The sequence below is a fragment of the Hordeum vulgare genome, chromosome 4H (assembly GCF_904849725.1).
Source record: "Hordeum vulgare subsp. vulgare chromosome 4H, MorexV3_pseudomolecules_assembly, whole genome shotgun sequence".
Taxonomy (NCBI): domain Eukaryota; kingdom Viridiplantae; phylum Streptophyta; class Magnoliopsida; order Poales; family Poaceae; genus Hordeum; species Hordeum vulgare.
The window spans coordinates 607,978,561-608,050,649 of record NC_058521.1 but is presented as its reverse complement, the minus strand read 5'-3'; the positions used below and the strand labels follow the sequence as shown (position 1 = coordinate 608,050,649).

The following is a 72,089-nucleotide window of genomic DNA, read 5'->3' as shown; positions in this document are numbered from 1 at the left end:
AACATTTGGAAAATACAATTTTCCTATATACTCTCTCCGTTCCTAAATATAAGTCTTTCTAGAGATTCCACTAGTAGACTATATACGGATGTATATAGACATATTTTAATGTGTAGATTCATTTATTTTGCTTCGTATGTAGACTCCTAGTGAAATCTCTTAAAAGACTTATATTTAGGAACGGAGGGAGTATATCCCTGGTGGACTGGAAGAAGTGCGCATTTTTTGACAAACAAAAATAGATGAGAGGGCTTGAGAAGGGAAGCTGTACTACGTATATAGAGATCTAACAACACGTACCAGGTTAATCGCCGGTCAACTGCAAAAAATAAAAATTCAAAAGGTTAATCGCCGATCAGAGTACAAGAAATGCCGAACCTCTTCCGTTGCAATGGGATAGACCCCTGATCCATTGCCATGTGTGCAACGTTCATGAGGAATGCAATGGTGAGAATTTGCGGAAAGGGCGGTGCATGTTGTTGCCGTCGTCGTCCATGGCGTTGTCGGTGTCTTCATCGTCCGGTACAGTGAGCAGCGGCAACGTGGGGCCGTCCTGGGGCACTTGCACGCGAGGGTTCGATGGACGCAATGGGGCATGCAACGTGGTGGAAGATGAGGCGTGCGACGAGTGAGAGGATGATCGACGATGACGCCATGGAGCGGTTGCAGCATAGACGGGGAGGCCAGCGAAATGTTATTTTTGACTAGGAGGTGGCAAAACAATTGTAATATCATTGAACTCTAATTTTAAAGCGTGATGGTCATACGATCTCTAGCGGACGACATTCAGAATGTTTGGATCTGTTGTAGAAATCTAAACATTTGGAAAATACAATTTTCCTATATACTCTCTCCGTTCCTAAATATAAGTCTTTCTAGAGATTCCACTAGTAGACTATATACGGATGTATATAGACATATTTTAATGTGTAGATTCATTTATTTTGCTTCGTATGTAGACTCCTAGTGAAATCTCTTAAAAGACTTATATTTAGGAACGGAGGGAGTATATCCCTGGTGGACTGGAAGAAGTGCGCATTTTTTGACAAACAAAAATAGATGAGAGGGCTTGAGAAGGGAAGCTGTACTACGTATATAGAGATCTAACAACACGTACCAGGTTAATCGCCGGTCAACTGCAAAAAATAAAAATTCAAAAGGTTAATCGCCGATCAGAGTACAAGAAATGCCGAACCTCTTCCGTTGCAATGGGATAGACCCCTGATCCATTGCCATGTGTGCAACGTTCATGAGGAATGCAATGGTGAGAATTTGCGGAAAGGGCGGTGCATGTTGTTGCCGTCGTCGTCCATGGCGTTGTCGGTGTCTTCATCGTCCGGTACAGTGAGCAGCGGCAACGTGGGGCCGTCCTGGGGCACTTGCACGCGAGGGTTCGATGGACGCAATGGGGCATGCAACGTGGTGGAAGATGAGGCGTGCGACGAGTGAGAGGATGATCGACGATGACGCCATGGAGCGGTTGCAGCATAGACGGGGAGGCCAGCGAAATGTTATTTTTGACTAGGAGGTGGCAAAACAATTGTAATATCATTGAACTCTAATTTTAAAGCGTGATGGTCATACGATCTCTAGCGGACGACATTCAGAATGTTTGGATCTGTTGTAGAAATCTAAACATTTGGAAAATACAATTTTCCTATATACTCTCTCCGTTCCTAAATATAAGTCTTTCTAGAGATTCCACTAGTAGACTATATACGGATGTATATAGACATATTTTAATGTGTAGATTCATTTATTTTGCTTCGTATGTAGACTCCTAGTGAAATCTCTTAAAAGACTTATATTTAGGAACGGAGGGAGTATATCCCTGGTGGACTGGAAGAAGTGCGCATTTTTTGACAAACAAAAATAGATGAGAGGGCTTGAGAAGGGAAGCTGTACTACGTATATAGAGATCTAACAACACGTACCAGGTTAATCGCCGGTCAACTGCAAAAAATAAAAATTCAAAAGGTTAATCGCCGATCAGAGTACAAGAAATGCCGAACCTCTTCCGTTGCAATGGGATAGACCCCTGATCCATTGCCATGTGTGCAACGTTCATGAGGAATGCAATGGTGAGAATTTGCGGAAAGGGCGGTGCATGTTGTTGCCGTCGTCGTCCATGGCGTTGTCGGTGTCTTCATCGTCCGGTACAGTGAGCAGCGGCAACGTGGGGCCGTCCTGGGGCACTTGCACGCGAGGGTTCGATGGACGCAATGGGGCATGCAACGTGGTGGAAGATGAGGCGTGCGACGAGTGAGAGGATGATCGACGATGACGCCATGGAGCGGTTGCAGCATAGACGGGGAGGCCAGCGAAATGTTATTTTTGACTAGGAGGTGGCAAAACAATTGTAATATCATTGAACTCTAATTTTAAAGCGTGATGGTCATACGATCTCTAGCGGACGACATTCAGAATGTTTGGATCTGTTGTAGAAATCTAAACATTTGGAAAATACAATTTTCCTATATACTCTCTCCGTTCCTAAATATAAGTCTTTCTAGAGATTCCACTAGTAGACTATATACGGATGTATATAGACATATTTTAATGTGTAGATTCATTTATTTTGCTTCGTATGTAGACTCCTAGTGAAATCTCTTAAAAGACTTATATTTAGGAACGGAGGGAGTATATCCCTGGTGGACTGGAAGAAGTGCGCATTTTTTGACAAACAAAAATAGATGAGAGGGCTTGAGAAGGGAAGCTGTACTACGTATATAGAGATCTAACAACACGTACCAGGTTAATCGCCGGTCAACTGCAAAAAATAAAAATTCAAAAGGTTAATCGCCGATCAGAGTACAAGAAATGCCGAACCTCTTCCGTTGCAATGGGATAGACCCCTGATCCATTGCCATGTGTGCAACGTTCATGAGGAATGCAATGGTGAGAATTTGCGGAAAGGGCGGTGCATGTTGTTGCCGTCGTCGTCCATGGCGTTGTCGGTGTCTTCATCGTCCGGTACAGTGAGCAGCGGCAACGTGGGGCCGTCCTGGGGCACTTGCACGCGAGGGTTCGATGGACGCAATGGGGCATGCAACGTGGTGGAAGATGAGGCGTGCGACGAGTGAGAGGATGATCGACGATGACGCCATGGAGCGGTTGCAGCATAGACGGGGAGGCCAGCGAAATGTTATTTTTGACTAGGAGGTGGCAAAACAATTGTAATATCATTGAACTCTAATTTTAAAGCGTGATGGTCATACGATCTCTAGCGGACGACATTCAGAATGTTTGGATCTGTTGTAGAAATCTAAACATTTGGAAAATACAATTTTCCTATATACTCTCTCCGTTCCTAAATATAAGTCTTTCTAGAGATTCCACTAGTAGACTATATACGGATGTATATAGACATATTTTAATGTGTAGATTCATTTATTTTGCTTCGTATGTAGACTCCTAGTGAAATCTCTTAAAAGACTTATATTTAGGAACGGAGGGAGTATATCCCTGGTGGACTGGAAGAAGTGCGCATTTTTTGACAAACAAAAATAGATGAGAGGGCTTGAGAAGGGAAGCTGTACTACGTATATAGAGATCTAACAACACGTACCAGGTTAATCGCCGGTCAACTGCAAAAAATAAAAATTCAAAAGGTTAATCGCCGATCAGAGTACAAGAAATGCCGAACCTCTTCCGTTGCAATGGGATAGACCCCTGATCCATTGCCATGTGTGCAACGTTCATGAGGAATGCAATGGTGAGAATTTGCGGAAAGGGCGGTGCATGTTGTTGCCGTCGTCGTCCATGGCGTTGTCGGTGTCTTCATCGTCCGGTACAGTGAGCAGCGGCAACGTGGGGCCGTCCTGGGGCACTTGCACGCGAGGGTTCGATGGACGCAATGGGGCATGCAACGTGGTGGAAGATGAGGCGTGCGACGAGTGAGAGGATGATCGACGATGACGCCATGGAGCGGTTGCAGCATAGACGGGGAGGCCAGCGAAATGTTATTTTTGACTAGGAGGTGGCAAAACAATTGTAATATCATTGAACTCTAATTTTAAAGCGTGATGGTCATACGATCTCTAGCGGACGACATTCAGAATGTTTGGATCTGTTGTAGAAATCTAAACATTTGGAAAATACAATTTTCCTATATACTCTCTCCGTTCCTAAATATAAGTCTTTCTAGAGATTCCACTAGTAGACTATATACGGATGTATATAGACATATTTTAATGTGTAGATTCATTTATTTTGCTTCGTATGTAGACTCCTAGTGAAATCTCTTAAAAGACTTATATTTAGGAACGGAGGGAGTATATCCCTGGTGGACTGGAAGAAGTGCGCATTTTTTGACAAACAAAAATAGATGAGAGGGCTTGAGAAGGGAAGCTGTACTACGTATATAGAGATCTAACAACACGTACCAGGTTAATCGCCGGTCAACTGCAAAAAATAAAAATTCAAAAGGTTAATCGCCGATCAGAGTACAAGAAATGCCGAACCTCTTCCGTTGCAATGGGATAGACCCCTGATCCATTGCCATGTGTGCAACGTTCATGAGGAATGCAATGGTGAGAATTTGCGGAAAGGGCGGTGCATGTTGTTGCCGTCGTCGTCCATGGCGTTGTCGGTGTCTTCATCGTCCGGTACAGTGAGCAGCGGCAACGTGGGGCCGTCCTGGGGCACTTGCACGCGAGGGTTCGATGGACGCAATGGGGCATGCAACGTGGTGGAAGATGAGGCGTGCGACGAGTGAGAGGATGATCGACGATGACGCCATGGAGCGGTTGCAGCATAGACGGGGAGGCCAGCGAAATGTTATTTTTGACTAGGAGGTGGCAAAACAATTGTAATATCATTGAACTCTAATTTTAAAGCGTGATGGTCATACGATCTCTAGCGGACGACATTCAGAATGTTTGGATCTGTTGTAGAAATCTAAACATTTGGAAAATACAATTTTCCTATATACTCTCTCCGTTCCTAAATATAAGTCTTTCTAGAGATTCCACTAGTAGACTATATACGGATGTATATAGACATATTTTAATGTGTAGATTCATTTATTTTGCTTCGTATGTAGACTCCTAGTGAAATCTCTTAAAAGACTTATATTTAGGAACGGAGGGAGTATATCCCTGGTGGACTGGAAGAAGTGCGCATTTTTTGACAAACAAAAATAGATGAGAGGGCTTGAGAAGGGAAGCTGTACTACGTATATAGAGATCTAACAACACGTACCAGGTTAATCGCCGGTCAACTGCAAAAAATAAAAATTCAAAAGGTTAATCGCCGATCAGAGTACAAGAAATGCCGAACCTCTTCCGTTGCAATGGGATAGACCCCTGATCCATTGCCATGTGTGCAACGTTCATGAGGAATGCAATGGTGAGAATTTGCGGAAAGGGCGGTGCATGTTGTTGCCGTCGTCGTCCATGGCGTTGTCGGTGTCTTCATCGTCCGGTACAGTGAGCAGCGGCAACGTGGGGCCGTCCTGGGGCACTTGCACGCGAGGGTTCGATGGACGCAATGGGGCATGCAACGTGGTGGAAGATGAGGCGTGCGACGAGTGAGAGGATGATCGACGATGACGCCATGGAGCGGTTGCAGCATAGACGGGGAGGCCAGCGAAATGTTATTTTTGACTAGGAGGTGGCAAAACAATTGTAATATCATTGAACTCTAATTTTAAAGCGTGATGGTCATACGATCTCTAGCGGACGACATTCAGAATGTTTGGATCTGTTGTAGAAATCTAAACATTTGGAAAATACAATTTTCCTATATACTCTCTCCGTTCCTAAATATAAGTCTTTCTAGAGATTCCACTAGTAGACTATATACGGATGTATATAGACATATTTTAATGTGTAGATTCATTTATTTTGCTTCGTATGTAGACTCCTAGTGAAATCTCTTAAAAGACTTATATTTAGGAACGGAGGGAGTATATCCCTGGTGGACTGGAAGAAGTGCGCATTTTTTGACAAACAAAAATAGATGAGAGGGCTTGAGAAGGGAAGCTGTACTACGTATATAGAGATCTAACAACACGTACCAGGTTAATCGCCGGTCAACTGCAAAAAATAAAAATTCAAAAGGTTAATCGCCGATCAGAGTACAAGAAATGCCGAACCTCTTCCGTTGCAATGGGATAGACCCCTGATCCATTGCCATGTGTGCAACGTTCATGAGGAATGCAATGGTGAGAATTTGCGGAAAGGGCGGTGCATGTTGTTGCCGTCGTCGTCCATGGCGTTGTCGGTGTCTTCATCGTCCGGTACAGTGAGCAGCGGCAACGTGGGGCCGTCCTGGGGCACTTGCACGCGAGGGTTCGATGGACGCAATGGGGCATGCAACGTGGTGGAAGATGAGGCGTGCGACGAGTGAGAGGATGATCGACGATGACGCCATGGAGCGGTTGCAGCATAGACGGGGAGGCCAGCGAAATGTTATTTTTGACTAGGAGGTGGCAAAACAATTGTAATATCATTGAACTCTAATTTTAAAGCGTGATGGTCATACGATCTCTAGCGGACGACATTCAGAATGTTTGGATCTGTTGTAGAAATCTAAACATTTGGAAAATACAATTTTCCTATATACTCTCTCCGTTCCTAAATATAAGTCTTTCTAGAGATTCCACTAGTAGACTATATACGGATGTATATAGACATATTTTAATGTGTAGATTCATTTATTTTGCTTCGTATGTAGACTCCTAGTGAAATCTCTTAAAAGACTTATATTTAGGAACGGAGGGAGTATATCCCTGGTGGACTGGAAGAAGTGCGCATTTTTTGACAAACAAAAATAGATGAGAGGGCTTGAGAAGGGAAGCTGTACTACGTATATAGAGATCTAACAACACGTACCAGGTTAATCGCCGGTCAACTGCAAAAAATAAAAATTCAAAAGGTTAATCGCCGATCAGAGTACAAGAAATGCCGAACCTCTTCCGTTGCAATGGGATAGACCCCTGATCCATTGCCATGTGTGCAACGTTCATGAGGAATGCAATGGTGAGAATTTGCGGAAAGGGCGGTGCATGTTGTTGCCGTCGTCGTCCATGGCGTTGTCGGTGTCTTCATCGTCCGGTACAGTGAGCAGCGGCAACGTGGGGCCGTCCTGGGGCACTTGCACGCGAGGGTTCGATGGACGCAATGGGGCATGCAACGTGGTGGAAGATGAGGCGTGCGACGAGTGAGAGGATGATCGACGATGACGCCATGGAGCGGTTGCAGCATAGACGGGGAGGCCAGCGAAATGTTATTTTTGACTAGGAGGTGGCAAAACAATTGTAATATCATTGAACTCTAATTTTAAAGCGTGATGGTCATACGATCTCTAGCGGACGACATTCAGAATGTTTGGATCTGTTGTAGAAATCTAAACATTTGGAAAATACAATTTTCCTATATACTCTCTCCGTTCCTAAATATAAGTCTTTCTAGAGATTCCACTAGTAGACTATATACGGATGTATATAGACATATTTTAATGTGTAGATTCATTTATTTTGCTTCGTATGTAGACTCCTAGTGAAATCTCTTAAAAGACTTATATTTAGGAACGGAGGGAGTATATCCCTGGTGGACTGGAAGAAGTGCGCATTTTTTGACAAACAAAAATAGATGAGAGGGCTTGAGAAGGGAAGCTGTACTACGTATATAGAGATCTAACAACACGTACCAGGTTAATCGCCGGTCAACTGCAAAAAATAAAAATTCAAAAGGTTAATCGCCGATCAGAGTACAAGAAATGCCGAACCTCTTCCGTTGCAATGGGATAGACCCCTGATCCATTGCCATGTGTGCAACGTTCATGAGGAATGCAATGGTGAGAATTTGCGGAAAGGGCGGTGCATGTTGTTGCCGTCGTCGTCCATGGCGTTGTCGGTGTCTTCATCGTCCGGTACAGTGAGCAGCGGCAACGTGGGGCCGTCCTGGGGCACTTGCACGCGAGGGTTCGATGGACGCAATGGGGCATGCAACGTGGTGGAAGATGAGGCGTGCGACGAGTGAGAGGATGATCGACGATGACGCCATGGAGCGGTTGCAGCATAGACGGGGAGGCCAGCGAAATGTTATTTTTGACTAGGAGGTGGCAAAACAATTGTAATATCATTGAACTCTAATTTTAAAGCGTGATGGTCATACGATCTCTAGCGGACGACATTCAGAATGTTTGGATCTGTTGTAGAAATCTAAACATTTGGAAAATACAATTTTCCTATATACTCTCTCCGTTCCTAAATATAAGTCTTTCTAGAGATTCCACTAGTAGACTATATACGGATGTATATAGACATATTTTAATGTGTAGATTCATTTATTTTGCTTCGTATGTAGACTCCTAGTGAAATCTCTTAAAAGACTTATATTTAGGAACGGAGGGAGTATATCCCTGGTGGACTGGAAGAAGTGCGCATTTTTTGACAAACAAAAATAGATGAGAGGGCTTGAGAAGGGAAGCTGTACTACGTATATAGAGATCTAACAACACGTACCAGGTTAATCGCCGGTCAACTGCAAAAAATAAAAATTCAAAAGGTTAATCGCCGATCAGAGTACAAGAAATGCCGAACCTCTTCCGTTGCAATGGGATAGACCCCTGATCCATTGCCATGTGTGCAACGTTCATGAGGAATGCAATGGTGAGAATTTGCGGAAAGGGCGGTGCATGTTGTTGCCGTCGTCGTCCATGGCGTTGTCGGTGTCTTCATCGTCCGGTACAGTGAGCAGCGGCAACGTGGGGCCGTCCTGGGGCACTTGCACGCGAGGGTTCGATGGACGCAATGGGGCATGCAACGTGGTGGAAGATGAGGCGTGCGACGAGTGAGAGGATGATCGACGATGACGCCATGGAGCGGTTGCAGCATAGACGGGGAGGCCAGCGAAATGTTATTTTTGACTAGGAGGTGGCAAAACAATTGTAATATCATTGAACTCTAATTTTAAAGCGTGATGGTCATACGATCTCTAGCGGACGACATTCAGAATGTTTGGATCTGTTGTAGAAATCTAAACATTTGGAAAATACAATTTTCCTATATACTCTCTCCGTTCCTAAATATAAGTCTTTCTAGAGATTCCACTAGTAGACTATATACGGATGTATATAGACATATTTTAATGTGTAGATTCATTTATTTTGCTTCGTATGTAGACTCCTAGTGAAATCTCTTAAAAGACTTATATTTAGGAACGGAGGGAGTATATCCCTGGTGGACTGGAAGAAGTGCGCATTTTTTGACAAACAAAAATAGATGAGAGGGCTTGAGAAGGGAAGCTGTACTACGTATATAGAGATCTAACAACACGTACCAGGTTAATCGCCGGTCAACTGCAAAAAATAAAAATTCAAAAGGTTAATCGCCGATCAGAGTACAAGAAATGCCGAACCTCTTCCGTTGCAATGGGATAGACCCCTGATCCATTGCCATGTGTGCAACGTTCATGAGGAATGGAATGGTGAGAATTTGCGGAAAAAAAGTCGAAAATTTAAAATACGCTAGAAGGAGGGCTCGAACCTCCGACCTTGTGGTTAACAGCCACACGCTCTGGCCAACTGAGCTATTCCAGCTTGATTGTTTGAATTTATATACTGCATTATATAATTGGACACTATTTCCTCTGGCCTAATGTATGTACGCTTTGGTCTCACCCGAAAAGGAAACAACCAACGACATTTGAATGTAAACTTCTTTGCTAAACAATACGGATGAGCATGCATCTTCCCTAAATATCTACTAGATGGGATATCACACTCTAGTTTACATACACTAGCCAGAATCATTCAGTTATTTTTTGTAAAGCTTACAAATGTGATTTTTGGACTTCGGTTTATTGGCTCATGGTCTCCTCCGTCGACTATTGTCTCGTCATTAGCATCAAACGCAAGTGTCACCCCATACATAGCATGTTGTTCACGTCTTCTATGCTTTGGTAGTTCATTTTGTTCACAACAAGGTTGCAGACAACACACTCGCAAAAAAAAAGGTTGCGGACGACACATGGCCTTTCTTTAAGTAGATGACCCAAGGATATCAAACCGTGGAAGCTTCGAGCAACTCCCTCCTCAAACTCACTTTTACATCTTACCATACATGCATATATTTGTGCATGTGAAAACATATATATACATTTAGTATAGCCGATAGCCATGAATGAGACTATAACAAACTGTCCTAATTGTGGAATGGAAGAATGGTTAATTCTTCATATGGTTTATAATCTCTTAAATCCTATGTCAAAAACTATGCTTGACATAGTTGCAGGAGGGACAATTATGGAATAGCCCATTGAGGAAGCTAAAAATTTGCTAGATGATATGCAAGAAAACCAGGCGTTATTTATGATAGTGTTTGCTAGATGATAGCTTATTGAGGAAGCTAAAAATTTGCTAGATGATATGCAAGAAAACCAGGCGTTATTTGCTAGATGATATGCAAGAAAAAATTGCTAGATGATATGCAAGAAAATTTTCCAGTCGTTTACAATCTAGGTGCTAGTGTTTCCACTATCCCTAAGTTATTTATGATAGTCTTGATCTTATTCTTTTTGCTCCTACTGAAATTGAATTGAATATGTCCAATTCTATCTTTAGGCAAGCAGTAGGGATTAAGCATGGACTTATAATTCAAATTAATGATTGCCACCTTATGTTGGATCTTATTATAGTTGACATGCCTGCAGATCCCATTACTCCTACAATTCTTGATATGTCGTTTCTTAGAATCATAAAGGCTACTATCAATGTTTCAGAGGGAAATGTAGGACTTGACCTTCCTGCAAAGGATCCTTTCGTGAGACATAATTCCAGGAAAAAGAAAATGAAGACATACACCGGATACAACATCGTCAGCAATGCTCAAAGTTGCGGGCTTGATGTACTTATACCGAAGTTATCATCACTACGGTCAAACTATTAGATGAAAACAAACGCTTCGTGAGAAACAACCCACACAAATAAGATAGAAGAGTAAGTTTTGTTTTAAGTGGTTTTCATTTCAATAAAGAGAATGTTGAAGTTCATATAGTGCAGGATAAGTTGCAAAAAAGTTATGCTAATGAACATGTGCAGGGGCAAACCCAAAATCAAAATTTAGAGTGGGCAAATATGTGTTAAATGGGAAAAAAATCTTTGCAAAGTGTGGAAAAATCACCATCTAGATTGGCATATTACACAAACATTGAAAATTGGGTGGGGGCGACTTGTACACTCGGTCCGCGCCAGGTCATGTGCAAATCGGTATGTGTCATATTAACGTTTGAAAGCCTGGATATGTGTTTATATGTTGTGTTGGAACTAACCATGTATGAATTATAAAAATAAATAAAGTTTCAGCGAAAACAGAACAAATGATGGCTTTTCATACGAATGTAGGGGGTCGTATTTCGATCCTACTCCCTTCGTTCCTAAATATAAGTCTTTCTAGAGGTTTTACTACTGGACTACATACGGATGTATATAGACATATTTTATGGTGTAGATTCAATCATTTTGCTCTGTATGTAGACCGCTAGTAAAATCACTTAAAAGACTTATATTTAGGAACGGATGTAATATATAGCATGGGCAGAGTCAACGAAAAACAGACAAAGATAACAGAACAAAAGACGACGTATTATACGAGCGCACCCCCTCGTATACACGGTCATATGACGCCCTGATGAAACCCGTGAAAAAGTCAAGAGCCAACAACAGTGTTCCATGCGAGCGCTGATGCTCGTATGACATTTACAGCAAGACGAAAAAGAGACCAGAACAAAAGACGATGTTCGATACAAACACCGCGATTCCTCGGAAAAAAAAGATACAAACACGGCGATGGTAGTCTAGTTCCATAATTAAAAAAGGGGCTGCTACACATCCACCGTCCGATGTTTAGTAAACATCCGTCACCTCAATGACCGTTGAATGATTTGGTGTAGCCGTTCGATCTACGTCCCGTATCTAATAGTTCGTGAATCACAGGTCGAGTTGCAGAAACAATAGCCGTGTTGCGAAAACAATGATCATGCTTAAAAAAATCCTGAAACAACGATCGAGTTGCAAAAAATAATTTACGTAACTCCTGCAACAATGGCTGAGTTGCAGAAACCACGACCCTGTTGCAGAAATGTTGCAGGCCAGTTGCGGAGCTGCTCGACGGCGGAGGGCCGTGGGGCAGGCCGACGGGGCTGGGCCGTGGCGCGGGACGGCAGAGGGCGACGCGCAGGCTGGCGCGCGGAGGGGCGTGTTGGGTAACGTAGCATAAATTCAAAATTTTCCTACGCCATATTCAGATCTTCCTATGAAGAGACCAGCAACGAGAGAGGGGTGAGTGCATCTTCATACCTTTGAAGATCGCTAAGCGGAAGCGTTACTAGAACGCGGTTGATGGAGTCGTACTCGCGGCGATTCAGATCACAGTGTGATTCCGATCTAGTGTCGAACTACGGCACCTCCGCGTTCAACACACGTGCAATCCGATGACGTCTCCCGCACCTTGATCCAGCAAGGAGGAGGGAGAGGTTGGGGAAGATCTCCAGCAGCACGACGGCATGGTGTCGATGGAGAGACGAGGTCTCCCGGCAGGGCTTCGCCAAGCACCGACAGAGAGGAGGCGAAAGAAGAGCAGGGCTGCATCGAGGGAGAGAGAAAAACTGTGTCTCCAAAAGCCCAAAAGTGCCCACTATATATAGGGGGAGGGAGGGGCTGCGCCCCCTTGAGGGTTTCCCTCTCCTTGGAGGGGCGGCAGCCCTAGATGGGGGGAGGTGCGGCGGCCAAGGGGGGAGAAGGGGTGGCGCACCCTTTTGGTGGGCCTTAGGCCCACCTGCGCTAGGGTTCCCCCCTCTCCCTTCTTCTTGCTTCATGGGCTGAATGAGGGGGGGCGCACCAGCCCACCTAGGGGTTGGTTCCCTCCCGCACTTGGCCCATCTAGCCTACCTGGGTCGTTGCCCCTTTCGGTGGACCCCCGGGGCCACCTCCGGTGGTCCCGGTGGTCCCGGTACGTTAGGAGTGACGCCCGAAACACTTCTGGTGTCCGAAACCATTCGTCCTATATATCAATCTTTACCTCCAGACCATTCCGGAGCTCCTCGCGACGTCCAGGATCTCATTCGGGACTCCGAACAACTTTTGATAACCTCGTATAACAATTCTCTATAACCCTAGCGTCATCGAACCTTAAGTGTGTAGACCCTATGGGTTCGGGAGACAGGCAGACATGACCGAGACACCTCTCCGGCCAATAACCATCAGCGGGGTCTGGATACCCATGGTGGCTCCCACTTGCTCCACGATGATCTCATCGGATGAACCACGATGTCAAGGATTCAATCAATCCCGTATACAATTCCCTTTGTCTATCGGTATAGAACTTGACCGAGATTTGATCGTCGGTATACCTATACCTTGTTCAATCTCGTTACCGGTAAGTCTCTTTACTCGTTCTGTAGCACGTCATCGTGTGACTAACTCCTTAGTCACATTGAGCTCATGATGATGTTCTATCGAGTGGACCCAGAGTTACCTCTCCGTCACGCGGAGGGACAAATCCCGATCTCGATTCGTACCAACCCAACAGAGACTTTCAGAGGTACCCGTAGTGCACCTTTATAGTCACTCAGTTACGTTGTGACGTTTGATACACCCAAAGCACTCCTACGGTATCCGGGATTTGCACAATCTCACGGTCGAAGGAAAAGACACTTGACATTAGAAAAGCTTTAGCATACGAACAATACGATCTAGTGCTACGCTTAGGATTGGGTCTTGTCCATCACATCATTCTCCCAATGATGGGATCCCGTTATCAATGACATCTAATGCCCATGACCAGGAAACCATGATCATCTATTGACTAACGAGCTAGCCAACTAGAGGCTTGCTAGGGACACATTGTGATCTATTTATTCACACATGTATTACTGTTTCTTGTTAATACAATCATAGCATGAACAATAGACGATTATCATGAACAGGGAAATATGATAATAACCATTTTATTATTGCCTCTAGGGCATATTTCCAATAGTCTCCCACTTGCACTAGAGTCAATAATCTAGTTACATTGTGATGTATCGAACACCCATAGCATTATGGTGTTGATCATGTTTTGCTCGTGGAAGAGGTTTAGTCAACGGGTCTGCAACATTGAGATCCGTGTGTACTTTACAAATCTCTATTACTCCACTATGGACATGGTCCTGGATGGAGTTGTAGCGGCATTTGATGTGCTTTGTCTTCCGGTGAAACCTGGGCTCCTTGGCTATGGCAATGGCCCCAGTGTTATCACACAAGAGTGTCATTGGACCCGACGAGCTTGGAACCACTCCAAGGTCGGTGATGAGCTCCTTCATCCAAATTCCTTCATGAGCTGCTTCCGAAGCAGCTATGTACTCCGCTTCACATGTAAATGCTGCAACGACTTCTTGCTTGCTGCTGCACCAGCTCACTGCCCCACCATTCAAAACATATACGTATCCGGTCTGTGACTAAAGAGTCATCCGGATCTGTGTCGAAGCTAGCCTCAACGTAACCCTTTATGACGAGCTCTTCGTCACCTCCATAAACGAGAAACATTTCCTTAGTCCTTTTCAGGTACTTAAGGATATTCTTGACCGCTGTCCAGTGTTCCATACCGGGATCACTTTGGTACCTCCCTACCAAACTTATGGCAAGGTTTATATCAGGTCTGGTACACAGCATGGCATACATTAGAGAGCCTACGGCTGAAGCATAGGGGACAATACTCATCTTCTCTCTATCTGTTGCCGTGGTCGATGACTGAGTCTTACTCAATCTCATACCTTGCAAAACTGGCAAGAACCCTTTCTTTGAGTTTTCCATATTAAACTTCTTCAATATCTTGTCAAGGTATGTACTTTGCGAAAGACCTATGAGGCGTCTCGATCTATCTCTATAGATCTTGATGCCTAATATGTATGCAGCTTCTCCAAGGTCCTTCATTGAAAAACTCTTGTTCAAATAGGCCTTTATGCTCTCCAACATCTCTATATTATTCCCCATGAATAATATGTCATCCACATACAGTATGAGGAAAGCTACTGAGCTCCCACTCACTTTCTTGTACAGACAGGCTTCTCCGTAAACCTGTATGAACCCACTTTAATCACCTCATTAAAGCGAATGTTCCAACTCCGAGATGCTTGCACCAGCCCATAGATGGAGCGCTGGAGCTTGCACACTTTGTTAGCACCCTTAGGGACGACAAAACCTTCTGGTTGCATCATATACAACTCTTTCTTAAGGTTCCCGTTAAGGAACGCTGTTTTGACGTCCATTTGCCAAATTTCATAATAATAAAAGGCGGCAATTGCTAACATGATTTGGACTGATTTCAGCTTCGCTACGGGAGAGAAAGTCTCTTCGTATTCAATTCCTTGAATTTGTCGAAAACCCTTTGCGACAAGTCGAGCTTTATAAATGGTTACATTACCGTTTGCATCAGTATTCTTCTTGAAGATCCATTTATTTTCTATGGCTCGCCGGTCATCGAGCAAGTCCACCAAAGTCCATACTTTGTTCTCATACATGGATCCTATCTCGGATTTCATAGCTTCAAGCCATTTGTTGGAATCGGGGCCCGCCATCGCTTCTTCATAGTTCGAAGGTTCATCGTTGTCTAACAACATGATTTCCATCACAGGGTTGTCGTACCACTCTGGTGCGGAGCGTGTCCTCGTGGACCTTCGCGGTTCAGTAGTAACTTGATCCGAAGCTTCATGATCATTATCATTAACTTCCTCTTCAGTTGGTGTAGGCGCCACAGGAACAACTTCCCGCGCTGCGCTACTATCCTGTTCGAGAGGGGGTATAATTACCTCATCAAGTTCTACCTTCCTCCCACTTACTTCTTTCGAGAGAAACCCTTTCTCTAGAAAGGATCCGTTCTTGGCAACAAAGGTTTTACCTTCGGATCTAAGATAGAAGGTATACCCAATAGTTTCCTTAGGGTATCCTATGAATACGCATTTCTCCGCTTTGGGTTCGAGCTTTTCTGGTTGAAGTTTCTTCACATAAGCATCGTAGCCCCAAACTTTAAGAAACGACAACTTAGGTGTCTTGCCAAACCATAGTTCATACGGTGTCGTCTCAATGGATTTAGACGGTGCCCTATTTAAAGTGAATGTTGCAGTTTCTAATGCGTATCCCCAAAATGATAGCGGTAAGTCGGTAAGAGACATCATAGATCGTACCATATCTAAAAAGTGCGATTACGACGTTCAGACACTCCGTTGCGTTGCGGTGTGCCAGGCGGCGTCAGTTGTGAAACGATTCCACACTTCCTTAGGTGTGTGCCAAACTCGTGAATCAAATATTCTCCTCCACGATCAGATCGTAGATACTTAATTTTTCGGTCACGTTGATTCTCGACTTCACTCCGAAATTCCTTGAACTTTTCAAATGTCTCAGATTTGTGCTTCATCAAGTAGATATACCCATACCTACTCAAATCATCGGTGAGAGTGAGAACATAACGATCGCCACCGCGAGCTTCAACGTTCATTGGACCACACACATCGGTATGTATTATTTCCAATAAGTCGGTTGTTCTCTCCATTATTCCTGAGAATGGAGTCTTAGTCATCTTGCCCATGAGGCACGGTTCGCATGTGTCAAATGATTCAAAGTCAAGAGACTCTAATAGTCCATCAGTATGGAGCTTCTTCTGCGCTTAACGCCGATATGACCAAGGCGGCAATGCCACAAGTATGTGGGACTATCATTATCAACCTTACATCTTTTGGTACTCACACTATGAATATGCATAACATCACGATCAAGATTCATCAAGAATAAACCATTCACCAGCGGAGCATGACCATAAAACATATCACTCATATAAATAGAACAACCATTACTCTCTGACTTAAATGAGTAGCCGTCTCGCTTTAAGCAAGACCCTGATACAATGTTCATGCTTAAAGCTGGTACTAAATAACAATTATTAAGGTTTAAAACTAATTCCGACGGTAGATGTAGAGGTAGCGTGCCGACGGCGATCACATCGACCTTGGAGCCATTCCCGACGCGCATCGTCACCTCGTCCTTGGCCAGTCTCCGCTTATTCCGCAGTTTCTGCTTTGAGTTGCAAATGTGAGCAACAACACCGGTATCAAATACCCAGGAGCTACTACGAGCGCTGGTAAGGTACACATCAATAACATGTATATCACATATACCTTTAACGTTGCCGGCCTTCTTGTCCGCTAAGTATTTGGGGCAGTTTCGCTTCCAGTGACCCTTTCCCTTGCAATAGAAGCACTCAGTCTCAGGCTTGCGTCCATTCTTTTTCTTCTTCCCGGCATCTGGCTTACCAGGCGCGGCAACGGCTTTGCCGTCTTTCTTGAAGTTCTTCTTACCCTTGCCCTTCTTGAAACTAGTGGTCTTGTTGACCATCAACACTTGATGCTCTTTCTTGATTTCTACTTCTGCAGACTTGAGAATTGAGTACAACTCGGGAATGGTCTTCTCCATCCATTGCATGTTGTAGTCCAGCACAAAACCTTTGTAGCTTGGTGGGAGAGACTGGAGGATTCTGTCAATTATAGCATCATCCGGAAGTTCGACTCCAAGTGAAGTCAGACGACCATGTAACCCAGACATTTTGAGTATGTGCTCACTGACAGAACTGTTCTCCTCCATCTTACAGCTAAAGAACTTGTCGGAGACTTCATATCTCTCGACATGGGCATGATCTTGAAAAACTAGCTTCAGCTCTTGGAACATCTCATATGCACCGTGTTTCTCAAAACGCCTCTGGAGCCCCGTTTCTAAACTGTATAACATGCCACACCTAACCAGAGAGTAGTCATCACTCCGCGTTTGCCAGACGTTCAGAATGTCCTGGGCTGCTGCAGGAGCGGAAGGGTCACCTAGCGGCGCATCAAGGACATAAGCCTTTTTAGCTGCTTCAAGGATGAGCTTCAAGTTGCGAACCCAGTCCGCATAGTTGCTACCATCATCTTTCAGCTTGTTTTTCTCTAGGAATGCGTTGAAATTGAGATTGACGTTGGCCATCTACCATATTTATAAAGACAACTTTTAGACTAAGTTCATGACAATTAAGTTCATTTAATCAAATTAAGCATGAACTCCCACTTAAATCGACATCCCTCTAGTCATTTAAGTGATACATGATCCATGTTGACTAACCCGTGTCCGATCATCACGTGAGGCGGACTAGTCACCATGGTGAGCAACTTCATGCTGATCGTATTCAACCATATGACTCATGTTCGACCTTTCGGTCTCTTGTATTCGAGGTCATGTTTGTACATGCTAAGCTCGTCGAGTCAACCTAGGTGTTTCGCGTGTGTAAATCTGGCTTACACCCGTTGTATGCGAACGTTAGAATCTATCACACCCGATCATCACGTGGTGCTTCGAGACAACGATCCTTCGCAATGGTGCACACTTAGGGGAATACGTTCTCAAAATTTTAAGAGGGATCATCTTAGTATGCTACCGTCGTTCTAAGCAATAAGATGAAAAACATGATAAACATCACAATGCAATCATATAGTGACATGATATGGCCATTATCATCTTTGCTCTTTCGATCTCCATCTTCAGGCATCGCATGATCATCATCGTCACCGGCGTGACACCATGATCTCCATCATCATGTCTTCGTGAAGTCGTCACGCCAACTACTACTATCACTACTACTATAGCTAACCGTCAGCAATGAAGTAAAAGTAGTAAGCACATGGCGTTGCATCTCATACAATAAATTAAGACAACTCCTATGGCTCCTACCGGTTGTCATACTCATCGACATGCAAGTCGTGAAACCTATTACAATAACATGATCATCTCATACATCATACATGCAACATCACAACTTTGGTCATATCACATCACATGTCAAACCCTGCAAAAACAAGTTAGACGTCCTCTAATTGTTGTTGCAAGTTTTACGTGGCTGATTTGGGTTTCTAGCAAGAACGCCTTCTTACCAACGTGACAGCCACAACGATGATATTCCAAAGCTATTTACCCTTCATAAGGACCCTTTTCATCAAATCCAATCCGACTAGAGTAGGAGAGACAGACACCCGCTAGCCACCTTTATGCACGGTGTGCATGTTTGTCGGTGGAACCAGTCTCACGTAAGCGTACGTGTAATGTCGGTCCGGGCCGCTTCATCCCACAATACCGCCGGAAAAGAATAAGACTAGTAGCGGCAAGCAATTGACAAATCATCGCCCACAACCTTTTGTGTTCTACTCGTGCATAGAATCTACGCACAGAAAACATGGCTCTGATGCCACTGTTGGGTAACGTAGCATAAATTCAAAATTTTCCTACGCCATATTCAGATCTTCCTATGGAGAGACCAGCAGCGAGAGAGGGGTGAGTGCATCTTCATACCTTTGAAGATCGCTAAGTGGAAACTTTGCTAGAACGCGGTTGATGGAGTCGTACTCGCGGCGATTCAGATCGCGGTGTGATTCTGATCTAGTGCCGAACTACGGCACCTCCGCGTTCAACACACGTGCAGCCCGGTGACGTCTCCCGCACCTTGATCCAGCAAGGAGGAGGGAGAGGTTGGGGAAGATCTCCAGCAGCACGAGGGCGTGGTGTCGATGGAGAAACGAGGTCTCCCGGCAGGGCTTCGCCAAGCACCGGCAGAGAGGAGGAGAAAGAAGAGCAAGGCTGCGCCGAGGGAGAGGGAAAAACGGTGTCTCCAAAAGCCCAAAAGTGCCCACTATATATAGAGGGAGGGAGAGGCTGCGCCCCCTTGAGGGTTTCCCTCTCCTGGGAGGGGCGGCAGCCCTAGATGGGGGGAGGTGCGGCGGCCAAGGGGGGGGGAGGAGGGGTGGCGCACCCTTCTGGTGGGCCTTAGGCCCACCTGCGCTAGGGTTCCCCCCTCTCCCTTCTTCTTGCGCCATGGGCTGAGTGGGGGGGCGCACTAGCCCACCTAGGGGCTGGTTCCCTCCCGCACTTGGCCCATCTAGCCTCCCGGGGTTGTTGCCCCCTTCCGGTGGTCCCGGTACATTACCGGTGACGCCCGAAACACTTCCGGTGTCCGAAACCATCCGTCCTATATATCAATCTTTACCTCCGGACCATTCCGGAGCTCCTTGTGACGTCCGGGATCTCATCCGGGACTCCGAAAAAATTTCTATAACCTCATATAACAATTCCCTATAACCCTAGCGTCATCGAACCTTAAGTGTGCAGACCCTACGGGTTCGAGAGACAGGCAGACATGACCGAGACACCTCTCCGGCCAATAACCATCAGCGGGGTCTGGATACCCATGGTGGCTCCCACTTGCTCCACGATGATCTCATCGGATGAACCACGATGCCAAGGATTCAATCAATCCCGTATACAATTCCCTTTGTCTGTCGGTATGGAACTTGCCCGAGATTCGATCGTCGGTATACCTATACCTTGTTCAATCTCGTTACCGGTAAGTCTCTTTACTCGTTCCGTAGCACGTCATCGTGTGACTAACTCCTTAGTCACATTGAGCTCATGATGATGTTCTACCGAGTGGGCCCAGAGTTACCTCTCCATCACGTGGAGTGACAAATCCCGATCTCGATTCGTACCAACCCAATAAAGACTTTCAGAGGTACCGGTAGTGCACCTTTATAGTCACCCAGTTACGTTGTGACGTTTGATACACCCAAAGCACTCCTACGGTATCCGGGAGTTGCACAATCTCACGGTCGAAGGAAAAGACACTTGACATTAGAAAAGCTTTAGCATACGAACAATACGATCTAGTGCTACGCTTAGGATTGGGTCTTGTCCATCACATCATTCTTCCAATGATGTGATCCCGTTATCAATGACATCTAATGCCCATGACCAGGAAACCATGATCATCTATTGACTAACGAGCTAGCCAACTAGAGGCTTGCTAGGGACACATTGCGATCTATTTATTCACACATGTATTACTGTTTCCTGTTAATACAATTATAGCATGAACAATAGACGATTATCATGAACAGGTAAATATGATAATAACCATTTTATTATTGCCTCTAGGGCATATTTCCAACAGGGCGGCGGGGCCGCAGCAGGCGGGCGGCGGCGAGGTCGTCGGGGCTGCAGTAGGCCGACGACGAGGTCGTCGGGGCCGAGGTGGAGGCAAAAGCACGGACTATGCAGTTTTCTGAAACACCTGCCCAGTTTCTGAAACACCAATCAAATTTTGAGATTCAACGGACGAACGGGCGGCAGATGGATCGCGCGGATCGGCCGATGGAAGATAATCTTTTCCCATTAAAAAACTAATCATAGCTACTAGCGTCTTAATTGGGAGAATATCAGGTGCTCCGGTATCACCTCATCTTAGGTGCCCCGGTAGCATCTCGGCCATGGGATCGTGATCCAATGGACAACATTCTAGAAATGTGGATTCAAACATCATTTCAAAAAGGTTTTTTTGTAAAACTAGCATTGACCAAATATTGTCTATTCGATCCACGATTCAACGGCAAAGGTGCATCGGGAGCACCTCATCATCAGGTGCTCCGAGAGCGGATATTCTCCCCATCTTAATTTGGTAGGTGAGGCTAGCTAGCGATTTGTACACGCACATGCATGCATACCCGCGTGTCAGTGTGGTTACACAAGTGGTGTAACCAGACTAGTACTATGGCCGGTACTTGATGTCCACGTTGTGTTTGTTAGAGCATCTTCAGCCGTTAGGCGACACCCCAACGGCCGAAATAGCATCGTGTGGGGCCAGCCGACGAAAAAACAGTTTGGGGGGGGGAGGGCTCGGGTTCCCAGCCGCGTCCTCACCCCAGCCGTCCACATAAGGAGAGAGATAGAAAGAGAGAAAAGATTCCCTTTTTCATGTACATGGTGGGCCAAGCAAAAAAAAGAAGAGAGAGAGAGGAGAGAAGGTGACTATTGGGGTTTATGCATGCAAAAATAGTCACCCCAAACGCTCTCTCGAGGGCTTGATTTGGCCTAAGATCGTCGAGGCTAGTTTTGACCAAATCCGACGCAAAACGACATCCCGAGAGCACTGGACGATTTTTTTTATCGTCAACGATTAAAAAGACGTTTGGAAGGGCGTTCTCGGGCGTGGCTGGAGATGCCCTTAGTTAGTTAGCTAGTACTATGTCAAATTGCCAATCAGCATGCCCGTGTTTGGATGGGTTCGCTTTGATTCAATAATTCTTCTTGCATCCCTATATATCCCGTGTAGTCTGCGCTAGCTAGCTGGCTAGCTTTCTGCAGTAAAATTTTACATGGAAAAGAAAGCCTGGCTGAGTGGCTGGCATCATGGTTGTGGATGCTGTACTTTCTGAAAAGAGAGAGAAAACATCCGGTTCTATCATCGCTGAGGTAGGCCCTGTCGTGTGAGTTTTTCCAAAGTCTCTAAAATTAAAATTTAGATTTTAAGTGCAAAATCAATCTGTGATACTCTGTCCGATCCATAACGTACTCCGTGTTGATTTATTTATTTTTTGAAAAAAGTCATACTTAACAATCTTTCATCAAGTTTGTAGAGAAAATTATCCACATCCAAAATATTAAATGCATATCATCTCTACTATTAAAGGTGAATCTGCCGTCTGTCGTGATGGTTCGACCTCTCGTCCCATCCATCGATCGCATGCAGTAAAAAAGAATCTCTAGATCCCGCCGCACGAGAGAACGAGTCCACGTTTCCCATCCATTGTCGCTAGAAAAAAAACTGCCACGTTTCCCACCCCCACCTCTCCGCACCCCTCGTTCCCGATCTCGTCTCTCTCCTGCCAAAAATCATCCCACCATAGAGAGGAAGGAGCACAGCCAAGGCACCGAAGAGGAGAGGGTTGCCTTGCTCGCTCGATAATGCCCACCGCCATCCCACTGTTGTCGCTGCCGCGACGGACGCGGTGAGCGTGAAGCCGCCGGACACCAGCCGCGGCCACCTCCGCCGCCGACGCTGCCGTAGGGACAGGAAGAGCAGGGCCGCGGGCACCAATGTAGGGGCCGACGAGGGTTCCGAGGAGAGGGCCCGCCCCGAACCCAACCCCCACCCCCAGGCGAGCTCCGATTCCATCGTCCTGTAATCTTCTCGAGTTGCGCCTAATGCCACGATTTATTGCAGGTGGAGGTGGAGTACGTGCCGGAGAAACCCGACCTCGGCGCCAACAACCCCCTCCTCCTCGGCGCCTTCGCGTCCATCGAGAAATTCAGCCTCACGGACCACACCGCCGCTGCCCGCGTCGAGGTTTTCAGCCCTCTATTTTCATCTAACACATGGTTATGCAGATTCGTTTTTCGATGCTAACGATGAAAATCCAACCTGACTATATGCTTGCTATGTACACATTTTAAAAAGGTTCTTATGAGGTTAGTGTAACTACATTATAATTTAGAATGCGAGTCTTATGTCAACTGTAGCAGGTTCCTGGGATCACAGACTTGGGTTTGACGCCAAGGAAGGTATCTAAAGTTGTCATTGTTGGTGGTGGACTTATGGGTTCTCGAATCGCAACCGTGCAGATATTGAGTCATTATCTTGTTATACTCAAAGAAGTCGATGAAAAATTCCTAAACGCAGGAATCAACAGGATCAAAGGTAGATGATGGCTTAACATTACCTCATCACTTCTTATCTGAATATTCTTTCATCTTGATGTCCAGACTAACATGAAAATGGAAGGGGTGCCTAACTATAACACTTCGATCAGAAAACTTGCAGAGTCGTGTGAGGAAAGAAAAAATGACCAATGAGAAATATGAGAAGACGCTCTCACTTCTTACATGTGTCCCCGATTATGATAAATTTAGGAGTGTAGACTTAGCAATCGAGGCGAGTTCTATATCTAATTACCTTACATTTGTTGCATCAAGCAAAGAATAGTAGGAGAGAGCCCTATTGGAATATATCGCTTCCACTATTTTAGTTAACCCGGTTATCCTTATGCTGCTTGTTCAGACAGTTGTCGAGAATGTGAAGTTGAAGCATGAGAGGCATCATCATCATACTTTATCTTCTTGTATTTCAGGTGGCACCTAGGTTTGGAGAGATGGACATGGTAATTGATAGGGATTTCAGTGGAAGTAAGACATACGACTCTGTAAAGAAATTAAAGACCTTCCGGTTTTAATACATGGTCAAAAAACTTCACTCTGTGTTGTATATAAACAATCTAGCTACCAATATGTACTTAGATTATTTTAAACATATCTCTTTGCGGTTCGAATTATTTTTAGTGGGCAAGCATATATTGATCAAATTATGTTCAGTTTTTTATATTATTATCATAATTTAATATGGCTTAGTCTTTTTTCATCTTCCCAACTGGGTGTTCTTTTGCCTTACTCCCTTTGATGAGTTATCACAATAAATTCAGGTTTAAAAAATACATGAAGAATTGGTTTGAATTGTTTGGTTAATACAAATTATGAATTTCAGGAAAACAACTCATCATTCATGAGTGTTATTAATCCATACAAAAAGCAAGAGACACAGCGTAAACGCTAAGTTGGTAACATACCGTGTCATCGTTAACGTTAACATATCATATAAGAGAAACACACACCTACGCATGAGCGTTTGTCTTGTTCGTAGGGTGTGGTTTGTCTTGTTCGTAGGATATGGTGTCCCGTGGCAACGTATGGACGATCAACTAGTTAGATATAATGGAGTGAGTATCTACGTACAACTAAAATGGAATGGATGCATGGACGCATGCACGCGTAGATGGCAGTCCCTATGTAATATGTCTAAATAGTTTGCCCTGCTCACTAATAATCAAATAGTATCACAAAAATATGTTACAACCAATTCCTGGTGCAACGAGTGTGGGGTATATCATCCGGCATTGCTAAATTGTTGAATCCGATTCAAAATACTTTTACTTCTCTCAACATGCACACATCCACTTCACCACACATGTCACTTCACCTCATCAACCGCTCTATTTTTTTATCTCACCATGCATGAAAAATGTTACTTATATTCTCTTCCACCGTGCACACATCCCACCTTCACCTCACTGCTTCTATGCATGGGATATGTATGCCACCTCATCAACCACTATTTTTTTTTTCTCAACATGCGTGAGTATTGCTACTTACTTCCTCCGTTCTTAAATATAATTTTCTTAAGAGTTTCTACTAAAAAACTACATAAGGATGTATATAAACATACATTAGACTGTAGATTCACTCATTTTGCTTCGTATGTAGTCTTCTAATAAAATATCTAAAAAGACTTATATTTAGGAACGAAGGGAGTATATAATAATCAAATACAATACATTTTATGGATTTTTAGTTTCAATTCTCATATTTAAATTTAAAAGAATTAAATCTCATCAAAATTTATTGCAGCCAGTTCTGAAGCAATTTGCAGAGTATCATCTGGTATATATGAGACAACATGTACGTTGTACATCTCCATCGGTCATTCTGAATAGACAAAAATAAGGTACTTGATATAACTTCCTTGATCTGTAGCAGAATGAAAATACGATCACATAGAGCATCTACAGCCAGACCACCTATATGCCCGAGACATCTATCCGGTAAAAAAAAAATGATCCAATTAAATTCCTCATTTTTTCTCTATACGTCTAATTGACTGACATCCCTTAAACCCGTCTCAAATATAAGAATAATATGAGACTGTCTGACCATGCCCGGACACCTCCACTCGACCCTACATGCAGCGACCTGACGAGAAAATCGCCGGAAGGAGCTGGCACGCGCCGCACTGGAGCCGTCACGCAAGCCGCCATGCGCGCTGGCCGGGGAGCGGTATACATCACGTGGCGTGTATATAAACAGGCATATTCATATAGTATATGGCATCACGTAACGTGTATATAAATATAAGTCTTTTTAAATATTTTACTAGAAAACTATATACGAAGCAAAATGAGTGAAGCTAGAGTCTAATGTATGTTTATATACATTCGTATGTAGTTTTTTTAGTAGAAACTCTTAACAGACTTATATTTAAGAACGGAGGGAGTATACAGTATCCAGTACTCGTGCTGGAGTAGTATATAAACATGCATATAGCTAGCGTGAAGCGAAGAGGAAACTGTGTGTCCAGCACCTCATCCGGCCAATCCACAGAGGAAGAGTGACATGACGCCCCCAAGAGCCACAGCCGCTCTCGTGCTAGCAGTACTAACCCTAGCACACTATGCCTCCCTCGTCGCCGCCCCCGGCCGGCGGCCCAAGGGTCATCATCGTCGGCGCCGGCATGTCAGGTACACACCATATATACTGGTCATCCAAGCAACGAGCTAGCTATACAGTGCACGTGCATGACAATGTTGTTGCAGGGAGCTCATACAGACAATAACAAGACCGGTGCTCAAACTTGTGTTTACTGTTGAGCAAAACTATTGTTTTTTTTTTTCATCTTGAGGTCATCCGATGTCATATGGGCACCAAATTTTGCTGGCATGTTGAAATTTGTTCATAATATATGCCACAAAATTTCAGTTTTTTTTATCTCTTTACTATATATTTTGATTTTATTGTTTATGAGGGTACCATGAAGCTCGAGCTAGATTGCAACTTTATGCTCACTGAATGATGAAGCCACGCATGCATCGGAAGTAAATAGTATGCACATCATATCCTTGAGTTGACCGATGTTTACTTGCTTTCACAATTTTTACCTACTAGCACAAATGCCCGTGCGTTGCACCGGGTAAAAAAAAGCATAATCGATTTATGTATCATTGTACATCATTTTTTATATCCGATTTTACTAAACTTCTATGATAAAGCTAAATGTGCAAATTTTTATTAGATGCAAGCAAACACAACAAGCACATACACGTGAAGAGCAAGCGTGCCACAGCCACATCAATTTCGGGGAGAAGAGAAGGGCCACCCTTGGAGAGGCTCACTCTTCACATTCATTGGTCAATGGCATTGTCGATTGGAAGAAATCCATGAGAACTCGGTCATTTGATTTTCTATTTCACCACATCCCACATAAACCACAACTTCAAAATTATAGTAGTATTGTGGAGATTTTGAAACTCAGTGGCGGTATAGAGATGGCACCATGAAAATATTACTGAAGAAGATGTTTATGCAGCGACAACATGATAGTAAGGTGATCACTTCATAATGAAAGTGTCCAACTAATGAAAGTTTTTTCACAACCAAAAGCACCAGCAATAGCACATGTTCATCGAGAGGATAGGTACATCGAAAAAATGTCACACCTACAAATAGACAATGGGCGTCGGTATCATTGGTTCAAACTCCAACTGCATCACAAAGCTGCACAATTACCCCAAAAAACACAATTGTAATGACCATATTATGCCACAAATTCTTGAATCAAACCACAAAATCGCTCAAGGTGCTCGATCCGAGAAGCCCGAGTGCGTCAACCGAGATGATTCCACAAGCGCGGCCCAACTGGCGGAAAACTGCAGGGGGTCAACGCGAGCGAGCATCTTCTTCCAGACGAACTCGAGGCGGCCATGGCAGATCTTGTGCGGCGCGGGGAAACGACAGGCGATTGGCGACAACTCCTCCACGCGGACGCCGCCGCCAGTGTCTAGATGGAGGTGGCCTCCCTGCTCCCGCTCGAGCACGACGCCAACAGCGGCCAAATGGAGGCGACCTCCCTCCTTCTGCTATAACACCGCGACCGTCAGCGGCCAGATGGAGCCCGCCTCCCTCCTCTAGCGCCGCCCTGCCTCCTCGTGGCCCGAGCATGGCGCCTGCGATGGCGAGATGGAGGTGGCCTCCGTCCTCCCGTCCGAGCACAACGCCGACGACGCCCAGATGAAGGCAGCCTCCCTCTTCCCGCCAAAGCACGACGACGACGACCGCCAGAAGGAGGTGGGCTCCCTCCTCCCGTCCTACCACGGCGACGGCGACGGGCAGATGGAGCCGTCCTCCCTCCTCCCGTCCGACCACGGCGCCATCCTCCCTCCCCCCGCCTGAGCACGTCTCCTGCGCCTCACCTGCGTGTGGATAAGATAAACAAAGGACCGCAGGGTGAATTCTTACAAATGTAGGGGTTGTTGTGTAGAAACGAAACGTTTTTCAGATCCACTTAAAAAGGGACCGCGGGTTAAATTCTCAAAAACCATAGGGACCTTTCTGCAAAAATAACGACGACTGGACGGACGACAGAAGCAACAACCCCTTTATTATTAGGGAGAGAAAACACTGAGAAAACCTACCTTAATTACCCTGTAACTCTAATCTAATTTTTTATAGATTTACACTGTCATTGTATTGAATTTACACTGTATAGAAACTGTAGCTTATACAGTTTTTACACTACAACTCTACTGCAAGTTGATGGGGAAGAGACTTAACTTTCCATGCCAATGCCTACGTTTTTTTAGTCTGGGTGTCATGTCTAGTACCGGTGGACTTTTGGGCATATAGACATCGGCCATGTATTTTGTAAATACAACCGCAAAAATGGAGCAGTAAACTGAATCTGCAAGCATGAGCCGAACAACTACAGGCTGTCAAAATTTGTTTGCCAATTTCAACGGCACGGGCAACAGGTCGCGCGTCATAGATGCAAATCTCCTGTGCATATTTGGGAACTCAAAAGAGATTTCTGAATTCCTTCCATCACAACAAAAGGTACATCAACAACTAACCGAACGACTTCACACCCCTATTCAGATTCAAAAGAACACTACACAACACACAGCCTAAACGACACAGAACGCATCTCCCTCAGACCTTCTTCGGGCTGGCGGCCGTCTTGGGCGACTTGGGCGCCTTGCCCTCCTTCTCCACGGTCCTCTTGGGGAGCATCACCGTGTTGATGTTGGGGACCACGCCGCCGTGCGCGATGGTGATGCCGGCCAACAGCTTACCGAGCTCCTCGTAGTTCCTGACGGCGAGCAGCAGGTGGCGGGGGATGATGCGGCTCTTCTTGTTGTCCTTGGCGGCGTTCCCGGCGAGCTCCAGCAGCTCGGCGGCGAGGTACTCGAGGACGGCGGCGAGGTAGACGGGGGCGCCTGTGCCGAGGCGCTGCGCGTAGTGACCCTTCTTGAGGTACCGCCCGATGCGGCCAACGGGGAACTGGAGGCCGGCCTTGACCGAGTGGGACACCGACTTCTTCCTGGGCCCGCCAGCCTTGCGTCCGGGCGGCGCCCTTCTTGCCCTTTGCGACGGTACCGGAGGCGTCCATGCCGTCCTACCACGGCGACGACGGCCAGAAGGAGGCGGACTCCCTCCTCCCGTCCTACCACGGCGACGACGACGGGAAGATGGAGGCCGGCCTTGACTGAGCGGGACACCGCGCCCTTCTTGCCCTTCGCCCCGCCTGAGCACGTCTCCTGCGCCTCACCTCGGCGTGGATAAGATAAACAAAGGACCGCAGGGTGAATTCTTACAAATGTAGGGGTTGTTGTGTAGAAACGAAACGTTTTTCAGATTCACTTAAGAAGGGACCGCGGGTTAAATTCTCAAAAACCATAGGGACCTTTCTGCAAAAACGACGGCGACTGGACGGACGACAGAAGCAATAGTCCCTTTATTATTAGGGAGATAATAATAAAGAGGCTATCGCTTCTGTCGGAATTTCCGCCACGCTAGTTTTGCATAAAAACCCTTCTGTTTTTGGGAAATCAACCCGCAGTCCTCACTTTACAGAAACATCCCTTTTTGCTCTCAGCGCCTTATCCACACACGCTCGCTCCGGATCCCCTCCAATAGCGCCCGCGCCCACCACCCCTCCTTCCTTCGGCCCCCGCCGCTGCATCCCCACCGCATCTGCCTGCCCGCCCCTCCTCCCTCCGCGTCCTTCCGCCTCTCCGAAATCCTCGGTGGACGCGGCCTCTGCAACGGCGAGGTCAGCATCCGCAAGGAGCTCCTTTCGCCCACCCCGCCCTCACCTCCTCCGTCCACGCCCTCGGGAGACTCCTCGTCAGGAAGCGCCCAGTCAGACCCGCCGACGGTGGACCCGGATGCGTTCGAGAAGGCGATGATGGGCCTCACGGGCGGCTTCCCCGGCGGTGAGGTCGGGCTCAAGGACTTCGTCGCCAAGAACCCGCCTCCTCCTCCCAAGAGAGCCCAGACGGACGAGAAAGCGTCCTCTGCCGTGGTTTCGGCGGGGCGTCCTAGGCCGACGGAGCTGCCGCTATTCCTCCCTGGCATGGTGGTGCTCGTCAAGAACCCCAACAACGCGTACCACATGTACTGCGGCATCGTGCAGCGCGTCACCGATGGGAAAGTGGGGGTGCTGTTCGAGGGCGGGAACTGGGATAGGCTCATCACCTTCGGCGTCGATGGGCTCGAGGGCCGGGCGAAAGGGCCCGCCCATGGTGAACCCCAAGTCGGTCGTGCTCGAGGCGCTCATCGAGGCCTAGCATGCATTATACATACAGTTGTGGTATACTTTGCGTGTCGACGATGAACTGGGAGTTGCCCGTGTGTAGTTTGATAGGCGTTGTCATTTGTTGTGATCCATATCACCTTGAACCGGTTTTTCATTCTGTGGCATCATATCCATCCTGTCATGTTCGTTCAATGTGTTGTCTGATGTCTACGATTGAATTTTCATTTTGCTTCCTGCAAGAGCACTAGCCCAAGCCGTTTCCGAGGTTGTATGCTTGTAGTACAAAGTAGGCTGATTGCACGTGAAATGCAGTCAAAGAAAGGTGCACCCTACAACACCATCAATTTTAGTCGGATTGGCGACATTTGCTGTGGTGCGTATCATCTTGAACCCGTTGTTCGATCTGTGGATTCATATCCATCCCGTATGCTTGTAGTATATCTTTGATTGAATTTCATTTTGCTTCCAGCAATAGCAGTAGACCAGGCTGAAACTAAAACAAACAGTTTTAACCGGTGAAACTGAAAGTCCTAATTCTCCGATGAGACATGCCTTGTGAATCTACGAACAGATTATCCATGTTCAGGTTAAAGAGAGGGAGATCATCCATGACTGCTGGTCGTGCGTATTCTATCCCTTCTACTGATGTTATGTTACCCCTGCCTGCAGAAGTATCTTTTGTGAACATTGTGGTCTTGCTCCACGATTTCAGATAGTACCGCTGATTGTTTTTGTTTGACAAATTACTATTGATTGTCGGTCATTGAAGTCCTGCACTGTCCATGCTGCTACTAATGAACGTGAAACACGTAGGAGTATGTGTATATTCTCTACATAGTCCCGACAGGTAGGCCCAAAGTCTGCCTCTCCACCCTCCCCAGCGATACGGTTCAAGCTGAGCGACGTCATAGGTGAATCCTCAGCCGTCTGATCTACCGTGGTTCGAACAAGGGCCGCAGACTAGACCTCAGACCGTGCAAAGAAGCAACCTCCACGTCATTGGTCTTCCAAGGTTCCAATCCACGCCACCACCACTGCCAATAACGGCGAAACCTGGAAGGAGGAAACAATGCACTACACCGCCCTTTCGAGATCGTCCCTCCCCTGTCAATTTATGAGATGGCAGTGGGCAGCTTTAACGACCCGGTGATCCAAAGATCGGTACATGGGGAATTGGGGATAAGATATTGAAGGAGATGAAGTACAAAGAAAGTTGGGTGGGAGGAGAAGGAAACAATGCACTACACCGCCCTTTCGTGATCGTCCCTTCCATGTTATTTTACGAGATGGAGGCAATCAGCTCCTATGGTCTAAGGGTCGCCAGGCGGGGAGGGGGGTGTGACTGCGAATTTCCGATTATATTTACAATTCACGAAATTGTGTTATGGTATTGCATAGGCTTTGCTCTTTAGTTTCCTGCTTTTCTTCTGGACAACACATGAGTTATGTGTTTCTTTTGCCCCACTCTCCATTTTTACTCCCTACTGTATGCAGTACAATCTTCGTAACAAAATGTAAGACGTTTCTAATAATTGTACATGAAACAAAAACGTCTTATAAAAAGTTACAGAGGTAGTACTTCGGAGTTCGATTGTGTTTTTAACTTTGATACAAGAATAGGTGGATGATGTCCATTTTCATCTTAATATTTCCCCCACTTCTCTGTTCTGCAGGGAAGGGCCGACGGTTAGGCCAGCTGCCTCGTCAAGCTCAACAACTGATTTGCAGATTTAGATTATCATATTCTCGGACTTCGTGGACAGCTCAACAAGCTAAAATGAGCAACGGTTGATGGATTTCTGCAACCTATATGAACAGAATATATTGTGCATATTATAGTATTTGGAATTAAATGAAACCACTGGGGCGGCTAGAGCTTTAGCGTGTAGTGCAATTGTGCAATGCTGCATGTGATTATTTTAGCCATGATGTTCCAATGCTGACGATGTTATTTGAGCTATTTTCTTCCTTACAAGGCATTTGTTTGGTGTTGCAGGCTGCTAAAGAGATGAATTCAGAGGCCAAGTTACATAATGATTCCATATCTCAGCTGGTAAGTCTATCCCTAATAATAAAGCGCCGATGGCTTCTGTCGTCTGTCGTGCCACTTTTACAAAAAAGCCCCCGATGTTTCCTGAAATCAACCCGCAGTTCGGATTTAAGTCAGAAAACGAATCATTTTTTTTATTTTTCAAAAACTCCCCTGATGTTTCAGGTAATCAACCCGCAGTCCGGATTTAAGTCAGAAAACAAATCATTTTTTTTTACATTGTTCAGAAAACTCTCTGATGTTTCAGGTAATCAACCCGCCCTCCGTATTTTAACAAAAAAAACCTAACTTTTCAGTTAATTAAACCAAATTTTATCTAAAACAAAATTATCCATATCTTTTAAACCGTAACTCCGATTTTAACATGTTATATATGAAATTTGATTAAAAAACATGTAGAATCTAAATAGGATGTTATTTTTAGCTGTTGAATATTTCTTAAATATTATTTTTGGTGCAAACTTAATTTATAGTGTACGGTCTTTTTTTTCTCTCTTTCCGACGACGATACGAATTGCAATAAACATCCATTAAATTAAAATTAAATTGAGAGGAAAGAAAACATCGTTAACCACACATGCACACCTTTAAAAAACCTCGTGGGGAGAAACAACATATTTCTCATCTTATTTCGAGTGGTTGTACATTCAAACGCGTTTTCGTTGTGTGAGCACTAAAGCCATCGTCAGCAACACAAATGTGATGCCATGTGAAAATATATTACGTTCAGAGGGTGTGTTATTTTCTCTCCCATTGCAACGCACGGGCTCTTTTACTAGTGAAACTAATTAGAAAATAGGCACTAGGCCTAGTTTGTCTAAAAGGCATGTTTCATAGATTAGTTTACTCTCAAGATATATTTCTTTTTGAGTCACAAGATTTCAGTAAAAAAAATGTTGCGAATGATTGGATTTAAGTTTGTACACAGGCATGTTTCTTTGTTTATTTTAAAGGAATATAAATGTATAAGAAAACTCTTGATTTGGAATTTTAGATATGATGATGCACAAATGACAGGATTTAAGGTTCTTATAATGGAATTATTACCATCTTACTGTACTTCACAAATATTGACATATCGTGATGTTGCCGTGCACAAACTTCACAGGGGTGGTGTCTACAAGAAAGCGTATGTGCAGAACAGAATTGATCGGTCGGACAAGGTAGAAGAGGAGGGTGGAAAATTGTCCGTCAAATTGCATCCCAGCGGACAGGATGACATGTCGATCCTCGCCATGCAACGCCTCAACGACCAGTACGTACCTGCAGTGCTTAAATTATTATTATACTCACTCCAATGAATAAGACGGACACACATTTTATTTGATATTTTATCATAAATTACAAAAATCAAATATGAATTATATGTGACAAAAATATACCAATGATTCATATTCATATTTGAAACAAATACCAAGGATTCTGAAAAATCCAAAGAACTAAGCACTGAGGAGCACAGAAATTTTACACTCAATGCAATGTGATCTTACTTGTTTTGGAAAATTCCGAAGAGGAAAAGAACGAAATTAGAAAACAAAAATTCCAAAGAGAAAAAGAACGAAAAAGAAAACACACAAGTCCCTATCGTAAAACTTAAAAAAAACTTTATTAATTGCAAATAACGGTTACATCGAATATAAGAAGGGATACAATATCATCCATGCTCCTCAAAGCAATCCCTTGTTGCAGAAAATTTAACTAATCTACCAAGTTCATGGCCAACTTTATTTGTCGACTATTACAATGTTCAACACTGGTGTGAGAAAGTCACAAGTCATAAAATAGCAATCATCAAAAGTCATCGCCGCTCCCGCTGACTGTCCTCCATCCTTCATTGCATCAATGACTTCTATATTATGAGAGTTAATGACAAGACGATTGTCATCCGCTTTTTGTGTAAGAAATAAGCCAAAGCTTCTGCTGTCAGAACATAAGCGCACCAATCAATCTTCCAATTTGCACCAAAAATGGAATTCCCTTTATCATCTCTGAGTACAACACATGTCGTGCCACTAAGTAGATCATGATCAAAATATGCATCCACATCTAACTTAACTAAACCATTGGAAGTCATTCTTCCATCTAATGTAAAACTATATAATACCACAAATTTTATTCCGCGAGGGTGGTGAATCAAACACGCACCATCACGGGTGTTATTGGGCTCGCACATGTAGGACAATTCATTCAGTTTCTGCCAAGCTCCATCTGGTATTTGTTTTCTTTGTTCCATGATTTTTCTACCAGCTTTCTTTCCTTTTCTTTCCTGTTTGATTTTTATATTTGATATTTTCTTCGTTTTCCATTTCTATTATATTTTCTAATCTCAAAAGAGTTTACAATATTCAGGGACATTTTTAATACTCGACAACAATATATAAGTCCATAAATATTTTCCAAATTCGTGAACATTTTTCAAAAATTCATGTACATACTTTAAAATACACAAACATTTTCATAATATTTTTTATCATATTAAAAATTCATATACTTGAAATATTTTTACCTATAAGAATTGTTTTTTAATTAGTGAATTTTCTAAAAAAATAATAAACATTTTTCTGTAATTTTTGAACATCCTTTTCGTCTTTGTAAATATTTTCGAAATTTAGGCTTTGAAATTTGAGAAAAAATCTAATCCACACGTACTTTTACAATTCGTGAATGTTTTCCCATATTCACTATTTTTTACAAATACAGAGATCCTATTTGTACCGTAAGCACCAAAATAAAGACCAACACCCCCCCCCCCCCTAAGGCTATCTACAGTGGGACCGGCCAAACTAGCTCTTTTCCGGTTTTGGGAAGGTTCTAGGAACATTTCATACCGGGTTTTTTGTTTTCCTTTTGGTTTATTGTTATTATTTTCAATTTTGATCTTTCATTTCTTTCTTCCTCTGCTTTTTTTTTCTTTTTGTCATGTTCACCATTTCTGTTCTTTTTATTTTCAATCATATTGTTTTACTATTTTTGGTTATTTTTTTATCTTTTTGCAAAAATATTACAAATTAGGGAAAAAATTCAAAATTGTAAATATTCTTGGAATTCATTACTATTACCTCAGAATTGCGAAAAAAATGTTTGAATTATGACGGGTTTGATTTTGCGTATATGTTTCAGAAACATGAACATTTTATGATTTCTCAATTAGTTTCGTCAAAACTTGTATTTTGAAATTTTTGGAATAGAATCCTGAATTACTTGAAAGACGGAAGCAAAACTAAAAACAGAAAAACGAAAAAGGGGTTGTCCCGTCCCGCTGACTGTCTTCTTTTGGTTTTATATGTTTCAAAATTGCGCGCACCACGTAGAATAGAAGCTCTCCCCACCTGTTACGTGTGGAACAAGAGCTTGGGTGGAGCTTTGTAGGTTGCATGAAGGATGCAGGAGGACGAAAGTTCTCAACACAACCCATGTTTGAGTGTTTCATATCCTGCATGGGGTCTTCTTTGCATGCACAAGCTCAGTCCGTATACCATCATAGCAAGTTTGAAGAGAAAACACCCCAACAACCATTCACTAGTCAGCATGTACAAGTGAAGAAGTGTATGAAAAAAATATTCAGAAACTGAAAAATTGTTTATATTTTCAAAAACAATGTTTGAAATTTCAAAATTAGTTCAGAATTTGTAAAAATGGTAGACTTTCAAGAAAAATAAATTAAAAAACTGTTCAGAATTACAAACAATGTTCACATTTTCATAATTGTATTTCAATTTTTAAAAATGTTCAGAATTTCAAATATTTCAAAAGTTTTCATAAAAACTTCAGAATTTCAGTGTTCGAAAAAAACAGAAAACAATTCCAAATGTTTTTTAATCCTAAATTTCAATAATATTCAGATTTTCAGATTTTGTTTACATTTACAAAAACTTTCCGAATTTCAATATTTGTTGAAATTTTTCAAAAAAGTTCAAAAATCCAAAATATGTTTAAATGTTCAAATACTTTTTTGATATTGTCAAATTTCTTCACCATTTTTAACATTTTTTTGGAATTCAAAATTATTCAGCATGTCTCAATAGATGCAGACTGCCAAACAAAGCATCAGCTCAGCATGTCTTAACATATACTCCCTCCGTTCCTAAATATAAGTCTTTTAAGATATTTCACTAGGAGTCCACATACGGAGTAAAATGAGTGAATCTACACTCTAAAATATGTATATATACATCCGTATGTAGTCCACTAATGAAATCTCTTTAAAGACTTATATTTAGGAACGGAGGGAGTACATCGCTACCAAGCAATAACAAATTACTGAGCTTGTCTATACGCAACATTCGTAAGACGAGAACAACCATGCTAGATTGAGAATGCTACCAAAGACAGCTAAGGCACCCTCGTAATTGGCCCGGCCCATTGTAGGAAGGGGGAGGGTGGCTAGCTCATAGCGGAAGTTTTTGTTGATTAAGAGCCTGTTTGGGACTGCTCCGCTCCTTAAAATTCAGCTCTTTCAGAAAAACAAGCCAAACGGGGTAGCTCCATGATATGCTGCTCAACAAAAAAATAGAATCTGGGGTACAACTTCAAAGATTTTATGAAGCTCGTGAGAGGGTGCTTCAAAAAAGACTAGAAGCTGGAGTTGAGGAAAAATTACCCACTACTGCCGCCAGTAAGTGGATACCCCTTCATTTCTTTCCCCTCAACCAATCAAATAGATTCTTTTCACCAAATTTTCTATTCTTGAAGCTGGAGCTAGATGGAAGCCAAACATTCTCTTGATAGTTCTATAGCTTCTGTATGAAACTGCTCCAAAATGAATTTGATGAAGTGAAGCTGATTTTGGTGAATTGAAGCAGTCCCAAACATGCCCTAACTTTATTTATATTTTTGAAAGAGTTAATCACTCATGGCATTCAAAAAAAATGCTCATGGCATTCAAAAAATGTTCACACAGTTCAAAAACATATTTGTGACATTTATAAAAATACTTATACCAAAAACATATTAGTACAATCTAAGAGAAATGTTTGTGTCATTCAAAAAATGTACGTGATATTTATATAAAAATTGTTTATACAACATAAACAAATGTCCACATACTACGAAAATAATGTTAAGTACCATTGAAAAAAAATTGGAAGTATCACTTTCAGAAGTTAGTCATGTGTTTCAAAAACTGTTTGAGACATGTAAAAAAATATTTAATATAAATAAATGTTGAAACAGTGTTAAAAATGTTTCATGCAATTGAAACAATGTTCAGTGTGTATTTGAAAAATGTTTACCGTGTATTCTGAAACATGTTAAAACAAGTATTTGAAAAATAAAATGTACATTATATACGTGAAAAATGGTCAACATGTATCAAAAAAAATATTCCACGTGTATATTAGAATTGTACAATGTGTACTGAAAACGGTAAACATGTGTTAAAATCAGAAGAAGACAAGATGAAAATGAAAAACCCGAAGAAACACAGAAAAACCGGAGGAGACCAGCAAAGAAACAAAGAAAAACTGATAAGAGAAACACAGGGGATAAAAAAAGAAAAAGAAAACCGAGCCATAGTCGCTACTGTACTGGGCTGGTCCGCTCCTTCACACCCAAGGCGAGATCGGGTTACATCAACAAAAATAATATTGGTCATCTACCTGTTTGGCAGCCTCCCCAACAAAATAAAAAGATGTTATCTTTGAAAGGGAAGGATCCCTGAAATGAGTACTTCTTAATTAGTGATTTCGGTAATCATCATTCCATATTCTCGACAAAATAAAACATGTCATCTACTTGTTTGGCAGCCTTCCCAACGGGCCATTGTCGCCGGTGGACATGATCCTGGACTACTTCAAGTAGATTACGAGTTTGCAGAGCCGCCACGTGTAACCAGCCTCCAGAACACTGTTCCTCTTGCAACCTTCACCGATTTTGGCGACGACGTCTACTTCATCGCCGACCAGCGCGGCTATGAGGCCGTCGTATACCACCTCGCCGGCCAGTACCTCAAGACCGACAAGTCCGGCAACATCGTCGACCCCCGCCTGCAGCTCAACAAGGTGCTATATATAATCCCAACGAACCTGCATGCAGTACCATTTTTCCGTTACAAGTTGAAGTGTTGAACAAATCAAGCATGAACTAATTAAGATATTGAATAAATCCACTGACATTTTTGTGGCCATGCATTGTAGGTGGTGCGAGAGATCTCCTACTCTGGAAGCGGCGTTAGAGTGAAGACGGAGGACAACAAGGTGTACAAGGCAGACTATGTCATGGTCTCAACCAGCTTGGGGGTCCTGCAATCAGATCTCATACAGTTTAAGCCACAATTTCCTGTTAGTTTCTTCTGTCATGCTTCATTGACTTGTCTATTGCTTTCCTTAGCCGCACACACACGCTATTCTGAACTTGCTTTCATGCACGCTGGAAATGTACGTCAGACATGGAAGGTCCTGTCGATCTACCAATTCGACATGGCCGTCTACACCAAGATCTTCGTCAAGTTCCCCAAGAGGCCCAGTACCCAGACGCCAATGTCCTGTTGGTCACCGTCACCGATGAGGAGTCGAGGCGGATCGAGCAGCAGTCAGACAACCAGACCAAGGCAGAGATCGTGGAGGTGCTGAGGAGCATGTTCCCCGGTGAGGATGTCCCCGATGCAACAGACGTCCTCGTGCCTCGATGGTGGTCCGACAGGTTCTACAGGGGCACCTTCTCCAACTGGCCCATCGGCGTGAACCGCTACGAATACGACCAGCTCAGGGTGCGGCGTACCACCAAATCATCTATTGTGATTGCAACTTATTTGGTGGTCACTACAATGGCTCAACGATGGTGCTCCTCCCAAATTTCTCATGTGACACTTTTGTGATTGCAACTTATTTGGTTTACCCCTGTGTTACATATATAGGCACCAGTCGGCAGGGTTTACTTCACCGGGGAGCACACCAGCGAGCACTACAATGGCTATGTCCATGGAGCTTATCTTTCAGGTATGACGACGTCTTATGGCTTGTCGTGTGTCATAAATGATTTACTTTCCATTGTGGTAATCAATACAACTTGTTGATGCTGATTCTGTGCTTATGTGAATTATGCACTGCCTTTTTTCTAGGTATTGACTCGGCAGATATTCTGATCAACTGTGCTCAGAAGAGTATGTGCAAATATCATGTTCGCCACCTTAGAGTATCAGCAATACATGATTCACAATGCTCAAAGGATTCGTCTGTTCATAAAAGTTACCTCTAGATCTTTATTTTTATTTCTAACCAACGCTGTATTTATTTTATTTCTCTTTGCAGGGCTTTGCGTCATAAAAGGACGGATGGATCACGTATGGATATCAATAGAGTGATACCATAATACGTGGCCGCTACTTCACTGGAGAGTATTGCGTCATTGTGTGGCACCACGGCATTCATCTCTACTATAAAAAGCACGAAGAAGCAGATCCAACTCGTCATCTTAGCCGTTTAATCATGTAATCAACTATTTAAAAACGTTGTTAACGAAATAACGAAGGCCTTCGTTAACGCTAACGCTAATCCTACGCACGTCTTTTCGCCAACCACTCAGCCCCGCCCCCCTTCACGTCGCCCTCCCCGCCCACCCCGCACTCTCTACTCTGCCCCGTCTCCACCTGCTCGCCCCGCCCGCCGCCTCCCCTTCACGCCGCCGCTCGCTCGCCCGCCTCGCCCCGGTCGCCCGCCTCCCCCCGCTTGCCCCGCTCGCCCGCCTCACCCAGGACGCCGCGCCCCGCGCCGGTCGCCGCGCCTCGTCCCGGTCTCCCGGCTCGCCCGCCTCCCCCGGCCACTTATTGCGCCCCTCTTCTTCGCGTTTCTTCCCCCCAGACTCTTTTACTCTCCCCTTCTCCTTCCCCAAGCCTAGAAGAAGCAGCAGAGGCCAAGAAATGGGCGACCGGGCATACGCGCCGGCCTCCAAGCCTGTCCCTGTGGCGGCGCCGCGGTCCGCCAGCGGCACGGCGAACTGCGGCGGCGTAGGGCCACCTCGGCCTCCGCCCATGGTGCCCGGCCGCGTCCCGCCCCCGCCGATCCAAGAAGTCTCAGTTTTTTCTCATCCGGGAAACATCAGCATCTGTTATTTGATTCAGCGAATGAGAGTTCCACGGTGATGGACTGCCGGTTGGTGAATCGACAAAAGCATCACCATCCGAGGTATCATTTGCATAAGGCAATAGGTGTGGATTTCGCGAGCTCCAGGGGGCTGGTAATTCACCAGGTAAATCGTGCATGTTTGCTGCTAAAGCTTTGAACTTGGTATTGGATGCTTCCGTTGGAAAAGAAACATCGACATTTTCTGATCCTGGATCATCTGAATTTCCAAAATCCTGACTCAGTTTTGGAGTCTCGCTGTCTGAATCAGCAGGAATATCACTTTCCCTAAGATTCTCTTCAATGCTTTCATATTCTTTCATCTTTGGCTTCATCGGGGGAATCCTCTTGTTGATCTGGAAAATCATCATCATCATCCTGTAAGACACTTGCAAACATTGGTTGTCGAAATCCGGTTATACCGACAACAGGGTGAGCCCCATTGCCTTTCCTAACAAAAGACTTCGGCGCGCCAGATTTATGGGTGTTACTAGAAATTCCTGAGGTAGCCCAGTTGTAGTTCACTGATGAAGTGTCCCTTAATTCAGTAGCATTTAAGTTTTTCCTCATCGACTGTGATCCCCTTGATTGGTCTTGATTCAAAATACTCTTTGACTCTTCAATTATGCTTTTACTACGGGAAAAACCTTTTGGCTGAGCCCTTGCAGTAGCTCTGCTATGACCAGCTGATGGCTTTGTATTTTCCTTTCTGAAGTCGGAGAAATTGGGAACTGACTGTGTGCAAGAGGATTTTCTGGTGGGTTCCTGCGATTTGCATAACCGGATCTTACAGTTCTTGACGAATGCTTATGGCTATGGATGGGAGCAATGGATTTCTTTTGTGTGTAAGCTACTTTGTTTGAAAAATGCTTCCTGGAATCAGCACTCCTGGAAGAACAATCACCAGATAGGTAGTCACTGTTTATTTCGTCTTCTACCAGGAAAGAATCTGTCCCCTGTACAAGGCAAAGATAACAAATTATTAACAAGCAAAATCCACGTATGCGCATTATTGCAAGTTGCAATAATTCAAATGAGTGTAACATTCATTATACATCTATACTTGCTGAAAAACATACTTTCAGTACTTCGCAGAAAAATTAAACTAGCCTTATACCTTTAGTATAAAAAAATAGAGTATAGCATGGGGTAGACGCTAGCATTACAAAATAACAGAATTTCTTATTTACTACTCCTACTCCCTCCGTCCCAGAATATAAGACGTTATTACATCCAATCCGCTCACAAATTGGATGTACTCCCTCCGATTCTAAATATAAGCCCTTTTATTGATTTCAATAGGGACTACATCCGGATATATATAGACGTATTTTAGAGTGTAGATTCACTCATTTTGCTCCGTATGTCTATATTGAAATCTCCAAAAGGGCTTATATTTAGGAACGGAGGGAGTAATAACGTCTTATATTATGGGACGGAGGGAGTATTTTCTGTTGAAGAAGTACGTCACTAATCCATGTAGAATCTAATACCTCATCCTTATTTCGTGAAACTGATTGCAAAGCAGATCGAGAGAATTTGGCCTGCATCTCAGCCTTGCTCCTTTCTAGACTTTCATGCATTGCCTTTAATATTGCTTCCTTCTCTTCTTTCTGCAGCTTCCAATCCTCCTTTAGTTTTGCATCCCTCTTCTGCATATATTGATCATAAAACTTTCCCCGTGAATCTTCTAAGCTAGGCATCCCATGTTTTTCTGGTGTGCTGTTGTTATGCCCTTCGTTGTCCACCATCTTCAGAAGTTCATTGCAATCAAAGTTGTTACTCTCCGTCACAGTTTGCTTCATACAAATCTTCTCTGGAAGAACCTGTGTAGGCTTTACCTCACTTAACCTAGGTGTGTCATCAACCTGTGCATCCGTAGACTTCCCTCTCCTGGAAGTTGTTAGCTTGTGTGCAGCAAATAGTTTCTCCAACTCATTGGCCTTCATTTGCAGTTCATCATGCCGATCTTGATTCCCCTTTGCCGGTTCCTTTAGAGCATCAGGCAGCCAAAAAGGCATTCACGGTTCCGTTGTCAAAATGAAATCCCTGATTTGGGGTAAAAGTGGCCACCTTTTGTCTTGATACGTCGTCCCTGTCATGATTGATGATTTAGAATGACGTCGGTGCTTAATCCTTCAGCCACTTTCTTGTTAGAAGTTAGGTATTTTTGTTACAAGTTCTTACTAACACTTTTCTCCTTCAGAGATAGCAAAGGAGATGGACGTGCACGGCCACGGGATCCCGGCGACGGTGGCCAGCACGAACTACATGGGCATGAACGCGCTCCACGATGCAGGTGGCTACGGCAAGCTGCCCGTCTACCAGTATCTCGTCAAGGAGGCCAGAAAACAGGAAAGCTTGTGTTTGGTCAAGTTCAAGCAGCAAGAAAGAAGAAGCACAGAAGGTAGTTTCTGCTATTTTCTTTCAAATTGTTCATATGCTCTTTTTCTCTACCGTATATTTACTTTGGCAAGTTAAACCTTTCAAGTTTAGTGCATCCGAGACAAATTCTGGATGCTAAAATGATTTCAGAATCATTCATGTGCAAAAACTAAATTTAATTTAAAGGTTCCAATTCTGTATGACATTTCTGGGAGAAGGCATGGTATTTAACATAATCTTAGTTGCTGTAAACCTTCTTGTTTAATAGTATGATTGGAGATCTCAGTGGTTGTACAACTGGTAACTGAATATAGGTTATTCATTCTCTCTGCTGGTATGTGATAATAATAATGATGACTTAAAATGAGTAACAAGTTAAGGTACTGTCTGGGTGACAATTGTAAATGCCTCTGGGTACTTGCACTGTGAATTTGGATAATGGGTTGTTCATTTCGAGATGTATACAGGTTTTTGTGTAGCAATTGCGAAGAAAACTGCAAAGACCCTTGAGCTGAACATGGTACCAATTCTCCTAATTGCATGCCACATCGCCATCCATTAGCTGTGTAATACAAGGGCTGCACGGGGTATTACCAATGGATGACAACATCAGCTTCCATAAGGTTAGACATTAGACACTCATTATCTTTAGGGTGTGTTAAGAAGACTGTTTTTTCTTTTGTACTCTGGATTCATGTATTGTTCCTTGCATGTTTTCTTCTTCTTAATCTTAAATATATTGATGTACATTGCGATTTCCTAATGATTTTTTTATGCTCCAACAACTGTATGTTCTAAATTAAGTTGGTTTTCTCCTGTTAGAAGCCTCTGGATGGTGATTGAAGGGAGGAAAATGGTCCAAACGATGGGGTTGTGAGCAGAGTATGCTGTCACTGTTCGAGACAATGAAATGGCATGAAATCAGGTATGAGCAAGGCAGTCTGATATTCTCGTTGGTGATTCAGTTATGATTACCCGCTCGATCTTTTTGATATGACATCCCATGTTTCCATTTCAATTACTTGAGGTCAGATAATTGAAAAAAAAATTCAAGTTCTGGATTCTCTCAGCAGTGCACTATCTTCATATAAACAAAATCATGTAAAAGCTTACAGAGCATAGCTTAGTTTAGAGTCATCCATTTCTAATGCTATGCGTGCAATACATACCATCAAGAGGAAAAAGATAGCAGGATAGCTTCTTTTTTCAAGCATATGTGGATGTTGAACTTGAAATGGTTAATATGGTATGAACCTTTCAGATTAGCTACACAGCGCAGAAGGGAGCATTCAAATACTTACGAATCATGAGTTCTAGCAACAGTCTACTACTTCAGAGTGGGTATTTTCAACTTCGTGGTTGAGACAAACACTTTGATATATCAATTTCTCTCTGGCAAATTGGCACCGTAGGTACATATATATATATTGACACCGTATATAATGCTTCTGCAGTCTGCACAGCTCATGTTGAACTGGAAATAATACATCAATGGCAGCTACGTACTAAATAGTCATAGTCGTCACCGACGCGGGTATCATAGGGTATCATACTATCATGTCTACTAGGCCGGCAGCACCGATGGAGCGACCCTGCAGGTGTTGTAGGACTGGCAGTGGCAACACTTCCTCTGCCCCGCCATGCCCGGATACACTCTGGTCGTGTCCCAGCAGTTGTTGCAGACGATCCATCCCTGCACCGACCCACAAACACATGCCAGGAGTAATGGCATCAGAAAACCATCACATTTATATAACTGGCTACTCTACTTCCAAAATATTGGTAGACGAGTCTGGGTCATTTCGAGCCTTTTTCTTAAAAAAAAAATCAAAACTATGTTTTTAAAGTTTCAAAAATCATGTACTCTTTTCCACAAGTGCACATGCACTCTTATTACGTTCCTATAAAATTTCGTACTGAAGTGCTATGTTTGTTTGAGGGCTACAAAGATATGTTAGCTGCCACTGACCTTTCCCATGTGTAAGAAGCTCGCCTCAATCTGAAAAATAAAATATACCAATAAATAACACTCATGCCAGGGCCAAGAACATGAAGGGAAAATTCACACGAAAAGGGGATCAGACCATGCTGATGTTGTGGATCTTACTGAGAAAATACCTACCTCGGCATCCAAGGCCCTCAAGAATTTCTCCATGTCAAAGATGGACACGGAACACATGGGGCAAGTGAACCTGCAAGTGCGTTCAAAAACAGCGTCGTCATCTATCTTATCCAAGCAAGAAGACCAAGATCACACGAAAGGGATGGGAGGCCGGTGGGTAGGCATGGGCGATTGGTCACAATACTAGCAACAGATTTTTATGATGGTTTGTTTTCACCAGCGTTTAGCTGCACTTTGACAGTAGACTATGCGATATTTTGTAATAGAGTTCAGAAACTGGGCAACGCACAGTTCCAAAATTATGCACTGCATTATTACTGAAATAAATTTTATGATGCATTATGAAAGGAAGTGATCACTTCCAGACACGTTCTTTTATTTATGTGATGTGCCTTGTGAAGTTACGAAATAACGAATGCATGTCCAAGGCTCCAACAAATCATGATCACCAAGTGATATAGATGGAAATGATCCATGTCATCTCTTCTATCTAGAGTGATCATGGTGTGAAGGGACTCAATGTAGGGTACTGTACTGACTGCTTGTTGCTAGAATAACATATTTCTTCTGTTTTCTAATAGAGAAGTAAATGAGTTCTGCCCAACAAAAGAAAACACATAATAATCAGCCTGTTGAGCAAAAAAACATTATTTCCCACATGCCAAAACCAAATATATGGAAGTCTAGCATTCGATTAGCTTTTTGAGATTATCTGTTTTGAGATTATGAGCATTCTATCATTTTTTGGAGTTAATCACGTTGTACGCATGGCATGTCAAATGAACATATCATGTTGTGAGGAAGAGACATGGAAATTGCAGTTCTTTAGTGACATATATTTAGAAAATAGAAAATCATGGTTCCAATGTTTGATTAGGGTTGAGGCTGGTTCGTCTTTCTTTTCTTCATCTATTATCAGTTGTTTAACATTTGTGCCTTTAAAACACAGATGGAGAAGAATAATCCAGATGCATATCCATTTGCATCACAAGGTTGTTCCATGTTTAAGGACCTAAATGAACTCATCTATAAATGCGAATGCAGAAAGTAGTCATACTCGGGGACTTTAAAACGAAAAGTTGACAACCATGGTATGCCAGAATGTCTGATGAGAAGAAAGCGGAATTCCTCGAAAAGCATCGTGTTGCCCGACAACAAAATAAGACTGCAACTCTGAGCTGTGTTAACCATGCCTAGGTAGCACGGGCACATGCTTCTTCAATAGGTCAGAACCGCCAATGTTGAGGATGACTATCATGGTCGTACCCGGATCCGAAATCACTGTCAGTTAGGACGACTATCGTCGTTGCTGCCTTAGGGGACAAGGTTTGACAAGGCGCTCATGGACATTCCACCACCGATTCCCTTGTGATTTTTTTCACGTTAGTATTTCATAAGCAAAATAACTGTCAGCTCGATCTTGTCTAAACATTTAACCATTGTTGATAAAGAAGAACATATCTGGTATGGCCTTCTTGCACATGACCAAACCTAGCTCGGTCGGCAAGGTGGTGTTTAAATCGGAGATTCAAGCTTGCCTCTCCATGTGCTTTATTGAGGTGGAGCAAATCTCTTGGTGACACCCAATTTGTTGTTGGTGCGATGCGGAAGGTAGAGCTCCACGAGGCACTGAAGAAAGATACCAACATGTCCAAAAATCAAAGGGGATGCAAGGGGCATAAAGAGGAATGCCACATAGGAAACGATCCATGATGGGAGTGGTAGAGCTAGGGTTCTACCAGGTCTCGGACGTAGGTTGTAGGGGTGGAAGTGCGGGCTGCGAGGTTGGGGACGCCGGCGCCGGCGGTTGGGCACCGTCGCGGCGTGAGAGAGAGAGAGAGAGGCGGCTAGGGTTTGGGGCTCTCGTCTCCTGAGGGAGACGACAACAGAATATACTGTTTATTGTCTGCCTAATATCGAAGGGGTACATGTGTTTATATAGGAGGACAACCTCCACTAAACCCTAGATAACTTGGACTCTAACTTGGACTCTAATATAACTTGGACTCTAATATGACTTGGACTCTAAGATAGGTAAGATAACTTGGGCTAAGCCCGTAATTAACCCTGCCCATTGGGCCTCCTCCGTTGGTACGTTGTACCGGTCATAACAGGGAGGGACACTTCCGAGGCAATGAGATGCCGACGTGAAAACATCTAGCTACAGAGAAGGGCGTTTGCTAAACAGAAATTCCTTTTAAATTGTTATAAATTTCAGTTTAGACCAAATGTTATAAAAACCTGACATGTTATTGTGGCAACTGTTGTGATAGACAAATCAATTTGAATAATCAAAACATTGAACTTATGATTACACGTGGGTTGCACGTGCACTGTTACTAGTTCATGTTAAACCGTTTCTTTTTAGATTGTTACTTCTTTCTTTGTTATTCCTTATGGCCAAATTGTTCGCCATATGTACCAGTTGAAGATGTTTATGCTCTCTTAAGTTGAATAAAGTGTTGTGACAATTTTGTATCATACCATTAAGGAGCGCTGGAATGATGGCCAACCAGCTATGCCACGTGACGCATGCCGGTTTGGTCGCAGTGAGAAAGATTTTGATTTTTTTAGAGTTCTTTTCAAAATAAAAGTGAGATTTTTTTCAAGAAAAGTTTTTCTAGTTTTTTTAAATGGATGTAATGTTCACATGACGTAAGATTTATTTATTTATTTTGAGATGAAGGTATAATACGCACAGCTTTCTCTCAAGCGACCCGCAACGGCGGGCCCCAACCACTAATTTTGTATCATATGACGTACTCTATTCATTTTGTAACATGATCGTGAGATAACTACACCTGGTAAAGGAAAAGAAAATTGTGGGACATCAAATTAAATTCAAGAAAAATATTCACGTGTAGATTTATGCGGTAATGTGCAAATCAAACATCCATTGGATAATCTAAGCTCTCACGTGAACAAGAGAAGTGTATACCAAATAGGGCATCGTTTGAGGTAAACCAGTTGCTTGGGAAGTCACCCATCGAGATGCGCTCGTTTCATATCGAAGTGGAAAATGTGTTAAAATAACATCTTGACCGACACAAGTCTTGCATCAAGAATCATTTGTCTACTGAAGGTCCTATCCATCTTGCAGGGTTGCCCCGATAATTGAGATAATCAAATCATACAAAAGCATTGGTTGTTTAATGACTATGCCTCATGAATCCCCAAGTATATGATCTATGTTACCCTTCTAAACCTTACTCACACCGAGGTTCGTATAACATTTCACGGTCCCTTGCTCCTAGCCTCACTGGTGATCAATCTTCATGATCCGGGGTACCTGGAAGGATGAAGATCACGGACAGACAAGAGACACTTCAAAAATAATTTTATTTCACACATACGGGATGTTATGTCAAAGACTTCCATTGACCCCCTCAACAAATACATGGGGTTGCAAGGCTCATGCCTCAACCCATACCTTACCGAACTACTCACACATGAAGATCAGATCACGAGAAGAAAACATTGAAGAACACATCTTCGAATTGATTGATTGATTGATTGCAGTATATCTTACAATGGATGCCTTGTGTGATGCATGATTACAAGTATGAACTAGATGCAAAAGCACTATGCTGGTGGAGATGACTATGGAGATGAAAATGGAGGCTGCTAGGGTTTATGGATGATGAAGAGGTTCTGGTTGTCCTCGGTGCTCCTTCTATGGACATTTTAAAGGGGTCCCGTTTATAAAATTGGTTTAGGTAGACGTGTTGCCCTCAGAATCCACACCAAATGACCCCTCATATGGGTGCTTGCACTCGTACGGAATGTCGTATTTTTCTCTATCTCCGCATAGACGCTTCTTGTTGATTATTTCTTCCTGCATATTCCTTCCTTTCCATTCCTCCACATGATTTCTTCACTTTTTAGCCCATTTCCTATGAAAAAAAGTTAAAGAGATGATTTGTGGAGTCCTTTGCCTTCATTAGTCATTAGTGGCTATATCGGAGTGAATACCTCTCTTTTAGTGAAATGTCTCGGTTTAAACAAGGATGAAATGAGTGTAAAATTATCACTCAATAGTCGACGATGACCCGGCGCTACCCTCCTCTTCCTCCTCCGCCGCGCCACCCTCCTCCTTTGTCGTGCCTTCCTCGCTGGCGCACTACACCATGACCATCAGCGAGGCCCATGCCCATTACATGGACATGGTGCGAGAGGAGACGTTCCGGGAGGCCTGGGCCGACACCGCCTACAACCACCACCTCCTCTAGGATCACCTACAGGCAGAGTAGCAGCTCAGCGTCGATAGGGCGGTCGTGCCCGACGCGGAGGTGGCGGAGCAGGAGGCGCTCTAAGAGTCGTACAACCCACGAGATTATGCTTGCCCATTGGCGGTACCAGTAGCGGGTGGCAGAGGTGGCGGCCACGGCCAAGGACGACGACGTCGAGGAGGGCATGTCGTTGTTCGACGAGATCGATGAGGAGGAGGAGAACAACACCTAGGCCGCGCCCAACAAAGTTGGCACGTTCCCGAGTACCGTCGGCATCAACAAAGAGTACGTAGTGCACGGGAGACAGTCGCCGCTCTGGTCCCAGGAAGGCCACCGCTCCTCCCCTCCCATCGATGCCAAGCTTGGTGGCTGAATAACGACGGTCGATTAGTCGCTTGGGGTGACGTGGAGGTGAACATCTATGCTTGCCGGGTCTCCGGATGAGGAGTTTACAAAGGCAGATCTAGTGAGCGTCGAGGCGGAACTGGAGAAGGCGAAGCTTCAGTTCTCCGGGTTCATGGCCGGCTCTGGGGAACGGGCGCGGCGACCATTTAGATTAGGTATTATATATACCTCTAGAGCCAGACTAGGATGTAAATCTAATGAAATATGTCGTGCTTATATGAAATCCGTTATGTCTGCATTAAATCCGGCTGTGTTTGCACGAATTTCACCAGGTTGTTCAGATTGTTGTCAAAATATATGCGGCTACGGTTGTACATCGTCCTTCCGTATTTGTGCCCGCCGATTGAACCCTTGTCCGCAAACGGATGCAAGATAAAATTTACAAGTTGCCGTTGAAAATACCCTTAACAGTTCATAAATAGGTTAGAAGTTTTCCTCGCAAAAATAAGAACTCACCGATAGCAAGTCCAAGCAGTGGAGAAGAACCAAAGCAAGTAGAACCGTGGGATGATGGAGCAATCTTGTTAATAATGCCCGGCCCGTTATCTTACTTGACACGAGCAGAGCGAGAACACCCTCTCGGCGCCCAAAATGGGCGCCCAAAAAAAGGTAATAACGCACTAGAAGGAGGGCAAGGGGCGTCCAAAAAAAGGTAATAACGCGCTAGAAGGATGCAGATCCACCATCGTCGGCGCTCGATCAACGTGCGACGGACCCGGAGGATGTAGATCCACTTTCGTCGGGGCCGTCTTGGTCCTGCAGCGACCGACACAATGTGATACGGAGGGCCACCTCCTCCACATCGATGTTCGATCCATCAGAGTTGCTTCCTCGCCGGTCATCGGGTCAGAGAGTGGGGAATTAGAAGTGGAGTGGACGGAAAGTGAACTGCCGGATGTCTAGGGTTTTCAAATATGGGTATTTAGTGGGTCCGTGGTGGGCCGGGCTGACATGGCGGTGGGGTCAGCGGTGGGTCTGACCTGTCAGGCACGCGTGCCCGTGCGCGTCCGAGCTCCTCCATATCCGTCCCTTATTTAGATTGGATATGAGTGGTGCGGGTAAGACTGTGTGTTTGAGGCCGGTTTAAGAGACCGGTCTGAAATGCACCACTATGGACCCGGCCCGGTAAGGAGCCAAAATATATGCAGTGCCGTTGCACGTACTGATGACCTCCACTCCTCCACACATTCTGATTCAATGAGAACCCTAAAGCATCCAATCTGATGAACAAGCTGAAGACCACGACGAATAACCAAAGCTTCTGGTGCCGCTGCACTAGCCGAAAAATTACGCTAGAAGGAGGGCTTGAACCTCCGACCTTGTGGTTAACAGCCACACGCTCTAGCCAACTGAGCTATTCCAGCTTTGGTTCACAATTTATTTACCTAGGCAATAGTTAGTCGCGTCCTTGTCTTTGGTATTTTTTAACAGGAAACCTGAGATCTATTCGTTGTCTATCATGCCAATACCAGGAATACAAAATGTAAAAAATACATCTAAGCCCGTAGATCACTTGATGGTAACTATGAATATTGAAGTAAGCCAAAGGGACCCTGTTGTTAATGCACCTCCTCACTGGAGCTAACAAAAGTTGTTGTGGTGAATTCATGCCGGCTTTGAGCTAAAAGGCGGCGAGAGTCAAAATTACGTAGCATATGACCCCGTGGATTTGCAGTTGATCGGTATGTGATCACTGGGTGCATGGGTTAACTCTTGTACATTTTGATCCATATTTTAATACAAAAGACACACCTATGTGTTCTTGAAAAGAAAAAAGTTATTATGGTAGACAATGGAAAAATCACCGGGCTCAAGCCCGATAGGACATCACATTAAAAAAATCCGTTGTCAATGAAAACAAGCCTAGATCAAAAGGATAGAACATGTAGACACGTGAAGAAAGATTGAATCCAGGGTAAAGCAACACCAACATAACCCATGAACAGAAACCATTTTTCGCACGAGAGATGAGGCTAAGCCAGCTAGATTAGACGGTTGTTACAGTTTCTGGATGGCTAGCATGATGCGGTTCAATTCGATAGACGGACGCATTTGTAGCGTCAATGGAAGCAATCAACTTAAGATCTCACCAACGTCTACCCCTAAAAAGGACAATTTATATGTCAACAGACTGGTCTGGACCAGTCCGCGGACAGAGATGTGGGAACCGGCCATCCAACTTTGTCCCCTAAGTGTTGCTACCTTTTTTGCTAAGTGCGCAACATTTAAAACATTATAGAAAATAACATAATTCATTCATAAATAACATGTAAATGTCCCTAGGATAATCTAATGGTAATTTACGAATATGTGTTGATAGGAATGTGTTACATAAATATTGACATAGTAACCTACACATATGTGTTGGTGGAAATGTGTTATGAATTTTAGCGATACTAACACATAATCATGTGTTGATGCTAGTGTTAAAAGATCTATTATAGGGGGAAATAGGAGGATGTGGAGTATCTAATTCCGAGCTCATATGCTCCCTAATGAACAGTAAAATAAAAAAAATGTACAAAACATTTGCAAAAATGTGAAATTGTTTTGGTGCAAACTTTGATATTTTCAAAAGCATTTTGGAGTGATGTTTGTTGTCCATGAGTTTCATGAATGTTATTTTGGGATGAAACTTTCCAAGCAGTGAGAACATTTGTGAAAGTTTTTTGATTTTGTTTTCATTGTTCTGAAATTTACTCTTCATCCTGAGCTCAAATGTACTTGGGATTAGAAGGGGACTTTCAGGAATAGAAGAACTAAAGTCAACTGCATACATAGATCACCAATACTTTCACAAATAGGACATATGAATCAACATTATTGTTCTACTAGCAAAAGGGACCGTGCGTTGCAACGAGAGAGAAAAAATACCACACGCTTTTAATATTTTTATAATCATTTTGATTTATTAAAATAATAAGCTAACTAACTAATGTAGTCAGTCCTATCCTATTTTGTTGAGAAATCAAACCGTCAATTGTTAATTCCATCATGAAGAGAAATTGAGCGGGACAAGCAAAGCAAAACAAAGAGGCTATGTGAATTGATCAATGGACTGTTATCTTATTTCACTCATGGGGTAGAGAATGTGGGATGAGATGACAAACTAAAGGTGGTGTTCCATTCTCTGTCTCTACAACAATGCAATCTTACATTCAATACATTCATTCATCAACAAACAAATCCCCACAAAACAAAAATTCTTGCCGGTGCTTGGCACACGGTTGGAGGTATGGGGAGGGGATCTCACCAGATGATGAGTTCCTGCCGGAGAAGGGGATACGATGAGGGGAGCAAGGGTTAGGCGCCTCTATCTAACCATAAGGAGTCGCCGTTGCCGCGCCATAACCTCGGAGTTCCCCGTGTGAGCCATGGAGGCCCGCCTCCACCGCGCGTTATCCGCGGGCCGCCGCCGTTCTTCATCGAGCAGACGCATCATCCCCAGTCACTATAGCTGTCGCGTTGATTTGATCCAGAAGCTGTGCTCGAGCGCCGAAACGGGGGCAGCAAGCGGGCAGAGGTACGGCCGTGGAGGCGGGTGGGTTGAGATCGACAGCAGTGGTGGTTGAGGTTGGCCGCGGCGGTGAGTGGTGTGGCAACGGCCTGGGCACAGGCCAGGGTGGACCACGGTCGACGCGATGCGCTCGAGCGCCGCAACGGGGGCAGTGAGCGCGGAGAGGTACGGCCGCGGAGGCGGGTAGGTTGAGATCGGCAGCGGTGGCGGTTGAGGTCGGCCGCGGCGACGAGTGGTGTGGCGGCGGCCTCAGCACAGGCCAGGGTGGCCCAGGGTCGACGGGAGGAGGCGATGCGTATGGGTATAATTTTTACACCGAATCGTTTTTCCTTTTGCGTTGCAGATAAATGATGGAGCGCGGGTTGAATACAAAAGTTACAGGGGCTTTTTTATAAAAATGCAGCGGTAGGTTTTCCGACGGAAGCAATAACCGCTTTATTATTAGGTATAGATAAATATAGTTGTAGGTAAATATAGTTTTCATTCTTTGGTCAATATGGTATGAAAATAATACAATTTGGTTGGTAAATATTGAAATATTTTGGTATGGTTGCAGTGACTATTTTATATGCAAGGTCAACATTTTTTTAAATACACACGAACATTTTCTTAATGGAAACAAACATATTTTACACAAAATGAGCATTTTTCAAACATGATTAACATTTATTATATATATATATATATATATATATATATATATATATATATATATATATATATATATATATTTTGATGTCTACCTTTTCCCAGCAGTTTGTACATTTTTATATGTAAGAAACATTTTTCTTATGCAGGTTTAACATTGTTCAAATATATGATTACCATTTTTTCATAATGTTTTGTGTCTAATTTTTTCATACTGATTTTAATATTTTCTTGTATATAAGAAACATTTTCCTTATACATGTCTAACATTTCTAATTACATGATAAACATTTTTGATACATGTTTGAATTTTTTTAAAATACTTGAGCAACATTTTTCCTAATTGTATATTTTCTAAACTTTTTTGTATACACAGCAACATTTTTATGCACTTTCAACATTCTCCAAATGGGTGTTTTGCTGTCAAAGTATGAGCAAAAGCAAAAGAAAAAAAGACAAAAATAATCTAAAGCCCGAAATAAAAACGAAAAAGACTGAAGCCATGAGTTCCACGTTGGGCCGGGCCGTTACGGGTGGTGCTTAATATCTCGAATTCCGCGAGAGGGTAGTAACACTCGCTGAAGTGGCTCGATTTGTGTTTTTTTGTTGTTAAACTTCCAAAATATTCCAAAGAAATATATTGCAATAATAATTATAAAAAACATTTAAAAAATGGATAAAATATTTTAAAACTTTTAAATTTGTATAGAGAAAATGTTTATCACGTATACAAAACAGATGTATGAAACAATTTAATCACGCATTTTAAAAATGTTAACAAAGTATTTGAAAATAAATGTAGATCAATTGTTTGAATGATGTTAATAAATCATTTGGAAAATTTTAAATGTGTATACAAAAAATGTTCACCGTGTATTCAAAGCAAATGAATTCTTTTTGATCATGTACACAAAGATGTTAATCAAGCGTTTGAAAAATATTGAAATAGTACTTGAAAATGGTTAATCCAGTAGTTTACAAATATTAAATGTGCATATAAAAAATGTAGAACATGTATTAAACAATTACACAAATTTTTAACATGTATATAAAATTATTTATTAATAATTTGAAAAGATGTTGAACAAATATTTGTTAAATGTTAGTCAAGTATTTGAAAATGTCAAAAATGCATAGAACACGTATTAACCATGTATTAGAAAATGATAATGAAGCATTCGAAAATGTTTATTGCAAAAATGATAATCACGCATTTGAATTTTTCTTAAATTTGAAGAATAAAAATGTTGACCAATTATTGAAAAAATGATAATTTTATATTTAAAGAATTTTAATCATTCAATTTAAAAACAGTGTGTTCATAAAAATGTTACCATCTTTTCGTAAAATGTCAATCTTGTATTTAAAACATGTTAATTAAGCATTAGAAAAATGTTAAATATGTTTACAGAAAGTGTTGACCATGTATTAAAGAATGTTCAATTTGTATTTTTCAAAGGTTAAATATGTATTATAAAATGTTGTTGACATACACAAATGAAAACGAACAGATAAAGAAAACTAAAAACCAAAAAAAACCGGACAGACCGTAGAAAAAACAAAGGAACAAATTCGAAAAGATTAAAAAACAGAAAAGGTAATCGAAGAATCAAAAGAAAAGAAAAATGAACGGAAAAAAATGGTTAGAGTCGCCTAAAGTACGTAATGGTAATACTAATAACCGCTAACGGGAACCGGTTGGGTGGCTAATAGGCCCGTATACCTTAAGACGAACCCTGCCTTCATACTACCCACAGTGAAAGTATTATAGGTATTAATATAGATGTTATATAAGTAAAAATATGATGTGACAGCTAATTAATGAGAAATGGGACAAATTGAGTAGTAACAAAACTAGTTACTCATACTATGAGTAACATCACATTTATTAATACAAGATGAGTCTGAAAATTAATAAATGATGTGTTGCATGACACCACGCATATGTTATTCTTCACTATATAGGTACTAACATAGACTAATAACGTATGCTTGCTACTAGTCTAACTTACTCTCCAATGTGGGTAGTCTCACCATATTTTCATTTTATCTTTCCTTTAATATGCGCGCATGGCCCGGTCCAACTACTATAGATGCTTCTGCGAGGGTTTCTATTGTTTCGCTCAGCGAGAGGTATAGTCTGGGATCTCCTATATACTGCTATCATGGCAATCAGTCGCCATTTCGCACAAGTTGGTCTCCGACTCGGCTGGCTCGTGAATCTCGTGCTACACATCAAACTCTACAACCAGCCCAGCTAGCGAGCATTACTGATAAGTTAGCAACATCAATGCTTAAGAATGAAACTACAACGCAGATCCAAATTATATTCAAAAAAAATTAATGCAATTTAAAAAACCGAGAGTGAAACACAAACATCTTTCAAAATTTCGATTTTTTTTACAAAATGTAACATTTTAGAAATCAGGAATACTTTTTGAAATCATGAGCATTTTATTTGGAAATGGGATTATTTTCTGTAATTCCAAAACTAAATTGGGCAAAGGCAAACATTTTTTTTAACTCCCGAGCAAAATTTGAAAAACAAGGACATTTTTTCAAATGGGATCATGTGTTGAAACTCGAAAAAACTTAACGATTACAAAAAACTTCTCAGCAATATTTTCAAATAGGAACATTTTTTGAAAAGCTGTGAAATTATTTTCCAGAAACATTCCGATTTTCTTTTAAAAAAGTTGAGTTTTCCGGTACTTGGGATTTTTTTGAATAATAAAAAAAATGATTTTATGATTTTTTTTAAAACTTTATCTTTTCTATTTTTTGATCATTTTTTAAGAAGCAATAACATTCTTTTGCAATTTTGGAACATTTTTTGAAAATAAAATTGACATTAAATAATAACAATTACTATAGTACGAGAATATTTATTGAATTTATGAACAAAATTGAAAAATCAATTTTTTGAATACTGATAAATAAATAAAAGATCAAACATATTTTATACATTCTGATTTTATACTCGTCAAAACTCGCAGATTTTATACATTCTGATTTTGGGTTCCGGTGCGATCCGAACGTTCCACGAACTTCGGGTTCCGGTTACGGAGATCTCGTCAAAACTCACAAATTTTATACATTCTGGCTACTTTTGGATGCTATTACTCACTGATTTTGAGTTCCGAGGCGATACGAACGTTCGAGGAACTTCGAGATCTAGTTACGGGAACCTCGTCAAAACTCGTAGATTTGGTCCATTCTAGCCAGTTTTTTCTCCTATTACTAACTAATTTTCGGTCTCGGGGCGATAAAAAGTTCGGGGAACTCCAAGGGCCGTTTACGGGGACCTCGTGAAAACTCGTAGATTTGGTCCATTCTGTTTAGTTTTGTAAACTATTACTCACTAATTTTGGGTCCCGGGGTGATACGAACATTCGGTTAATTACCAGATCCAGTTACGAGGTCCTCGTCAAAATTCACAGATTTTATACATTCTGGACAATTTTGTATGCTATTACTCACTGATTTTTGGTCCTTGGGAGATACAAATGTTCGTGGAACTTCGGGGTGTGGTTACGGTCACCTCGTCAAAACTCGTAGATTTGGTCCATTCTGGCGAGTTTTGTATGCTATTACTCACTGATTTTGGGTCTCGAGGCAATACGGAAGTTCAGGAAACTCCAGTGACCGGTTACAAGGACCTCGTAAAAACTCACATATTTGGTCCCTTGTGGCTAGTTTTGTAAGCTATTACTCAGTGAGTTTTGGGTCCCGGCGCGATACGAACGTTCGATTAACTTCGGGACCGGTTACGGGGAATTCATCAAAACACGTAGGTTTGGTCCATTCTGGCCAGTTTTATATGATATTACACACTGATTTTGTGTATCGGGGCGATACGAACGTTCAAAGAACTTTGGGGTTCGGTTACAGGGAATTCGTCAAAACACGTAGATTTGGTCCATTGTTGTCAGTTTTTTATACTATTACTCACTCATTTTGGGTCCCGGATGATACGGACGTTCAGGGAACTTCGGGGTCAGTTTACGGGGACCTCGTCAAAACTCGCAGATTTGGACCATTCTGTCCAGTTTTGTATGATATTACTGATTGGTTTTGGTTCCCGGGGCGATACGTTACTTCATGGAATTCCAGGGACTCGTTACGGGGACCTCGTCAAAACTCATAGTTTTGGTCCATTCTGGCTAGTTTTGTATGTGTCCGGGGCGATACGAACTTTCGGAGAACTTCGGGGGTCCGATTACGGGGACCTTGTCAAAACTCACAGATTTTATACATTATGGCCAATTTTTTATGCTATTAATCACCGATTTTGGGTCCCGGGGCGATACGAAAGTTGAGGGAACTTTGGGGTCTGGTTACGGGGCCTCGTCAAAACTCGTAGAGTTGGTCCATTCTGGCCATTTTTATGATATTGCTCACTGATTATGGGTCTCGGGGCGATACAAAAGTTCGGGGAACTCCATGAACCGGTTACGGGGACCTTGTCAAGACTCCCACATTTTGTCCCTTCTGATTAGCTTTGTATGCTATTACTCATAGATTTTTGGGTCCCAGGGAGATACGAACGTTCGGGTAACTTCGGTGTCCAGTTACGGGGACCACGTCAAAACTCATAGATTTTATACATTCCGACCAGTTTTGGATGTTATTACTCACTGATTTGGGGTCCCGGGGCGATATGAACGTTCAGAAACTTCGGGGTCTCGTTACGGCGACCTCGTCAAAACATTTAGATTTGGTCCATTTTGGTCAGTTTTTTCTGCTATTACTCACTGATTTTGGGTCTCGGGGCGATACGGAAGGTCGGGGAACTCTAGGTACCGCTTACGGGGACCTCGTCAAAACTTGCAGATTTGGTCCATTCTGGATAGTTTTGTATGCTATTACTAACTAATTTTGGTCCCACGGTGATACGAACATTCACGTATCGTCGGGGTCCGGTAACGGGGACCTCGTCAAAACTCACAGATTTTATAAATTCTCATATTGGGTCACGGGGCGATCCGAACGTTCCGCGAACTTCAGGGTCCAATTACCGGGACCTCGTCAAAACTCACAGATTTGGTCCATTCTCACCAGTTTTGGATGCTATTACTCATTGATTTTGTGTCCCGGGGAGATACGAACATTCGAGGAACTTCGGGTCTCGTTACGGTGACCTCGTCAAAATTCACGGATTTTATACATTCTGGACAGTTTTGTATGTTATTACTCACGGATTTCGGGTCCCGGTGGTATACGAATGTTCGGTGAACTTCGTGGTCTGGTTACGGGTACCTCATCAAAAGTCACATTTGGTCCATTGTCGCTAATTTTGTATGCTATTATTTACTGATTTTTGGATCACGGGGCGATACGAACGTTCGTGTAACTTTGGGACCAGTTACGGGAACCTCTTCAAAACTCATAGATTTGGTCCATTCTGGCCAGTTTTGTATAATATTACTCACTGATTTTGGGTCTGAGGGCGATACAAACGTTCGGGCAACTCCAGGGACCGGTTACGGGGACCTCATCAAAACTCGTAGATTTGGTCCATTCTGGCCAATTTTGTATGGGTCCCGGGGCGATACGAACGTTCGGGAACTTCGGGGTCCGGTTACGGGGACCTCATCAAAACTCGCAGATTTGGTCCATTCTCGCTGGTTTTTTTATGTTATTACTCACTAATTTTGGTTCTCGGGGCGATAGGAAAGTTCGGGGAACTCTAGGGACCGCTTAGTGGGACCTTGTCAAAACTCGTAGATTTGGTCCATTCTAGCTAGTTTTGTATGCTACTAGTCACTATTTTTGGGCCCTAGGGTGAAACGAACATTCGGGTAACTTCGGGGTCCGGTTACGGGGACATCGTCAAAACTCGTAGATTTTATACATTCTGATTTTCGGTCCCGGGGCGATCCGACGTTCCGCGAACTTCAGATCCGGTTACGGGGACCTCATCAAAACTCACAGATTTTATACATTCTGGCCAGTTTTGGATGCTATTACTCACTGATTTTGGGTCCGAGATCGATACGAACGTTCGAGTAACTTCGGGGTCCGGTTAATGGGACCTCGTCAAAACTCATAGATTTTATACATTCTGGCCAATTTTTTATGCTATTACTCACTGATTTTGGCTCGTGGGACGATACGAACGTTCGGAGAAATTCGGGGTCCGTTTACGGGGACCTTGTCAAAACTCGCAGATTTGGTCCATTCTAGCAAGTTTTGCATGCTATTAGTCATTGATTTTTGGTCCCGGTGCGATACGTAAGTTCGGGAAACTCCTGTTACCGGTTACGGGGACCTCGTCAAAACTCGTAGATTTGGTCCATTCTGGCCAGTTTTGTATGGGTCCCGGGGCGATACGAACGTTCGGGAACTTCGGGGTCCTGTTATGGGGGCCTCGTCAAAACTTCATGCTATTAATCATTAATTTTGGGTCCAAGGGCGAAACGAACATTCGGGTAACTTCGGGGTTCAGTTATGTGTACCTCGTCAAAAGTTGCAGATTTTATAAATTCTGATTTTGGGTCCCGGGGCGATCCAAACGTTCCGCGAACTTCAGGGTCCGATTACGGGGACCTCGTCAAAACTCCCAGATTTTATACATTCTGGCCAGTTTTGGATGCTATTACTCACTGATTTTGGGTCTCGGGGCGATACGAACGTTCGAGGAACATCGAGGTCTCGTTACGGGGACCTCGTGAAAACTCGTAGATTTGGTCTATTCTAGCTAGTTTTTTATGGTATTACTCACTGATTTTGGGTCTGTGGGCGATACCAAAGTTCGGGGAACTCCAGGGACCGCTTACGGGGACCTCGTCAAAACTCGCAGATTTGGTCCATTCTGGCTAGTTTTGTCTGCTATTACTCACTAATTTTGGGTCCCGGGGCGATACGAACATTCGGGTAATTTTGGGGTCAAGTTACAAGGACCTCGTCAAAATTCGCGGATTTTATACATTCTGGACAATTTTGTATGCTATTTTGGGTCCCTGGGGGATACGAATGTTCGGAGAACTTCGGGATCTCGTTACGGGGACCTCGTCAAAACTCGCAGATTTGGTCCATTCTGCGCAGTTTTGTATGCTATTACTCACAGATTTTGGGTCTCGGGGCGATACGGAAGTTCGGGGAACTCCAGGGACCGCTTACGGGGACCTCGTGAAAACTCGCATATTTGGTTCTTTCTGGTCAGTTTTGTATGCTATTACTCACTGATTTTTGGTTCTCGGGGCGAGACGAACGTTCGGGTAACTTCGGGGACCGGTCACGGGGACTACGTCAAAACTCGTAGATTTGGTCCATTCTGGCCAGTTTTGTATGATATTACTCACTGAATTTGGGTCTCGGGGCGATACGAACGTTCGGTAAACTTCGGGGTCTCGTTACGGGGATGTTTTCAAAAATCATAGATTTTATACATTCTGGACAGTTTTGTATGCTATTACTCACTAATTTTGGGTCCGGGGGGGATACGAACATTCGGGAACATCGGGGTCTCGGTACGGGGACCTCGTCAAAAGTCGCAGATTTGGTCCATTCTCGCTAGTTGTGTATGCTATTACTTACTGATTTTTGGGTCCCGGGGCGATACGAACGTTCTGTAACTTCGGAACCGGTTACGGGAACCTCTTCAAAACTCGTAGATTTGGTCCACTCTGGCCAGTTTTGTATAATATTACTCACAGATTTTGGGTCCGAGGGCGATACGAACGTTCGAGTAACTTCAGGGTCCGGTTAAGGGGACCTCGTCAAAACTCATAGATTTTATACATTATGGCTAGTTTTGTATGCTATTACTCACTGATTTTGGCTCCTGAGATGATATGAACGTTCGGAGAAATTCGGGGTCCGTTTACGGGGACCTCGTCAAAACTCGCAGATTTGCTCCATTTTAGCAAGTTTTCTAGGCTATTACTAATTGATTTTGGGTCCCGGGGCGATACGAACTTTCGGGAACTACGTGGTCCGGTTACGGGGACCTTATCAAAATTCGCGGATTTTATACATCCTAGACAGTTTTGTATGCACTCACTGATTTTGGGTCCCGGTGGGATACGAATGTTCGAATAACTTCGGGGTCTGGTTACGGGGACCTCACCAAAACTCGCAGATTTGGTCCATTCTGGGCAGTTTTGTATGCTATTACTCACTGATTTTGGGTCTCAGGGCGATAAGGAAGTTCAGGGAACTCAAGGGACCGCTTACGGGGACCTCGTCAAAACTCGCATATTTGGTTCCTTCTGGTCAGTTTTGTATGCTATTACTAACTGATTTTTGGATGCCGTGGCGAGACGAACGTTCGGTTAACTTCGGGGACCGGTCACGGGACCTCGTCAAAACTCGTAGATTTGATCTATTCTGGCTAGTTTTGTATGATATTACTCACTGAATTTGCGTTTCGGGGCGATACGAACGTTCGGGGAACTTCGGGGTCTGGTTACATGGACCTTTTCAAAACTCATAGATTTTATACATTCTGGACAGTTTTGTATGCTATTACTCACTGATTTTGGGCCCCGGGGGGATATGAATGTTCGGGGAACTTCGGGGTCTGGTAACGGGGACCTCGTCAAAAGGCACAGATTTGGTCCATTCTCGCTAGTTTTGTATGCTATTACTCACCGATTTTTTGGTCCCGGAGCGATATGAACGTTCGTGTAACTTCGGAACCGGTTGAGGGAACCTTTTCTAAACTCGTAGATTTGGTTCATTCTAGCCAGTTTTGTATGACATTACTCACTGATTTTGGATCCGAGGGCGATACGAACGTGCAAGTAACTTCGGGGTCCGGTTAAGGGGACCTCGTCAAAACTCATAGATTTTATATATTGTGGCCAGTTTTGTATGCTATTACTCATTGATTTTGGCTCGTGAGACGATACGAACGTTCGGAGAAATTCGGGGCCGTTTACGGGGACCTCGTCAAAACTCGCAGATTTGGTCAATTCAAGCAATTTTTGTATGCTATTACTCATTGATTTTGGGTCCCGGGGCGATACGTAAGTTCGGGGAACTCGAGGGACCGGTTACAGAGACCTCGTCCAAACTCATAGATTTGGTTCATTCTGGCCAGTTTTGTATGGGTCCCAGGGCGATACGACCGTTCGTGAACTTCGACGTCCGGTTCCGGGGACCTCGTCAAAACCCGCACATTTGGTCCATCCTGGCCAGTTTTTTCATGCTATTACTCACTGATTTTGGTTCTCGGGGCGATACGAAAGTTCGGGGAACTCCAGTGACTGCTTACTGTGACCTCGTCAAAACTCGTAGATTTTGTCCATTCTGGCTAGTTTTGTACGCTATTAGTCACTAATTTTGGGTCCCAAGGTGAAAGGAACATTCGGTTAACTTCAGGTTCCGGTTACGGGGACCTCGTCAAAACTCGTAGATTTTATACATTTTGATTTTGGGTACCGGGGCGATCCGAACGTTGTGCAAACTTCGGACCTGGTTACGGGGACCTTGTCAAAACTCGCAGATTTTATACATTCTAGCCAGTTTTGGATGCTATTACTCACTGATTTTGGGTACTGGGGCGATACGAACGTTCGAGGAACGTCGAGGTCTCGTTACGACTACCTCGTCAAAACTCGTAGATTTGGTCTATTCTAGCCAGTTTTTTATGCTATTACTCACTGATTTTGGTTCACCGTGCGATGCGAAAGTTCGGGGAACTCTAGGGACCGCTTACGGGGACCTTGTCAAAACTCGCAGATTTGGTCCATTCTGGCCAGTTTTGTATGCTATTACTCACTGATTTTGGTTCCCGGGGCGATACGAACGTTCGGATAACTTTGGGATCAAGTTACGAGGACCTAGTCAAAATTCACGGATTTTATACATTCTGGACAGTTTTGTATGCTATTACTCACAAATTTGGGTCCCGGGGGGATACGAATGGTCGAAGAACTTCGGGGTTTGGTTACGGTGACCTCGTCAAAACTCACAGATTTGGTCTATTCTGGCCAGTTTTTTATGCTATTACTCACTGATTTTGGTTCTTGGGGGCGATACGAAAGTTTAGGGAATTCCAGGGCCCGCTTACTGGGACCTCGTCTAAACTCGTATAATTGGTCCATTCTGGCTAGTTTTGTATGCTATTACTCACTAATTTTGGGTCCAAGGGCGAAACAAACATTCGGGTAACTTCGGGGTCCGGTTTTAAGGACCTTGTCAAAACTCCTAGATTTTATAAATTCTGATTTTGGGTCCCGGGGCGATCCGAACGATGCGCGAACTTCAGGGTCCGATTACGGGGTCCTCGTCAAAACTCCCATATTTTATACATTCTAGCCAGTTTTGAATGCTATTACTCACTGATTTTGGATCCCGGGTGATACGAACGTTCAAGGAACGTCGAGGTCTCGTTACGGGGACCTCGTCAAAACTCGTAGATTTGGTCCATTCTAGCTAGTTTTTTATGCTACTACTCACTGTTTTGGGTCTGTGGGCGATACCAAAGTTCGGGGAACTCCAGGGACCGCTTATGGGGATCTCGTCAAAACTCGCAGATTTGGTCCATTCTGGTCAGTTTTGTATGCTATTACTCAGTGATTTTGTGTACCGGGGCGATACGAACATTCCGGTAACTTCGGGGTCAAGTTACGAGGAACTCATCAAAATTCGCGGATTTTATACATTCTGGACAATTTTGTAAGCTATTACTCACTAATTTTGGTTCTCGGGGCGATACGGAAGTTCGGGGAACTCCAGGGCCCGCTTACTCGGACCTCGTCAAAACTCGTAGATTTGGTCCATTTTGGCTAGTTTTGTATGCTATTACTCATTGATTTGGGGTCTCGGGGCGATACGGAACTTCAGAGAACTCCAGGTACCGCTTACGGGGACCTCGTCAAAACTCGCATATTTGGTTCCTTCTGGTCAGTTTTGTATGCTATTACTAACTGATTTTTGGATGCCGTGGCGAGACGAACGTTCGGTTAACTTCGGGGACCGGTCACGGGACCTCGTCAAAACTCGTAGATTTGATCTATTCTGGCTAGTTTTGTATGATATTACTCACTGAATTTGCGTTTCGGGGCGATACGAACGTTCGGGGAACTTCGGGGTCTGGTTACATGGACCTTTTCAAAACTCATAGATTTTATACATTCTGGACAGTTTTGTATGCTATTACTCACTGATTTTGGGCCCCGGGGGGATATGAATGTTCGGGGAACTTCGGGGTCTGGTAACGGGGACCTCGTCAAAAGGCACAGATTTGGTCCATTCTCGCTAGTTTTGTATGCTATTACTCACCGATTTTTTGGTCCCGGAGCGATATGAACGTTCGTGTAACTTCGGAACCGGTTGAGGGAACCTTTTCTAAACTCGTAGATTTGGTTCATTCTAGCCAGTTTTGTATGACATTACTCACTGATTTTGGATCCGAGGGCGATACGAACGTTCAAGTAACTTCGGGGTCCGGTTAAGGGGACCTCGTCAAAACTCATAGATTTTATATATTGTGGCCAGTTTTGTATGCTATTACTCATTGATTTTGGCTCGTGAGACGATACGAACGTTCGGAGAAATTCGGGGCCGTTTACGGGGACCTCGTCAAAACTCGCAGATTTGGTCAATTCAAGCAATTTTTGTATGCTATTACTCATTGATTTTGGGTCCTGGGGCGATACGTAAGTTCGGGGAACTCGAGGGACCGGTTACAGAGACCTCGTCCAAACTCATAGATTTGGTTCATTCTGGCCAGTTTTGTATGGGTCCCAGGGCGATACGTCCGTTCGTGAACTTCGACGTCCGGTTCCGGGGACCTCGTCAAAACCCGCACATTTGGTCCATCCTGGCCAGTTTTTTCATGCTATTACTCACTGATTTTGGTTCTCGGGGCGATACGAAAGTTCGGGGAACTCCAGTGACTGCTTACTGTGACCTCGTCAAAACTCGTAGATTTTGTCCATTCTGGCTAGTTTTGTACGCTATTAGTCACTAATTTTGGGTCCCAAGGTGAAAGGAACATTCGGTTAACTTCAGGTTCCGGTTACGGGGACCTCGTCAAAACTCGTAGATTTTATACATTTTGATTTTGGGTACCGGGGCGATCCGAACGTTGTGCAAACTTCGGACCTGGTTACGGGGACCTTGTCAAAACTCGCAGATTTTATACATTCTAGCCAGTTTTGGATGCTATTACTCACTGATTTTGGGTACTGGGGCGATACGAACGTTCGAGGAACGTCGAGGTCTCGTTACGACTACCTCGTCAAAACTCGTAGATTTGGTCTATTCTAGCCAGTTTTTTATGCTATTACTCACTGATTTTGGTTCACCGTGCGATGCGAAAGTTCGGGGAACTCTAGGGACCGCTTACGGGGACCTTGTCAAAACTCGCAGATTTGGTCCATTCTGGCCAGTTTTGTATGCTATTACTCACTGATTTTGGTTCCCGGGGCGATACGAACGTTCGGATAACTTTGGGATCAAGTTACGAGGACCTAGTCAAAATTCACGGATTTTATACATTCTGGACAGTTTTGTATGCTATTACTCACAAATTTGGGTCCCGGGGGGATACGAATGGTCGAAGAACTTCGGGGTTTGGTTACGGTGACCTCGTCAAAACTCACAGATTTGGTCTATTCTGGCCAGTTTTTTATGCTATTACTCACTGATTTTGGTTCTTGGGGGCGATACGAAAGTTTAGGGAATTCCAGGGCCCGCTTACTGGGACCTCGTCTAAACTCGTATAATTGGTCCATTCTGGCTAGTTTTGTATGCTATTACTCACTAATTTTGGGTCCAAGGGCGAAACAAACATTCGGGTAACTTCGGGGTCCGGTTTTAAGGACCTTGTCAAAACTCCTAGATTTTATAAATTCTGATTTTGGGTCCCGGGGCGATCCGAACGATGCGCGAACTTCAGGGTCCGATTACGGGGTCCTCGTCAAAACTCCCATATTTTATACATTCTAGCCAGTTTTGAATGCTATTACTCACTGATTTTGGATCCCGGGTGATACGAACGTTCAAGGAACGTCGAGGTCTCGTTACGGGGACCTCGTCAAAACTCGTAGATTTGGTCCATTCTAGCTAGTTTTTTATGCTACTACTCACTGTTTTGGGTCTGTGGGCGATACCAAAGTTCGGGGAACTCCAGGGACCGCTTATGGGGATCTCGTCAAAACTCGCAGATTTGGTCCATTCTGGTCAGTTTTGTATGCTATTACTCAGTGATTTTGTGTACCGGGGCGATACGAACATTCCGGTAACTTCGGGGTCAAGTTACGAGGAACTCATCAAAATTCGCGGATTTTATACATTCTGGACAATTTTGTAAGCTATTACTCACTAATTTTGGTTCTCGGGGCGATACGGAAGTTCGGGGAACTCCAGGGCCCGCTTACTCGGACCTCGTCAAAACTCGTAGATTTGGTCCATTTTGGCTAGTTTTGTATGCTATTACTCATTGATTTGGGGTCTCGGGGTGATACGGAACTTCAGAGAACTCCAGGTACCGCTTACGGGGACCTCGTCAAAACTCGCATATTTGGTTCCTTCTGGTCAGTTTTGTATGCTATTACTAACTGATTTTTGGATGCCGTGGCGAGACGAACGTTCGGTTAACTTCGGGGACCGGTCACGGGACCTCGTCAAAACTCGTAGATTTGATCTATTCTGGCTAGTTTTGTATGATATTACTCACTGAATTTGCGTTTCGGGGCGATACGAACGTTCGGGGAACTTCGGGGTCTGGTTACATGGACCTTTTCAAAACTCATAGATTTTATACATTCTGGACAGTTTTGTATGCTATTACTCACTGATTTTGGGCCCCGGGGGGATATGAATGTTCGGGGAACTTCGGGGTCTGGTAACGGGGACCTCGTCAAAAGGCACAGATTTGGTCCATTCTCGCTAGTTTTGTATGCTATTACTCACCGATTTTTTGGTCCCGGAGCGATATGAACGTTCGTGTAACTTCGGAACCGGTTGAGGGAACCTTTTCTAAACTCGTAGATTTGGTTCATTCTAGCCAGTTTTGTATGACATTACTCACTGATTTTGGATCCGAGGGCGATACGAACGTTCAAGTAACTTCGGGGTCCGGTTAAGGGGACCTCGTCAAAACTCATAGATTTTATATATTGTGGCCAGTTTTGTATGCTATTACTCATTGATTTTGGCTCGTGAGACGATACGAACGTTCGGAGAAATTCGGGGCCGTTTACGGGGACCTCGTCAAAACTCGCAGATTTGGTCAATTCAAGCAATTTTTGTATGCTATTACTCATTGATTTTGGGTCCTGGGGCGATACGTAAGTTCGGGGAACTCGAGGGACCGGTTACAGAGACCTCGTCCAAACTCATAGATTTGGTTCATTCTGGCCAGTTTTGTATGGGTCCCAGGGCGATACGACCGTTCGTGAACTTCGACGTCCGGTTCCGGGGACCTCGTCAAAACCCGCACATTTGGTCCATCCTGGCCAGTTTTTTCATGCTATTACTCACTGATTTTGGTTCTCGGGGCGATACGAAAGTTCGGGGAACTCCAGTGACTGCTTACTGTGACCTCGTCAAAACTCGTAGATTTTGTCCATTCTGGCTAGTTTTGTACGCTATTAGTCACTAATTTTGGGTCCCAAGGTGAAAGGAACATTCGGTTAACTTCAGGTTCCGGTTACGGGGACCTCGTCAAAACTCGTAGATTTTATACATTTTGATTTTGGGTACCGGGGCGATCCGAACGTTGTGCAAACTTCGGACCTGGTTACGGGGACCTTGTCAAAACTCGCAGATTTTATACATTCTAGCCAGTTTTGGATGCTATTACTCACTGATTTTGGGTACTGGGGCGATACGAACGTTCGAGGAACGTCGAGGTCTCGTTACGACTACCTCGTCAAAACTCGTAGATTTGGTCTATTCTAGCCAGTTTTTTATGCTATTACTCACTGATTTTGGTTCACCGTGCGATGCGAAAGTTCGGGGAACTCTAGGGACCGCTTACGGGGACCTTGTCAAAACTCGCAGATTTGGTCCATTCTGGCCAGTTTTGTATGCTATTACTCACTGATTTTGGTTCCCGGGGCGATACGAACGTTCGGATAACTTTGGGATCAAGTTACGAGGACCTAGTCAAAATTCACGGATTTTATACATTCTGGACAGTTTTGTATGCTATTACTCACAAATTTGGGTCCCGGGGGGATACGAATGGTCGAAGAACTTCGGGGTTTGGTTACGGTGACCTCGTCAAAACTCACAGATTTGGTCTATTCTGGCCAGTTTTTTATGCTATTACTCACTGATTTTGGTTCTTGGGGGCGATACGAAAGTTTAGGGAATTCCAGGGCCCGCTTACTGGGACCTCGTCTAAACTCGTATAATTGGTCCATTCTGGCTAGTTTTGTATGCTATTACTCACTAATTTTGGGTCCAAGGGCGAAACAAACATTCGGGTAACTTCGGGGTCCGGTTTTAAGGACCTTGTCAAAACTCCTAGATTTTATAAATTCTGATTTTGGGTCCCGGGGCGATCCGAACGATGCGCGAACTTCAGGGTCCGATTACGGGGTCCTCGTCAAAACTCCCATATTTTATACATTCTAGCCAGTTTTGAATGCTATTACTCACTGATTTTGGATCCCGGGTGATACGAACGTTCAAGGAACGTCGAGGTCTCGTTACGGGGACCTCGTCAAAACTCGTAGATTTGGTCCATTCTAGCTAGTTTTTTATGCTACTACTCACTGTTTTGGGTCTGTGGGCGATACCAAAGTTCGGGGAACTCCAGGGACCGCTTATGGGGATCTCATCAAAACTCGCAGATTTGGTCCATTCTGGTCAGTTTTGTATGCTATTACTCAGTGATTTTGTGTACCGGGGCGATACGAACATTCCGGTAACTTCGGGGTCAAGTTACGAGGAACTCATCAAAATTCGCGGATTTTATACATTCTGGACAATTTTGTAAGCTATTACTCACTAATTTTGGTTCTCGGGGCGATACGGAAGTTCGGGGAACTCCAGGGCCCGCTTACTCGGACCTCGTCAAAACTCGTAGATTTGGTCCATTTTGGCTAGTTTTGTATGCTATTACTCATTGATTTGGGGTCTCGGGGCGATACGGAACTTCGGAGAACTCCAGGTACCGCTTACGGGGACCTCGTCAAAACTCGCATATTTGGTTCCTTCTGGTCAGTTTTGTATGCTATTACTAACTGATTTTTGGATGCCGTGGCGAGACGAACGTTCGGTTAACTTCGGGGACCGGTCACGGGACCTCGTCAAAACTCGTAGATTTGATCTATTCTGGCTAGTTTTGTATGATATTACTCACTGAATTTGCGTTTCGGGGCGATACGAACGTTCGGGGAACTTCGGGGTCTGGTTACATGGACCTTTTCAAAACTCATAGATTTTATACATTCTGGACAGTTTTGTATGCTATTACTCACTGATTTTGGGCCCCGGGGGGATATGAATGTTCGGGGAACTTCGGGGTCTGGTAACGGGGACCTCGTCAAAAGGCACAGATTTGGTCCATTCTCGCTAGTTTTGTATGCTATTACTCACCGATTTTTTGGTCCCGGAGCGATATGAACGTTCGTGTAACTTCGGAACCGGTTGAGGGAACCTTTTCTAAACTCGTAGATTTGGTTCATTCTAGCCAGTTTTGTATGACATTACTCACTGATTTTGGATCCGAGGGCGATACGAACGTTCAAGTAACTTCGGGGTCCGGTTAAGGGGACCTCGTCAAAACTCATAGATTTTATATATTGTGGCCAGTTTTGTATGCTATTACTCATTGATTTTGGCTCGTGAGACGATATGAACGTTCGGAGAAATTCGGGGCCGTTTACGGGGACCTCGTCAAAACTCGCAGATTTGGTCAATTCAAGCAATTTTTGTATGCTATTACTCATTGATTTTGGGTCCCGGGGCGATACGTAAGTTCGGGGAACTCGAGGGACCGGTTACAGAGACCTCGTCCAAACTCATAGATTTGGTTCATTTTGGCCAGTTTTGTATGGGTCCCAGGGCGATACGACCGTTCGTGAACTTCGACGTCCGGTTCCGGGGACCTCGTCAAAACCCGCACATTTGGTCCATCCTGGCCAGTTTTTTCATGCTATTACTCACTGATTTTGGTTCTCGGGGCGATACGAAAGTTCGGGGAACTCCAGTGACTGCTTACTGTGACCTCGTCAAAACTCGTAGATTTTGTCCATTCTGGCTAGTTTTGTACGCTATTAGTCACTAATTTTGGGTCCCAAGGTGAAAGGAACATTCGGTTAACTTCAGGTTCCGGTTACAGGGACCTCGTCAAAACTCGTAGATTTTATACATTTTGATTTTGGGTACCGGGGCGATCCGAACGTTGTGCAAACTTCGGACCTGGTTACGGGGACCTTGTCAAAACTCGTAGATTTTATACATTCTAGCCAGTTTTGGATGCTATTACTCACTGATTTTGGGTACTGGGGCGATACGAACGTTCGAGGAACGTCGTGGTCTCGTTACGACTACCTCGTCAAAACTCGTAGATTTGGTCTATTCTAGCCAGTTTTTTATGCTATTACTCACTGATTTTGGTTCACTGTGCGATGCGAAAGTTCGGGGAACTCTAGGGACCGCTTACGGGGACCTTGTCAAAACTCGCAGATTTGGTCCATTCTGGCCAGTTTTGTATGCTATTACTCACTGATTTTGGTTCCCGGGGCGATACGAACGTTCGGATAACTTTGGGATCAAGTTATGAGGACCTAGTCAAAATTCACGGATTTTATACATTCTGGACAGTTTTGTATGCTATTACTCACAAATTTGGGTCCCGGGGGGATACGAATGGTCGAAGAACTTCGGGGTTTGGTTACGGTGACCTCGTCAAAACTCACAGATTTGGTCTATTCTGGCCAGTTTTTTATGCTATTACTCACTGATTTTGGTTCTTGGGGGCGATACGAAAGTTTAGGGAATTCCAGGGCCCGCTTACTGGGACCTCGTCTAAACTCGTATAATTGGTCCATTCTGGCTAGTTTTGTATGCTATTACTCACTAATTTTGGGTCCAAGGGCGAAACAAACATTCGGGTAACCTCGGGGTCCGGTTTTAAGGACCTTGTCAAAACTCCTAGATTTTAAAAATTCTGATTTTGGGTCCCGGGGCGATCCGAACGATGCGCGAACTTCAGGGTCCGATTACGGGGTCCTCGTCAAAACTCCCATATTTTATACATTCTAGCCAGTTTTGAATGCTATTACTCACTGATTTTGGATCCCGGGTGATACGAACGTTCAAGGAACGTCGAGGTCTCGTTACGGGGACCTCGTCAAAACTCGTAGATTTGGTCCATTCTAGCTAGTTTTTTATGCTACTACTCACTGTTTTGGGTCTGTGGGCGATACCAAAGTTCGGGGAACTCCAGGGACCGCTTACGGGGATCTCGGCCAAACTCGCAGATTTGGTCCATTCTGGTCAGTTTTGTATGCTATTACT

The 72,089-nt window shown here is 43.7% G+C and overlaps 1 long non-coding RNA gene, 2 other non-coding genes and 4 pseudogenes across 6 annotated transcripts; 3 read left to right on the top strand and 4 right to left on the bottom strand.

Moving 5' to 3' along the window:
- Nucleotides 1-9,472: 9,472 nt before the first annotated feature.
- On the bottom strand, nt 9,473-9,546 carry TRNAN-GUU. The gene has a single exon. It is a non-coding gene; the product is annotated as a tRNA-Asn (tRNA).
- Nucleotides 9,547-28,491: 18,945 nt separating this feature from the next.
- On the bottom strand, nt 28,492-29,202 carry LOC123447600 (annotated as a pseudogene).
- LOC123450932 lies at nt 29,094-30,275 on the top strand (annotated as a pseudogene).
- A 3,029-nt stretch (nt 30,276-33,304) lies between these two features.
- LOC123450931 lies at nt 33,305-39,556 on the top strand (annotated as a pseudogene).
- Nucleotides 39,557-40,258: 702 nt separating this feature from the next.
- Nucleotides 40,259-42,551, bottom strand: LOC123450051 (annotated as a pseudogene).
- LOC123450052 lies at nt 40,389-45,200 on the top strand. 4 transcript variants are annotated; one of them, XR_006632066.1, is made up of 4 exons: nt 40,389-40,478; nt 42,558-42,758; nt 43,204-43,359; nt 43,559-45,200. It is a non-coding gene; the product is annotated as an uncharacterized LOC123450052 (long non-coding RNA). The 4 variants fall into 4 exon arrangements; XR_006632067.1 differs by having other exon boundaries at nt 42,558-43,359; nt 43,559-43,661; nt 43,998-45,200; XR_006632068.1 differs by having other exon boundaries at nt 42,558-43,359; nt 43,562-45,200.
- A 5,582-nt stretch (nt 45,201-50,782) lies between these two features.
- Nucleotides 50,783-50,856, bottom strand: TRNAN-GUU. Its single transcript has one exon. It is a non-coding gene; the product is annotated as a tRNA-Asn (tRNA).
- Nucleotides 50,857-72,089: the final 21,233 nt, after the last annotated feature.